This window comes from Trachemys scripta, chromosome 1 (genome assembly GCF_013100865.1).
Source record: "Trachemys scripta elegans isolate TJP31775 chromosome 1, CAS_Tse_1.0, whole genome shotgun sequence".
NCBI classification, from domain to species: Eukaryota; Metazoa; Chordata; order Testudines; family Emydidae; genus Trachemys; species Trachemys scripta.
This window is the reverse complement of record NC_048298.1, coordinates 236,957,435-237,020,600: the sequence shown is the minus strand read 5'-3', so window position 1 is coordinate 237,020,600 and position 63,166 is coordinate 236,957,435. Positions and strand designations below refer to the sequence as shown.

General features: G+C 45.5%; 2 protein-coding genes and 1 long non-coding RNA gene across 5 annotated transcripts; 2 read left to right on the top strand and 1 right to left on the bottom strand.

The window, feature by feature from the left end:
- Nucleotides 1-4,642: 4,642 nt before the first annotated feature.
- LOC117870761 lies at nucleotides 4,643-11,089 on the top strand. The gene is made up of 2 exons (XR_004644031.1): nucleotides 4,643-4,729; nucleotides 10,294-11,089. It is a non-coding gene; the product is annotated as an uncharacterized LOC117870761 (long non-coding RNA).
- Nucleotides 11,090-13,023: 1,934 nt separating this feature from the next.
- LOC117870760 (F-box only protein 36-like) lies at nucleotides 13,024-28,003 on the bottom strand. The gene is made up of 4 exons (XM_034758096.1): nucleotides 27,856-28,003; nucleotides 24,366-24,474; nucleotides 20,241-20,413; nucleotides 13,024-13,777 (listed from the first exon to the last, which is right to left on the bottom strand). Exons 1-4 carry the CDS (start codon nucleotides 27,949-27,951, stop codon nucleotides 13,613-13,615), a joined length of 543 nt encoding a protein of 180 aa, XP_034613987.1. The 5' UTR covers nucleotides 27,952-28,003; the 3' UTR covers nucleotides 13,024-13,612.
- Nucleotides 28,004-49,540: 21,537 nt separating this feature from the next.
- On the top strand, nucleotides 49,541-59,739 carry CHAMP1 (chromosome alignment maintaining phosphoprotein 1). 3 transcript variants are annotated; one of them, XM_034758094.1, is made up of 3 exons: nucleotides 49,541-49,715; nucleotides 56,037-57,090; nucleotides 57,124-59,739. In XM_034758094.1, exons 2-3 carry the CDS (start codon nucleotides 56,101-56,103, stop codon nucleotides 58,945-58,947), a joined length of 2,814 nt encoding a protein of 937 aa, XP_034613985.1. In that variant the 5' UTR covers nucleotides 49,541-49,715; nucleotides 56,037-56,100; the 3' UTR covers nucleotides 58,948-59,739. The 3 variants fall into 3 exon arrangements, with proteins under 3 accessions (XP_034613985.1, XP_034613986.1, XP_034613984.1); XM_034758095.1 differs by having other exon boundaries at nucleotides 56,037-57,110; nucleotides 57,144-59,739; XM_034758093.1 differs by having other exon boundaries at nucleotides 56,037-59,739.
- Nucleotides 59,740-63,166: the final 3,427 nt, after the last annotated feature.

The following is a 63,166-nucleotide window of genomic DNA, read 5'->3' as shown; positions in this document are numbered from 1 at the left end:
GGCCGCCCAAGCAGCTGGCCCTGGGGACAACCATTGGCCATTGCTGGAGCAACTCTGCAGCCAGCTGCACCAGCCACTGCTCGGGCAGCCCCAAACAGTAGCTGGTGCGGCTGGCCCTGGGGACCCCCTGGTCAGTGGTCCCAGGTTGCTGAAGCAGCCATTGCTGAGTGGCTGCCTGCAGCAGTCCTGGGGCATCCGGAGCAGTGGCAGGTGGGTGGCCCCAGGGGCGGCTGGAGCAGTCGCTGCTTGGCAGCCCCCACAGCTGGTGCTGCTGGCCCTGGGCCCCCCTGCGAGCAGCAGCCTCCGGGGCTCACCTCCTGAGCAGCAGCAGCGGCCCCCCAGGGCTCCTGCCCTCCTGGGTTCCCCACAGCAGCGCCTCCCCCAGCTAAGATTTAGTCAGGGGTAAAAGTCATGGACAGGTCACAGCCAGGCCGTGAATTTTTGTTTATTGCCCATGACCTGTCTATGACTTTTACTAAAAATACCCATGACTAAATTGTAGCCTTAGTTATCATCATCAGTAAACATCCCCAAAGCAGTACCAGCTGTGGATATTTCTTCAGCACCGAGTGTAGCTGTGGTACTGATGAAAGAATTTCCCAGATCAAGTCAGGACTCCAACTAAATTGGCACCTCCACTGGAGGAGCAGTAGATCTCTGTGGGGAAGATTCACCTTCTGTCTCCCTGAGGCCCTCCCATCAGCTATGATCCGTATATACCCAACAGAGAATCCAGGGTTCATGGTCACTATAGCAAATATAGAGTAGATAGAGTGAGACATCCTCCTGGTACCCTTCTCTTGCCCCCCAACTCATGTTGCTTACAGCCCTTATTCATGGCCATATTGGGCACTATGGAGCTTTCATCAGGTGTCCTCTAGTCCTAAATCTCCTATCCAAGTAGCATCTGTGAGAGACCAATAGCAACAGCCATCCAGGTAGCAACTGAGGATCCTCAACAGTTGCAAGTAGCTAAGGAACTCCACCAGCCAACTGATACTCCTCCTGCTGCCATTTTGTCATCTTCATCTGACAAAGCTGCGGTCCTACCTGCTCCATAACACTCAGACAACTACAAGACTTTTTAAGACCTCTATCGAATGGCAGAGACATAGCAATTCCAACTGAGGTTGTGCAGGAGAAGTCTCACACAAATTGTTAAGACATCTTGCACACAACCAGTAAATGAGGGACTCTTAGAACCTCTTCAGCTTCTCTGGCAGACACATCTAGTCATCTAGCATCTAAAAAGGCAGACAGAAGGAACCAGGTGCCATCTTCATGTTACGAGTATGTGTATACTCATCCCACATCTGGATCCCTTGTTTCAACCACAGCTCAGGAGAGAACAAAACAGCAAAGCTCTAGGGCAACACCTAAAGAAAAAGAGCCCAATATTTGGATCTTCTGTGGAGAAAGGGATACTCCTCTATTCAGTTTAGGATTGCTGATTAACAACCACTCCTTGCCAAATATGACTACATAAATTGGCATAAGGTGTCGGAGTTCATAGAAAATTACCACAGGATCTGAGGGAGGAATTAAAATCCCTAATTGAAGAGGGTCAGTTAACATCTTGGGCCTCCTTGCAAACAGTGATTGAAGTATCGGATACTGCAGCAAGATCAATGGCAACAGCAGTGACCATGAGCCAGGCATCATGGTTGCAATCCTTGGGGATCCGGAAGGAAGTACAAACTGCTATAGAGGATCTCCCTTTTGAGAGTTGTAATCTCTTCAGCAGTAAGACAGATGATGCATGACATTTTTATAGGACTCACAAGCTACCCTAAGGTACCTGGATCTTAATATGCCACAACCCAGAAGAAAACAGCTTAAACAACACTATCCAACGCAGCCTTCTTCAGCCTCTTTCTATCCTCCAGACCACAGGCCATGGGAACCACTCAGGAAGAAACAAAGATTGTACAGGAGACAACCTTCCACTTTCTCTTCCTCTGCAACAGCGAAATCAATACTTACATCCAGACAGATTGTTTGATGCTTTAGTCAAGAACTCCTTGAAACCATATCCAGGTTATCTTAACCCATTCCCCGCTCCATTTGGGGATCATTTATTTTCAAGCTGTGTTGACCAATCTCACTGTGACACTATAATTCGGGGGAGCACCCTGTAACCCCCATTTTCCTCATTTATATAATTGTGATCTTGCATATAAAGCATGCCATGTAAAGTACAGTAACTCCTCACTTAACGTTGTAGTTATGTTCCTGAAAAATGTGACTTTAAGCGAAATGATGTTAAGTGAATCCAATTTCCCCATAAGAATTAATGTAAATGGGGGGGTTAGGTTCCAGGGAAATTTTTTTCACCAGACAAAAAACTACATATATATATATATATATATATATACACACACACACACACACACACACACACACACACACACACAGAGTAAATGTTTTAAACAAACAATTTAATACTGTTCACAGCTATGATGATTGTGAAGCTTGGTTGAGGTGATGAAGTTAGAGGGTGGAAGAGGGTGAGATATTTCCCAGGGAATGCCTTGCTGCTAAATCAGTGGGTCTCAAACTTTTGTACTGGTGACCCCTTTCACATAGTAAGCCTCTGAGTGCGACCCCCCCATATAAATTAAAAATACTTTTTTATATATTTAACACCATTATAAATGCTGGAGGCAAAGCAGAATTTGGGATGGAGGCTGACAGCTCGTGACCCTCCATGTAATAACCTCATGACCCCCTGAGGGGTCCCGACCCCGAGTTTGAGAACTTCTCTGCTAAATGATGAACTAGCACTCGTCTGAGTCCTCAAGGGTTAACACATTATTGTTAATGTAGCCTCTCATTCTACAAGGCAGCAGGAATGGAGAGGAGGGGAGATATCATAGCAGACAGAGACAGACACACACCTTGTGTATGGGAGAGAGAGAGAAATGCACACTGCCCCTTTAAGTAAGCTGACCCACTCTTAAGTGCATTGTCTTTTTAAGTGGATCAGGAAGTTGAGACAGCAGCTGCTGCCCCAGCCTCTCTCTCCCGAGTCCCCACCCTTCTCTATATGGAGAAGAAGGGGTAAGCGGGGTGTAGGAGCAGGGGAGAGGGGGCACCTGACATTAGCCCCCACCTTCCCCTCCCCCTCCTGCACAGCAAGCAGGAGTCTCAAGGAGCAGCTCCAAGGCAGAGGGCAGGAGCAGCACATGGCAGTGGGGGGAGGGATAGCTGCAATTGCTAGCCTGCTGGCAGCTGCTGCACAGGGAACTTAGAGGAGCGGGGAGTGATAGGGGGAGCTGATAGGGGGGCTGCTGGTCCACCCTGGTTCCAAGCCCCCACCAGCTAGCTGCAACGGGCTGCTCTTCCTGCAAGCAGTGGACAAAGCAGGCAGCTGCCAAATGACGTTAGAAGGGAGCATTGCACAACTTTAAACGAGCACATTCCCTAATTGATCAGCAATGTAACAACGAAAATACGTTAACCAGGACGACTTTAAGTGAGGAGTTACTGTATCAGGGAAAAGGTTATGACCTGCTGAAAATCACTGTTCTATCTAAATATGTATATCATTAGTGCATATGAAGTTATGAGATTGTGTAGTATGGTTGTCACTAAAACATGCTGTAAGTTGGGGAATCGGCCAGATATTAGCTCCCCAAAGACAACAGCAAGGAAAGTAACCAACACCCTGATGGGTTTCGAACAACCATCAACAGCCATTGTCCAGCAAGGGAGCTACACAAGGCCACACCAGGGGAATTGCTCAACCTTGCCTGGGGACTCAGCAATGCCCACCAGACATGCCTGGACTTGTGTTCTCCAGGCATATGGGACTAAGGGAATAAAACAGAATACAATGGCCCCATGCTTGGTCTTTTCTCTTTTCCCCACCTATGCTGCAAGCAACAAGGACACTCAGAAGACTGAAGACTCCAACAGAGGAGACTGGCCCAGGTTTCAAAGGTGAAACCTGTATATTATGAACTGCAGTATCCACTGGGATGAGAAAAATTGCTTAATCTAGATGTTGCCCAATCTAATAGGGTTGAGAGTTTAGACTGCATGCTTATATTTTATTTTTATTTTGATAACCACTCTGACTTTTTGCCTATCACTTATAATCACTTAAAATCTATCTTTTGTAATCAATAAACTTGTTTTACTGTTTATCTTTACCAGTGAGTTTGCCTGAAGTGTTTGGTAAATTGTTCAGGTTTACAAAGGTCGGTGTATATCCACTTTCCATTGATGAAGTAGTGAACTAATTAATAAACTCGCACTGCTCATCTTGAGCTGTGCAAAATGGTATATTCCTGAGGGGAGCTGGGGGTATTTGGCTGGTACCTTTCTCTGTGTGATTCATGTGTGGCTCTGGGAGCATTTGTGCAATCTAGCTGGATGTGGGGCTCCACATGCTGTTGTGCTGAGTGATAACAGCTCCTGGAGGGGTTTGCTGCTTGTCATTAACAAAGCATTGTGAGAGACAGCCCAGGCTGGAGAGATAAGGGGGCACAGTGGTTCCACAGCCCCAGGTTGTACCCCAGGGATCCCATCACAATCACCCATCACTGTTGGGTCCTGGAAATAATCCAAGTGGGATACTGAATTCAGTTGAAAGCCCTCCCTCCCCATTCATCCTCCCTGTTCATTTTCAGGGACTCCTCTCATGAGAGACTATTACAACAGGATGTTGAGAGCCTTCTTACTCCAAGACCAACAGAAGAAGTGCCTCTTTAATACAAGGGAAAAGGTATTTATTCCTGTTACTTTTTAATTCCCAAGAAAAAAAGGAGAATGGCATCTTATTCTGGATTTAAGGGAACTCAAAACCTTTATTCATTATATCTAGCTCAGAATGGTGAGCTTTGCCTCAATTATCTCATCTCTAGTTCTTCTTCGAGAGATGTCCCTGTGGGTGCTCCACTCTAGGTGTTGGTGCGTCCCTGCGCCTTCACTCGGAGACTTTTCGTAGCAGTACTCGTACTGGCCACACATGCGCAGAGGCTGCCCCCCGCAGTGAGTCTAGGATAATAGTGCGCATGCTTGGCCAATCTCCTCAGTTCCTTCTCTACCGTCCCCGGCCTGAGACGGAGCTCAGCAGACTCGTTAGGAAATCCCTCACTTCGTTACTATTACCTGTTCTAGTAGTTAGTTTGTTGTCACCTTTTCAATTCACTCAGACAGCAGATCTATTGGTCTCACCTATTCTGCAGTCTCCCCTGATAAATGCCTGTTTTTCTCCAATGCTGGATTCAGGATCAGAACCACCTTCCTCCAGTGAGGAGGAAACTGATCCACAGGCAGTTTTTCTCCTTCTCAAGACTCCCAGACCCAGATCAACAGGGGTTACAAAAAAACTACCTCAGCCTGTCCTCAGTATCCTGCCCCAGGGGAGTGAACCCTTGGATGACAACACCTATGCCCTACCCACCACCTTGGCAATGTTGGGCACCATGGGCATCGTACCCCCGAGAACACATGCGCTACGGCACTTCGACCAGGCACAACACCGGTTTAGCACTGCCTCGTGACGGACCTGCCAGTGACATAAGATACCAGGCAGCACCGTCACATTCCCAGGAGCAACTGAGTCCTGCTCCTATTCCAGCAGAGTCCGACGTAACACTTGAGGAAGCCTTACTTCCCCTTCCTCCAACCCCGTCGGATGACTATGCCAAATTCCAAGACCTCTTTAAAAGAGCTGCAGGTGACTTGAAAATTAACTTAGAGGAAGTCACTGAACAACGGCATGAACTAAGACATTTTGCAGCCCTCTTCTTCCTCTAGAGTGGCATTACCAATCAACATAGCCCTTTTAGAACCCGCTAAATCCATCTGGCAGAATCCAGCCACTAGCCTACCTACCTGTAAACAAGCGGACAGGAAGTACTTCATTCCTTCAAAGGGCTCTGAATTCCTTTTTACCCATCCAGTGCCAAACTCATTGGTAGTGGACACAGCAAACCAGAGGGCCAAATAACAGTACGCCCGCTCCACCCCAGCCAACTAGGACAGTAAACGCCTGGACCTCTTCGGCCGTAAAGTATATGCATCCTCGACGCTACAATTTCGCATAGCTAATTATACCGCAGTCCTTGCAAAATATGACCACAAAAACTATAATAAATTCATGGATTTTATTGATCACATCCCAGAAGAGAAGAAACAACAATTCACAGCTCTGGTTTCCGAGGGACAAACCATATCACGCACCGCTCTCCAAGCGGCCCTCGATGTAGCTAACACTGCAGCAAGGTCGACCGCCACAGCAGTGGTCATGCGACGAGGTTCATGGCTCTCTTCCTCCTTCTTCCCTCGAGAGGTCCAGAGCACCATTGAAGATCTTCCCTTCGACGGGGGAAAAACTTTTTGCCTCCACCACAAACGACATGCTGCATTCGATGAAGGACGCAAGAGCAACCCTCCGGTCCCTAGGCCTCCAGCCACCTGTGACCAGAAGACGACAATATAGATATCAACCTTATCACCGACCACGCTACCCCACATTTTCACAACACTCCTATAGACCACAGGAACAACAACAGCAACAACGATGCCAAAGACCAAGATTCCAGCGTCGTCGTCCTAATTCTACAGGGGCGCTGCAACCCCCTCCAACTAATAGGCAGATTTGAAGCATTGGTCGAGGGTTTAGAAAACAGCGTTCCCACTTCAGCCGGCACACCTATCTTTGGACACCGCCTACGACCATTCTCTCATCAATGGCAGAAAATTACATCCGACAAATGGGTCATAGAGGTAGTTACAATTGGATACGCCATCCCCTTCCTCTCCCTCCCTCCCACCCACCCACCCTCCCCGTCCCTCTTCAGGGACCCATCTCACGAGCAACTACTCTTCCAAGAAGTGCAGCATCTCCTTCAACTGGGAGCAGTAGAAACTGTGCCAGAACGACACAGAGGGAAGGGTTTTTACTCCCATTATTTCTTAACAGAGAAGAAAAATGGGGGATGGCGACCAATCCTCGACCTCAGGTGGCTCAACAAATTTGTCAAAAAGCAAAAGTTCAAGATGGTCACTCTCACCACTATAATCCCAGCGCTGGAGCACGGCGACTGGTTTTCAGCCCTCGACCTACAGGATGCCTATTTTCATGTGACTATACACCCGTCCCACAGACGATTCCTACGCTTTACTCTCGGCTCCACACATTTCCAATACAGGGTTCTCCCTTTCGGACTGTCCACGGCCCCCCGTGTGTTTTCCAAGATCCTAGCCGTAGTTACAGCCTACCTCAGAAAACAAGGGGTCGTAATATTTCCTTACCTAGACGATTGCCTCCTCAAAGCTTCAACGTTCGACGAAGCTCTCCGATCCATACGGCTTACCATCGATTGTTTCCTATCTTTAGGCCTGCAAGTAAACAAAAACAAATCCACATTATACCCCACCCAACATCTGGAGTTCATAGGGGCATACCTCGACTCCCGGACGGGGTTGGCATCTCTCCCACCAGCTCGCTTCAATTCTATAAGTCAACTAGCCACAAGGATTCGCAACAGTCCCCAGGTGACTGTCCGGGACTGCCTACAAATACTAGGTCACATGGCCTCGTGCACCTCCGTCATTCAAAATGCACGTCTATATATGAGGTGCTTCCAAGCGTGGTTGGCCACGGTGTACAGACCGAATGTGCACCCTCTAAACAAGACTCTCTCCATACCTGCCGAGTCAAAGATTCTCTACAGTGGTGGACAATTCACTCCAACCTCTGCTCTGGAGTCCCCTTTCTTCAGCAGGCTCCATCCCTCATACTGACGACCGATGCATCTCTGACAGGATGGGGTGCACACATGTCTCACCACACAGCCCAGGGGCTTTGGTCTTCAACCGAGACCTCTCTCCATATAAATGTCCTAGAACTTCGAGCCATTCGCAATGCGTGCCATCAATTCCTACCACTGATCAAGAACCAACACGTACGCATAATGACAGACAATATTGCATGCATGTTCTACGTGAACAGGCAGGGGGGAGCTCGATCCCAGTCCCTGTGCACAGAGGCTATGAAACTCTGGAACTGGTGCATTGCGAACAACATCCGGGTATCAGCGGCCTACCTTCCTGGAGTGATGAATACCACAGCGGACGAGCTAAGCAGACGTTTCCCGTGGGATCACGAATGGGAATTAAACGAGCACATCATTCGCGACATATTCCGCATTTGGGGCTACCCAGTAATAGACCTCTTTGCAACTGCAAAAAACAAGAAATGTCCCAATTTTTGCTCCAGAGCAGGGCTAGGCAAACATTCCCTAGGAGACGCATTCATGATCCCATGGCACCAAAACTTACTGTATGCGTTTCCCCCGATACCGGTTCTGAACAGGGTCCTGATAAAAATACGAACAGATGGAGCCAAAGTGATCCTAATTGCCCCATCATGGCCCAGACAGCCCTGGTTTCCGTTTCTTACCAAAATGTCCATTCGACCACCAATCCCCTTGCCTCTCATTCCGAACCTCCTATCACAACAACACGGCCGTTTTCTCCACCCCAACTTATCCATGCTCCACCTCAAAGCATGGTTCCTACATGGTTCTCCCAAAATGAACTAGATTGTTCTGAACAAGTTCAAAGAGTGCTCCTGCATAGCAGAACACAATCTACTCGCACCACCTATCTATGTAAGTGGAAACGATTCACACACTGGTGTTCAACTAAACAACTTAGTCCCACGTCAGCACCTCTTCCGCTCATACTTGACTACCTGTTGGACCTTAAGCAATCCGGCCTTTCTTCCAGTTCCATCAGGGTCCATTTAGCTGCTATTACAACTTTTCATGACAAAATTGAGGGTACTTCCGTATTTGCTCATCCTATCACCAAGCGCTTCCTCAAGGGACTCCAAATCCTATACCCAGACATAAAACCACCCACCACCCCGTGGGACCTTCATCTAGTTCTCTCTTGCCTAATCCAACAACCATTTGAACCCCTAGCCACGTGTTCCCTTTTACACCTTTCGATGAAAACAGCATTTTTAGTGGCAATTACCTCCGCCAGGCGGGCAGGAGAAATAGCAGCTCTCATGGCAGACCCACCATATACGATATTTTTCAAAGACAAGGTTACCCTCAGGTTACACCCCAATTTTCTTCCTAAAGTACACTCCTCGTTCCACATTAATGAGCCGATTCACTTACCAACCTTTTTCCCGAAGCCACATGCGAACTCGTTCGAAGCCTCAATGCATACACTAGATGTACGCAGGGCCTTGTCCTTCTATTTGGATAGAACCAAACCTTTTAGAAATTCTTCCAGACTTTTTGTTTCCATCGCGGAGCGTTCCAGAGGTACACCTATTTCTACCCAGAGACTTTCAAACTGGATTTCTCAGTGCATCCGGTTGTGCTATCAGATGAAGAAAGTTACACCTCCAGACGGCATCAGAACACACTCCACTAGATCTATGGCTGCCTCTGTAGCATTCTTACGCAAAGTTCCCCTGGCTGATATCTGTAAAGCAGCTACCTGGTCCTCTGAGCACACTTTTGTTAAACACTATGCCCTTACTCAAGGCCCTCTATCTGATATACGTTTGGGCAGGGCTGTACTATCAACGGTGTTCCTATCAGATCCGAAGTCCCTACCTCCTTAAGATACACGGCTTTTAAGTCACCTAGAGTGGAGCACCCACAGGGACATCTCTCGAAGAAGAAGAGGAGGTTACTCACCCTGTGCAGTAACTGACGTTCTTCGAGATGAGTGTCCCTGTGGGTGCTCCACTACCCACCCTCCTCCCCTCTACTTCGGAGTTGGGGTAGCCTCCGTTGTAGAGAAGGAACTGAGGAGATTGGCCACGCATGCGCACTATTATCCTAGACTCACTGCGGGGGGCAGCCTCTGCGCATGTGTGGCCAGTACGAGTACTGCTACGAAAAGTCTCCAAGTGAAGGCGCAGGGACGCACCAACACCTAGAGTGGAGCACCCACAGGGACACTCATCTCGAAGAACGTCAGTTACTGCACAGGGTGAGTAACCTCCTCATCTTCAGAGATGAGATGCAAGGCTGGATGAAGTCCATATACCTTTCCAGCAGTTATCTTAACAATATTCCTTATTCCTCTACATGTTCTAAAATTCTTAGATTGGTGGAAAATCCCTGATCAGGTATGCAAAGGTGTCCCATTTTTTCTCCCCCACTTCCCTCAAAGACAGTAGTGACAGATTCCTCCAACCTTGGCTGGGGAGCATACCTAGAACATCAATGTTGGTCTGCGGTCTTGAGAGGATACCACATAAATATGTTAGAACTCAGAGTGATTTGTTGTTTCTACCTTTGATTCAAGGCAGGACGATGCAGGTGATGATATACACCATCACAGCAATGTTCTGTATGAACAGATAAAGAGCAGGACCATTTTCTCTGTATGAAGAAGCAGCCTGCCTGTGGAATTGAGGCATCTGTTACCACATCAGCCTGACATCTGTGTACCTATCAGGACTAAAGAACACTCTAGCAGATGGCCTGAGCAGGTAGTTTTCAGATTACCATGACTTGACAATAAAGGACTCTATCATTCTGAAAGGTTTTTGAAAGTGGGACCAGCCCCACGTGGACTTATTTGCTACAGAAACAAAGAAAAAATTACCCATCTTTTTACTCCAGGGGAGTCCCAAGTCCAGAAGCCCTCTCAGATACATTCCTCACTCCTTGGACACTGCATTGAATGTATGCATATTTCCCAGTTCCTCTTACACTGAGGGTTTTAAGGAAACTCAAATAAGAATCTGTGGTAATGATCCAGATAGCACCAGATTGGCTCAGACAATTCGGATATCAAGACCTCATGAGAGTCAATTCAACTTCCAAAACTTTGCCAGTAAGTCCAGACATAGTCTCCCTGATCATCTTGCATCTGAAGCTGACCTCTCTATGGCTCATAGCCTGACTGTAGGCTGGCAGACTCCCATGAAGAGAGCTTGTTCTAAGGATGTCAAAAATATTCTCAAACAAAGTAGAAGGGAATCTAAAAAAATCACCTATGCAGCAAAGCAGGAAAAGTTCTGCCTTTGGGCACAGCAACACAGTATTTCTCCAACAGAATTAGATGATCCTAATATTCTGGGCTACGTAACATAATTTAAAAGATCAGGACTTTCTATCAGGGTGTACCTGGCAGTTATATCAGTGTACCTTCCTCTGATACAGAACCACAGAGTTTTCACATCATACAGTGGCTAGATTTCTTAAAGGCCTCAGACATGTGTTCTCACCTTTTACCCTCTTGGGATCTCAGTATGGTTCTAGCTGTGTTGGTGGATCTTCCCTGTGAGCACCTGACATAGTGACGGGCTGAAGGGATGAGTTATCTGATTCTGCTAGAGTCCGTCACACGTATCTATACTGCTACCCCAGAGGTAAGTTCAGTATTACCAGCCCCAAGTATTCACAGTCAGGAGTTGCCCCTCCTGATTTTTTTTTTAATATTACAAACTTGGAGTTCTTTTTATTTGACTCCTGGGTTCTGAACATCTAAGGTATACACTGGGCATGCTTTCAAACTTTTCTCTGCAGCCAGAAGGGGTCAAAACCTGTTGTTTTGTTTTAAATAAAAGTTGAGGTGCTCAAATAATCCCTTTACTTCAGGAACTGAGGCTTAAAAAGACACCAAATAGCACAAGACTCAATAATAAAATTGCAAGCGTTGGCAATGCTGTAACTAGCCCTGCAATTCATAAAAATACTTTAAGAACATGTCTCACATGCTCTGTTGTACCAAGTTTCTTGAGTCTCAGGTGGCTCTGCAGTCATGACCCCCACAGTATAGGCTGGGAGCTGCTCTAACTTCTACAAGGGTACAGTATCTAAGTGGCCATATGACAGCTGAGCATATCAGCCACAACCCTTTCCTACCCATGACTCATGCCAAGTGCTAGGGCTAAATGGAGATGGTGGTTTGGGGGGCTGGCCACACCTGCTCTGTGCCAGCTGAGAGCTCTGTCACACCAGGGGAACTATCAGCTGGCCAGATCTGCCTGCTTTAGGGTGCCAGGGTTTTTGCATTGGAATGAAACAGATTGCACCAAAATCACAGATATTTTCAAAAAATGTGCACGAGAAAGGACAGCCCAAGGTTTTCTGAAAAGGCTTCATCCCCTGTCCCACCTCCACCTTTGTTCAAAGGACACAAGATGAGCACGCTCTTACAGTGTCAATATGCTCTGTTTATTTTTTAATCTACATATCTACAGTAAATGGACTTAATTTTTTTCTGAGAAATTTAGCCTCCCCCCTTGGTTATATTTATGAGAAACTGTTTTTCTTTAGATGGCAGAATAAATGAAATAGGTTTCCCAGTCCTTGATCCACTCCTCTCTTAAGCATATGCTTCCCAAGGGTTTTTATTATTATTATTATTATTTCCCCTGGTAGGTCCTTGTTAAAATCTTCAGGCGCATTCCCATTGCTATGCAAAGACTCTGCTGGCTGAACTTGTTTTTGCCCCTGCTCAGACTAGCCAGAAAGAACAGCTGCTTGTCTGTTGCCAAGCAACAGCAGTAGGCTCATACTACACCAGCTGACTTGCGCTGAAAATGAGTGTATCTGCCTAGCAACCTGCTGCACTTCCCCAATGAGGCAATCTGGTAGCACACAAATAAATGCAGATGTGCAGCCAGCCTTCATGCAGAGTACAAATGGTGTGAAAATTTTTATTTCTACCATATTAACTCGCTTTGCACAATGACCCAAACTCATTCTTGCAATTTCATTGACGACGATGGAATTGCATCCACTGACACTACAGCTGAATTTAGTTCAATATGTTGGTTGTAAGAGGTTATACGCTGTGTTTAATAAGAACTTTCAGCATTTTAATGACCAACAGCCATCTCTGTCTGTTGCACCCTTTTTTCACTGAAGACATTACTTATGGGTCAAGTCATCAATATTTTATAGTGGGTAAGTCCTTCTGTATGTAGTGAACCACAATAAGAATATGTGCATCTTCGGAGCTACTTTTTGTAAGGCAGAATGAAGTGGACTGCAAAGGATCATAAAGTAAAATATATTCATGGCCTGAAGCATTTATAAATGCCCACTGACTAAATTTCAAAAACTTCCCACTGGCAACTTCAACAACTCAGTTTTCTGATACAGCACCCTTTAAGTTTTCTACCTAATAAAATAAAATAAATTGCTATAAGTCATTCCTTCATGTCTTTATTTTTTTTCAAAGACTCCATTAGGCAGGCGTCAGCTACACCACGGGTTCGCTTTCAGATTTGTCTAAGTAGTGCCCCAATAGAGCTGTGAATCATCAACAAAACAGTGAAACTGACTATACACAAAAATGATGTTACGTGCACAAAGAAAACACACACACAAAGAGAAAGGTATAAAAATCACTAATCTTTTTCTGATGAATTATTTGTAATAAAGATTTAAAAAAAATGTAGATGGGAATGAGGTTTTCAAATTAATGGTACTTTTCAGTTTTAACTTATGAAAGGAAAGCTCTGTGATCTCTTAAACTTCTAGAGAAAATTCATATTTACTTATTATAATTCTCTTTATCTCCACAATAGACTTTTAATAACAATAGCAACATAATATGAAAAAAGATGTGTGGTCTGTCAGTCTAGTCTGATAATTGCCAAACAGTTTTAAAAGAATGTGGTCTGTCTTCTCTGCATCTGCTTCTGATGACTGGGCTTTTGATTGACGTACGTTAGCTTCTTGTAAACTGGAAACCTCATCATCTTCAGATCATGAGTGTGTTTATCTTCTAGCAGTCTAATTCTTTCCCAAAGTTCTTCACTGCTACATAACTAAAATAAATATTTGCAATGGTTATTACACAATATACACTTCATTAGGCCAGAGTCTGATCTCATTTTAGAACATACTGGTGTAAATCTCAAGTCACAGGAGTTACTCCAGATTTAAAGTACTGTAAATGACCTCAGAATCTGACTCCCTCATAGCTAGTTGGGGTTTTTTGGGGGTGGTTAGTTGTTTTTGTTTGTTCTTCCTCTACATTATTTTACTGAAGCCAATGGGGGAAAAAAACTTTGGCACAAGTTTAGAAGAGATTTGACTGCTAATATCATACAAATTCTTCTACTTTTTCTAAAATGTCAAGCTAAATAATACCCTTGTTTGGCAAAATATTTCACAAGACCAGGGACTAATTTCAGTGGTGTCTTAAAAGATGGTATAAATATAAGTTGTATAAGAAGATGAACATAAGCAACAAAGTAATGTAATTTGGTTCAGTGTCCTGGGTCAACCCCCTCCCAAAGATAAATCTGTAGGAGGGAGGCCCAGGAAGGAAACCTCCATGAGGATCCCCTTGCAGTGATCCCCTCTTCTCTGCTACATCATCCCATGGGGGAGGGAAGACAGGAGCTTGGCCCCACCATGGGAAAGGCATTTGGGCCCACTTCTAAGCCTGGGGGATAAGTAGGAGGAGGTCAGGCCATTCATGCAGAGGCCCGGTGTTGCTGCACTAGCTCCAGACCCTGGCAGCACACTCCAATGGCTGGCTGCTTTTGGCAACCACTGGGAGAAGGCTCTGCAGAAAATACCGCCTGTATTATCTTCTCTAGGGAATTTCCCTTTGGCTGTAAGGAGGCTGATGTGTGTTCTCCCCACAGCCTATCCCATTTCCATTCCCCATGCATGTTCCAGATCCCAGGGAGAGGCCTCCACTGGGTCCAGAGAATCATAGAATCATAGAATATCAGAGTTGGAAGGGACCTCAAGAGGTCATCTAGTCCAACCCCCTGCTCAAAGCAGGACCAATTCCCAGCTAAATCATCCCAGCCAGGGCTTTGTCAAGCCGGGCCTTAAAAACCTCCAAGGAAGGAGACTCCACCACCTCCCTAGGTAACGCATTCCAGTGTTTCACCACCCTCCTAGTGAAATAGTTTTTCCTGATATCCAACCTGGACCTCCCCCACTGCAACTTGAGACCATTGCTCCTTGTTCTGTCATCTGCCACCACTGAGAACAGCCGAGCTCCATCCTCTTTGGAACCCCCCTTCAGGTAGTTGAAGGCTGCTATCAAATCCCCCCTCATTCTTCTCTTCTGGAGACTAAACAATCCCAGTTCTCTCAGCCTCTCCTCATAAGTCATGTGCTCCAGACCCCTAATCATTTTTGTTGCCCTCCGCTGGACTCTTTCCAATTTTTCCACATCCTTCTTGTAGTGTGGGGCCCAAAACTGGACACAGTATTCCAGATGAGGCCTCACCAATGTCGAATAAAGGGGAACGATCACGTTCCTCGATCTGCTGGCAATGCCCCTACTTATACAGCCCAAAATGCCGTTAGCCTTCTTGGCAACAAGAGCACACTGTTGACTCATATCCAGCTTCTCGTCCACTGTGACCCCTAGGTCCTTTTCAGCAGAACTGCTACCTAGCCATTCGGTCCCTAGTCTGTAGCAGTGCATGGGATTCTTCCGTCCTAAGTGCAGGACTCTGCACTTGTCCTTGTTGAACCTCATCAGGTTTTTTTCTGCCCAATCCTCTAATTTGTCTAGGTCCCTCTGTATCCGATCCCTACCCTCTAGTGTATCTACCACGCCTCCTAGTTTAGTGTCATCTGCAAACTTGCTGAGAGTGCAGTCCACACCATCCTCCAGATCATTAATAAAGATATTAAACAAAACCGGCCCCAGGACCGACCCTTGGGGCACTCCACTTGAAACCGGCTGCCAACTAGACATGGAGCCATTGATCACTACCCGTTGAGCCCGACGATCTAGCCAGCTTTCTATCCACCTTACAGTCCATTCATCCAGCCCATACTTCTTTAACTTGGTGGCAAGAATACTGTGGGAGACCGTATCAAAAGCTTTGCTAAAGTCAAGAAATAACACATCCACTGCTTTCCCCTCATCCACAGAGCCAGTTATCTCATCATAGAAGGCAATTAGGTTAGTCAGGCACGACTTCCCCTTCGTGAATCCATGCTGACTGTTCCTGATCACTTTCCTCTCCTCTAAATGTTTCATAATTGATTCCTTGAGGACCTGCTCCATAATTTTTCCAGGGACTGAGGTGAGGCTGACTGGCCTGTAGTTCCCCGGATCCTCCTTCTTCCCTTTTTTAAAGATGGGCACTACATTAGCAACTGCCCCTCCTTCCACATGTGTTCTGTGTGCAGCTCTTAAGGGGACAGTGTGGGACACTGGGTGTGCAGAATAAATGAATTTGCACTGATTTGGTACTCTGTGCATATCAAACCCTGGCATACGTGATTACAATGCCTATTGAAGCCAGTTGGGCTGGTTTTGATCTCCCATCCTGATGAAACAAGAGTAACTCCACTGAAGTAAATGGAATTCCTTAGTAAAAACAGGGTGCGATCAGAATCATGATATCAGTAGAAGATGAACTTCCTTATCTTAGAGCTGAATTTGTCCTGTGGGAGTGATGTGGTGGATGTAAGTTTAAACTTGTTGTGGGAAGCTGCTTTATCTTGCATCCCGTTAGTTCCTGTTCCTAAAGTTCCCTATACCTTCATCGCCTTGGTGTGTATGTTTCTGGTTTGCACATCTGCTGAATGCCAAATGGTTCAATTGCCACTTATGCCAGTTTTATTGAATGAAATTATTTACATCTGTGACGGGACATGCCCTTGGTCTACGGGAGAAGAGATTCATGAGCTCTTCTGGGCCTATTCAGCCCTAATGAGGCACACCTGCAAGACTTATTCTGCCTGGAGGGGAGGAGCTTAAAAAGGAAAACCTGCCACAGGAAGGGGTGAACAGGGAGAAGGCTGCTTAGCTTTAGAGACTGCTGATAACAGAGACAGGTCAGCTGAGAAGGAGACAGTCACAGACTGTGCTACTCCCAAAGCTGCACAGGCCAGCTGCAAAGCAGTACCTCCCAAGAGGAGGGGCTGAAGGTAGCCCCACTAACAGGCAATAGATCTGATAGACCAAGCACATAGAGCTGAGTCCAGAAAGACCACCTGAGAGACAGGCCACCTCTGCCTGTCTTGGTGTCACCCAGCTTGCCCTCTCTCCTAAGGGAAAGGGGAGAGGACCTTACTCTTGCTTATTTGTGTGACTCAGATAACTCCTCGTGTTATGAATTGGCGGGGGGGACAGTATAAATGATGGACAGTGGGATCTGGAGGGGGTTGAGGGAGCCCTTGCCCCCCACAATATCTTACTCTACAAAATGTACCCAAAGGAAGGGGAAATGCCCCTGGTCCAGTGCCAGCATGAGGGCTGAGGAGATGTAGCTTATGCCTTCCCTATTTGGGAGCTGGTTGGTGCTGTCTTGGCCCCTGGCACAGACTAAGGCAGCCCTGAGGATTATCCATATTTGCACCTCCCATTTCCATAGTCCTTGGCCCTTGCGGTAGCAGAAAAATCAGTGTGCCAAAGGGATGTCTGGTTATGCCTCCTCCCACCCACAATGCTCCAACACCCCCCTTTGCTGGGGGTCGCTATGTGGGTGTGCACAGTGCTGGCATTCAGCTTGGAGCCTTGCAAAAAATGCATCAGCACAGAGGGCCATTCACTGATGTGGGGGAGGGTCTCATGCCTGCCAGATGGCCCCGTGCACCCAGTTCTAACAAACAGGCTGATTATATCCAAAGTTAACCACAAAATATTAGTGGACACTTGAAAATCCGGGTCACCTAGGTCTGATTCTCCTCCCTCGTTGTAATCTCGAGTAACTCAGACTGAAGTCAATGAAGTAACATTTCTGCAAAACTCTTGTACCTGAGAGCACAATCAGGCCCACTACCTTCTCCTTTGAACGTGTTCTGTTTGAATGACTTGATCTCTCAGTAATTAAAATCACTAAAGTGAGAAATGATGATTATAGGGACTAAATGATGCACATTAAATGAAGGCACTGTGTTCATTGGGCTTGCTCAGGGTACTGTAAAATATTCATTGCAAAAACAAAAAAAATGCTGGTAATTTGATTCCTGAATATATCTGGATGCTACCACAAAGATGAAGTGCAAGCTGTAGTATTAGAAGAAGGTTTTATGCAAGTTCTGTTTGAGAGCTATCGCTTGTTTTATTCTTCTGCTACCCAGTGTCAAAGACAGAGATGCACCAGAATAGTAAAAGGTGTTTGTGTGTTGTAACTTCTCTCATACATTGGTTAATGCAGTTGATAATTTTAGATGAAAGAGCCAATGACTAAAGAGAGAAATAAACTGACTGGGATTCAGAAGAAGTAACACTCAGCCCGCCATCTGCTTAACAACATGGATTGCTGTCAACACGCTACCTTGGTGTTCTACTCTCTGCACTGGCTCCCCATTGAATATAGGGTGCAGCTAAAGGTTTTAGGACTGGCCCTAGTTACCTGAGAGATTACCTCTCCCTCCCATGACCACTATCGTTCATGACAGTGAGGCTGATTAGTGGGGGAGATAGAATTTCACAGACACAGGACGTAGACTATGGAACTCACCATCAGAAGAGATAGGAATCATCATGAACCTTACCATATTTACTATATTCACAACTAACTGCAGAATGTGTCTCTTCTACTTAGTTTTCTCTCCATAAATTCTTCATGCATACACATACACAACTAAACTAATCAGCTATTTCTCCTACAAGCTGGGAAGAAAGAGATTTTCATTGTTTATATATATATATATATATATATATATATAATTGAATAATTAATTAAAATATATTGAATAATTAATTAAAATATGTTAAATAATTAACTAAAAGTTAAATTTTTATATATATAAAATATATATATTAAACTATTTTAACAGATATTGTGGCATGGTGCTTAGCTTTGGTGGCTTGTCAGGGTGAGGAGGAGTCACATAAGGACCTAGATAAAGGAAAGGGATATTAAATGATTTGGCCTACGTGCACCCTGTCAACAGCCCTTGATTTGTTTGAGAAAGTAGGATGTTCTGCTAACTTCAGCACAAAGGTACAGTGTATTTAGCTAGCAAATCACAGGCCAAGTGGTGTTAGAAGTCCAAAGTGCAGGTCCAATGAGATACTATAGGAAAAGAACTGAAACATCTTGACCCTTTGACTGTCTGGCAAGCATTCAGTTCTGGCAGTGTGCTGGAACTACCTCCGGGTAACTGACTTTCAAAGATTTTTGTAGAATGAAACAGGGCCGCCCAGAGGATTCAGGGGGCCTGGGGCAAAGCAATTTCGGGGGCCCCTTCCATAAAAAAAAGTTGCAATACTATAGAATACTATATTCTCGTGGGGGCCCCTGTGGGGCCTGGGGCAAATTGCCCCACTTGCCCCCACCCCCGGGCGGCCCTGGAATGAAATAGGTTTCTACTGCACATAGAGATCCTGTCCCATGCTTCCCATAGCAGAACTTCAAAAGAAATCATAACTTCTATCAACCCAATTGCTGCTCTCCAGCTTGGCTAGGCAGCTTTCATGGTAAAGTTTAAGTGAATAACCTGAGTGGCGAACTGGTTTAAGGCTCCCCATTCAGTTGCTAAAGAGCTTATGAGAGGTGGAAAAAACAAAGACAGACAAGGGAAAAGGTTGGTAGGAAAGGTGCAGAGAGAGAATGCAGCTACATTTTAAAAGTGAAACTCTTAGCCCATTGTTGTATATAGCTTGGCGCCGATAGCTACCCCAGTTTGTGTTTGTAAGTTTGTTCTCAGGTGTTTCTAGTAGCTTTGAGTTCAGGTACTACAATTCCCAGGATGCACCAGGGGAGAGAGAGGGAGAGGTGAAAGAGCAGAGGGAAAGGGAAATGAGGAATGGGTTCTGTGAAAGAGTGAGGGGAAGAAACCTTACCTTTGCTGTTATCAAGCTTCCTCAGAGGGGTTCAGATACAAAACACATATTAGATGAGGGTAGAAAAGAAACAGAAAGAGCTAGCAGTTTTCATCTTTTCCCTCCCCCCCCCAGTCCATATGTTTTAAAATCACAATTGTAGGATTTTCTTTTTGATGATTAGAATTCAAGCTGTCAGTTCTAGTGTTCGGAGGCATGGCTGTGACATCATAAAGGTTCAACTGGCCAAGCGGAATATGGTTTTAGATTATTTGTGTCCATAGCAAGATTCTAATTCCCACTAGAGAAGGAAGATCCTGATACCCCTGAACTGTTCAAAATCCAGATCTGCATTCTCCTACTTAGTCCCATCTCTAGTTATCACAGAAATCAGTGGTGATGGATTCACTGATCACAGTGCCCCTGTGTCAAAAATGATAATGTAAAGCTCCAGCCTTCATAACCTTAAGACTCCTTTCGCTTCAAATTCATTGCAACATCAGTAGTAATGTGAGTACTTATACAATTACCTGCTGAAACTTCTTGCAAGTTTTTGACAGCTCTCTGATGTCATCTGAGTTAAGAAATGACAGGATGTGCATAATCAGGTTATCAGGCATTCGAGTTAGGAAATCATAACATCCCTGACACAAATTCAGCGTGTATTCCAGCATCTTGTTACCAAAGATATTCTGCACTTGCTCTGTGTAAAAAGAAGAAAAGAGTAGATACTAAATAAACTGCAGATAAACAGCTTTCTGGAAATGAGTAATTTTAAGCCATGTTCATGAATGCAAGGTCCCGAGTGTGACACTGTAATTAGACGAAGGATCCAGCACTAGGAGCATGTGCACACCCTTGAGTTAGGAGGAAAGAGACTGTGATCTAGCAGGAAAAAGATTACAATTAACAGTAGGGGACAAAAGAGAGGGGACAGTTTTTAGAGATGTTATGGGAGGAAGAAGCAACAGGATTTGCTGAGAGTCTGGATGGGGTTGGCGGGGCGGAGGAGATAACTCATGCTCACCTTCTTCAACTCATGGCTATGTGGTGGATAGGACAGCTATAAGGAAGAGGAGAATAATAAAAGCTGTCTGTACCACAGAAGTCTCTGCACCAGGTCACATACAGGCTGGGATGGCAAGTTATTATGGGCACTGGCCTGGGAAGGGGGCCACAGGATCGCTATTTATATTGATCCAGTAGCCTCAACACCACATGCAAATGGGAAAGGAGGACTGCAGCCACTACTCTAGCCCATGGACTGGAGAAGTGACCATAGGGAGCTGCACTGCAGCTCAATGTTCTGGCCTGTTTTGGGATCTGTGGATCTTCTCCCCACCTGAACTTCTCCCCCACAAACTTGTTTAACTCCCTTAGATCTAAAATAGGCCCAAGACCCCCCTTTTCCTTTGGGGATCAAGAAATATTGGGAGTAAAACCCCTTCCCCCTGAACAATGGAGGGACCTCTATAGCTCCTACAAGGGGAAGTGACTGTATTTCTTGCAGCAATACAGCCTCATGAGAGAGGCCACTGAAGAGGGACAGGGAAATGGGATGGGAGGTTAGAAATAAATTGGAGTGTATATCCCACTTCCACCATGCTTAGAACCGACTGATCTGTTGTGTTGTGGACCCAAGCACTATGGAAGTGGGACAGGTGGTTTGCAAAAATCAGGGAAGAAAAAGATGGCATTCTAAGAACTGGCAGTCTGTTCCTGACCAGCTCATCAAAATGAGGTGTTGGAGGATGATGCCTTGATGAACCAGAAACTGCAGGGGCAGAGGATGCTGGTGGGTGTCTTTAGTAACCTCTGCTCTTCTTCCTTGGCAACTGCTGGGCTTGAGAGGCAAACCCCTGCAATCCCTGGGACTGGTGAGTACAGAAGGCTTTCTGCTTTACTGCTGGGATGTAAATGCCCAGGGACTCTAGGGTTGCTCTAGAGTCTTGGAGATGATGCAGTGTCTTGTCAGTTTTTACAGAGAAGAGCAGTTACTTTTCTAATGGGAGGTCCTGGACTGTTTGCTGAACCTCTGGAGCGAGGCCAGAAGATTGCAACCATGACAAGTGTCTCAGAGCGATAGAAGAGGCTATGCCATGAGCTGCAGAATCTGCTGCATCCAGACCAGCCTGCAGATCTGCTCTGGCAACCAACTTGCCCTCCTTGATCAACATGTGGAAATCCTGTTTTGCATCATCTGGGAGCTTGTCCTTGAACTTTAAAACTGTATCCCACATGAAAAATTCTATCACCACAACACAACTTTCTCACTTGTAATACCAAGCTGTAACCCACCTGTGGAATAAAGTTTCCTTGCAAGTAAGTCCAACTTCTTGGCCTCTTTGTTCTTCAGGGTTGATTACTGGTATCCCTGTCTCTCTTTTATTGGCTGCTGAAACTACCAGGGAGCCCTGAGGGGGATGATGATATAGATGTTCGAACCCCCGAGAGAGGATATAGTACTTCCTCTCCACCTTTTTTGCAGTAGGCAGTAAGGGAACTGGGGTCTGCCAAAGAACTTAGTTGGGCTCTAAAATAGTCTCATTAATAGGCAGAGCTATACTAACCGGGGCCACCGATGTCAAGATGTCCACAAGCCTGTGGGACTTTTCCTGGACCTCTTCTGGGTGATGACCAGGACCAAAGTCATCCTCTTCAACTCCTGATGTGTCCTGAAATCATCAGGAGTCACAGAAATAGGGTCTGCCACAATTGCCTCATCAGGGAATGAGGAAGAGGGTGCCATTGGTTCTGGGGGCTGGTCTAGTTCCCATTCTTCTCAGACTTGCCTGTAAGAAGGGCCCTGAACCTCTTCGGTGCTGGGCCTGGTACTGATGCAAGGTGTTTGCAGTGTCAATGCTCCTGACAGCCTGTAGGCAGAGTCAGAGGAAGGGGATGTGAGGACACCCTAGATTGCGGGGGAAACCTCCACAGGTTCCAAAAGGGCAAGCTTCCATAATAATTAAAAGTGGAATAATAAGGGTGAATTGCCCAGGCATGTCAAATGAAAGATGTAGAGTTTTCTTCAGCAGAATGAACACAGGCCATTTCCTTGTCTTAGAACACTATGCTGCAATAGAAATGCCGTAGACCATTGCATACTGAAAGCATGTCAGTTCCTTATATAAACACCAGCTACCTCAGAAGAAAACACTTTGAAATTAAGTATCACATTTGTCACAAAAGGCATAAGGGTTTTCAATGTGTGTTTAAGACATGTACAATGATTAATGGATTTCTCCATAGCGACTGTACCACATGGGGTGACATGTTTATTGCCCTGTTCATTACAACCATCACCATGTAACAAAAACAAACAGATAATTCTAAAATAACTGACTGATCCAAAAAAGGATTTAAATAAATTAAAATAGTCCTATTGACTATATTGCACACCACTACATTTAGCTTTGTTATGTCAAGCGTCTCACTATGAGAAAAACTTAATTTGTTAATATAGATAATTGTATTGCTTCTACATGGGCACGAAGGACAAATCCTGGTCTGCAAATTATGTCCAAGGATCTTCTATATAACTGACATTGTTGGGGCAGGGGGAGGGAAGAGACAGACACATGATAGATATTCCATAGATTGGAATCTATGAAATAGTATAAAATGATTTCAGGAATGAGTTGTGGATTTGAGAATAAAGTTTTTTAACCAGGTAAAAAGAAGGGTATATGTGACAGGGTGTGCATACCCCACACTAGACAAGAAAGGGTTAACCCCACATTATGGGTGGCAGAAGTCCCACCCCCTCAGACCCTGCTGGGTATGCTCCGATTGCTGCCTCAGTATAAAAGGGACCAGCCAACTCATTCTAGGCTGGCCACCGAGGAGGGAGGATGCTTGGTGGAGGCTCCAGCCCAGGAACCACTTCAGCACTTGATTGCAGGAACCAGCGATGCCGAGGACCAGACTGGAGACCTGTTGCTTATGGCCAGCCAACCGGAGTTGGAATCCCAGGAAACTACCTGCACTGAGGAGCTCAGAGACCCTGACAGAGTACAGATCCCGGCTTCAGGAGACACAGTAGGAAGTTGCCCGGGGAGGTGGTGTGACTGGTATCTCCCACCCAAGGAAGGTCAGAGTGTTGCGGTAGGAGCCCTGCTGACTGGATGGTGATCACACTTGCCATTGACAGGGCCCAGGGCTGGGAGCCGGTGGAGCAGGGAGGGCCCAGGTCCCTCTACCCCAGATGTCACCCCCCCCGGGTGGTGGCCCCTGACTCCAGCCATTAGGCCCTGCAGCCCTGATCCCAAGGGCAGCTATATTGACTTTGGCCATTAGGCCATACTGCCTTGCCCCCAGGGCAGCCATATTGACTCTGGCCATTAGGCCATATTGTCTTGTGCTGGAGGGCAGCCATATTGTTTCTGGCCATTAGGCCACGCAGCCCCAAACTCAAGAGCTGCCATATTGACTCTAACCTGTGACCCATACTCTCTTAAGCATGAGGACAGTCTGGTAGACTGTAACTGCGGTGCCCCCACACCCACAACCCATCCCAAAATGGGGACGTAGTGTGCATACAACACAACAATATGTAACCCAAAACCAGCAGTGGTATTAGGCCATCTATATATCACAGAGGAGAGAGACCACATTAGTCATACTGTTTGTTCTTTGTTTGCTAACTCAATACTTGCTGTGTAACTGTTCATCCAGCAAAAAATCACTGTGGGGTTTCCTCACTTCCTTTGGGAAAATCTTTTCTTGATTAGGCCGCAAGGAAATCCTCCATGACCTCCAGATCACCTACAACGACCAGCGCCAAGAAGAATGAGTGTGGATACAGGGATTAAATTCAATTTAATTGAGCCAAAAATAAATTCAAACAAAAAACAGCTATGCCAAGGTCTTTGATCTCTTACTATACAAGAAAAGATACAAATTTAGGACTAGTATCACAAAGAAGCTTTTTATCAATGTTTACCAAAACAATTGTACAGTATAACACTCGTCCAATACTGCTTTTGGGGGGTCACAAAGCTGTAGATGTATGCATCAATTAAACATGCTCATTTGTAAATCAGTGTAAAACAAAACCACACAGCCTCTCTGAAATTATCTACAGGATTTTGTTTCTTTGTTGATGTTTTTAAATTCACCAGCCTAAAAAACTTGCATCAACATCACACACAGTCTTGCACTTTGTCTCTTTATTAACATTATTTTTCGCAATTATGACAAGATTTGTTAAGCACAACTCGTATACCATACATGAAAACAAAAGGAAAGGAACCTAGGACAATACTATACGAAACAAGACATACATGCAGTCCATCGTGCTATCCCATAGTATTCTTCTGTAGAGGCCAGAGAGTCTTATTTCCAGATATAAGGAAGGAAAAATTCTCTGTCAGTACTAAATCTTACTTCGTCAACTATACAAAGAAATCCAAAAGCCCTTCATTGTACTCTTACAGTGAGTTTAAGCTTGATTCTTTGAAAATTTAGCCCTGACTACTGAAAAAATTCCCTCTAAAACAATTTTCTGGAAGATGTGACAGATAAATGTTAAGTTTATCAAGAAACCCGATCTCATATTACAAGCTGATCAGAAAAAAAATTAAACATTTTTTGGGAAAAAAAAGTGGTCAAAATATCAGTTTTGTTAGACTTTCCAACTGACCTATTTGAGAGACAGTAGAATTAAAGGTGCTTTTTATTCCTATTGTTACCTGGGATCATAGGTGCTAACTCTGTGGGTGCTCCAGGGCTGAAGCACCAATGGAAAAAAAATGGTGGGTGCTTAGCACTCACTGGCAACCCCCTATCAGTGCCTCCCTATCCCCTCAGAGCCTCCCACCAACCAAGATCAGCTGTTCCGTGGCGTGCAGGAGGCGCCAGGGGGAGGAGCGAGGGCCTGGCGCAGTTGGGGCAGAGGCAGAGCTGAGGCGGGAAGAAGCAGAGTGGGGGTGGGGCCTTGGGGGAAGGGATGGAGTGGGGGTAGGGCCTGGGGCAGAGTCAGGGCAAGCACCTCCTGGCACATTAGAAACTCGGTGCGTATGCCTGGTGTCCCAGAATGGAAAAGGATGAGAACTATTGGATTAGACATTCTCTAAATATAGGCAAAAAGAAGAACAGGAGTACTTGTGGCACCTTAGAGACTAACAAATTTATTAGAGCATAAGCTTTCATGGACTACAGCCCACTTCTTCGGATGCATATATGAGAAGTAGGCAGCGATGCATCCGAAGAAGTGGGCTGTAGTCCACGAAAGCTTATGCTCTAATAAATTTGTTAGTCTCTAAGGTGCCACAAGTACTCCTGTTCTTCTTTTTGTGGATACAGACTAACACGGCTGTTACTCTGAAACCTCTAAATATAGGAAGAACAGGAGTACTTGTGGCACCTTAGAGACTAACCACTGTGACGGGTTGGATCACAGAAACCCCCTTGGGAGCTGCCACCCGATGTGCAAAGACTACCCCTGCTTCTGTTTTCCCTGCCAGCTCAGGACTCCAGCACCCTGTCTTGCTGAGCCAGCCACTCCTGTCCGGCTCTAACACAGATCCAGGGTCTGAATCACTTGTCCCAAAGCTGCAAGTTTACCTGAAAACAGTTCGCAGTAGTGTGCTTGTCTTTAGCACTCAGATGCCCAACTCCCAATGGGGTCTAAACCCAGATAAATCCGTTTTACCCTGCATAAAGCTTATGCAGGGCAAACTCATAAATTGTTCGCCCTCTATAACACTGATAGAGAGATATGCACAGTTGTTTGCTCCCCCAGGTATTAATACATACTCTGAGTAAATTACTAAATAGAAAGTGATTTTATTAAATACAGACAGTAGGATTTAAGTGGTTCAAAGTAGTAACAGACAGAACAAAGTAAGTCACCAAGCAAAATAAAATAAAATGCGCAGATCTATGCCTAATCAAACTGAATACAGATAATTTCCTCACCAGTTCCAGAGTGCTCCCTTTTACAGGCTAAGCTCCTTTTAGCCTGGGTCCAGCAATCACTCACACCCCCTGTAGTTACTGTCCTTTGTTTCAGTCTCCTTCAAGTATCCTGGGGGGGGTGGAGAGGCTCCTTCTTTAGCCAGCTGAAGACAAAATGGAGGGATCTCCCACAGATTTAAATAGACTCTCTCTTGTGGGTGGAGACCTCCCTCCTATGCAAAGCCCAGCTCCAAGATGGAGTTTTGGAGTCACCTGGGCAAGTCACATGCCCCTGCGTGACTCAGTCTTTGCAGGCCAACGCCATTGTCCACATGGCATCTTGCATGTCTCCAGGAAGACTTCTCATGTGGATTGGAGCATTCCAAGATGCATTGTTCCCTAAGTGTCTCCTGATCAGGTACTTAACCTGCCAAATTCCTTCCTAAAGAAGCTGACCAAATGCCTCACAAAGCTTACTTAGAAATCAGGCAAGCATACATGCATATGCATCCGAAGAAGTGGGCTGTAGTCCACGAAAGCTTATGCTCTAATAAATTTGTTAGTCTCTAAGGTGCCACAAGTACTCCTGTTCTTCTTTTTGCGGATACAGACTAACACGGCTGTTACTCTGAAACCTCTAAATATAGGGGTAAAACTGTGTATAAGAGTTCAGCTGTGCTGCCTAAGTCACTTTTGAGAATAGGACTTAGACTCCTAAGTAATAGATGCTTCTGAAAATGTTATCCATATACTACAAGGTATACAACATGTGAAAAACAGCCAAGTTTGCACTGCTGCTGGAACCTAGCTTTTGCATTTCTTGAATAAGTGATTTTAACTCTGCAAGCTTACTGTCATATTAAGACAATTTTTTGCATGTATTTCTATGATGATGTAACATTAGGTTGCTATTGAACTATCAAAACTAACAAAGCAAGGAGTAAAAGTGTCACTACCAACAGCACAGTGAATGTCAGATCATTTACTGCAAGTTTGAAAAAGAAATTCAAATTCACTTTTTTTAAGCATCTTGTTTAGCAAAGCATTAAAGATCAGTCAATACAAATGATAGGACTAAACTTATTTCACAAAAGACATCTTCTGACATTACTGTGAAGCAAAAAAAGGTTGAAAACATTGTGTGATGCTCTATATGCTTTGAATACAAAGCGTAACATTTTTAGAAACACAGTTATGAGCTGCTGATTTTTTGACAATGCTAATTGAAAGTCAATGAACAATTTTTACCTCTGTTTTGGTGATGGTAAAGTGATGGAAGTCTTTGCTGGGAGAAGGAGCCTGACTATGGATCTCATAAAGTTTATCTTGCAGGAGGGAAGTCATGCTGGCTTTTCCTACTTGCCTGGACTGCAAGACAGATCACAGCCTCACTAGATTATTTCTATGGACTTTATGCAGTAAGTGGTTGAACTCAACTTTTTCTATGTTGTTTTATAACAACAAGCATCCACATTCCTGAGGCCAGCCTACTTGAGGGGAGGGCTAAGTGCTGGGCAAATCTCTCCTCAGGAGTATTATGTTCACAGCATTGACTATTACTCTTGAGCTGTCAAAAATTATTAGAGTGCTCTATTAAAAATGAAAGTTAAATAATTGCACAATGTCCACCCTTTGCAGCATAGATTAGTTTGTATTCCTGGCAAGCTTTTTTAGCTATTGAAGACCAGAACTAATCCCATACAACATTCACATATATGAGGGAGAAAAAATAAGTCTTTGAAGTTAGTAAAAGGAAAACCGTTGGGAGAGGGAGCTGGTTCTAAGCCTGATATCAGTATCACATGATCAGATTTGTATCCGGACAATTAAGTCCCTGATCCTGCAACTGGATCTATGTGAGTATTGAGATCTGCCCACCCAGATCCACTTGCAGGATCACAGCCATAATCATCTATTGCTGACACAGGTGGAACTTTCTGCCTGTGGAAAGCAGTTTGGAGCAGGAACCATCATTCACTTAATTTTTAACCTGCTAATAGAAAGGTAGGTGTAGTAGAATCTACTACTTGAAGCTTAATGATGTGAGCTGAGAGTGGCAGCCAGAAGGTGCCAGTTGTGGCTCCCTGATTCAGGGCTGTCCAGCCTTGCATAAAGTCTCTTTATGCAAGCATAGGACTGGGCATGGAAGACCTCAGCTCCGCTATGCTTTTTCTCACCCTCCCCCACCCCCGATAGGTCACCACCCTGATCTGGCATACTCTGAGGCCTGGTCTACACTAGGCGTTTATGTCGAAGTTAGCGCCGTTACATCGAATTAACCCTGCACCCGTCCACACCGCGAAGGTATTTAGTTCGACATAGAGGTCTCTTTAATTCGACTTCTGTACTCCTCCCCGACGAGGGGAGTAGCGCTAAATTCGACATGGCCATGTCGAATTAGGCTAGGTGTGGATGGAAATCGACGCTAATAGCTCCAGGAGCTATCCCACAGTGCACCACTCTGTTGACGCTCTGGACAGCAGTAAGAGCTCGGATGTTCTGAACTGCCACACAGGAAAAGCCCCGGGAAAATTTGAATTTGAATTCCTTTTCCTGTCTGGCCAGTTTGAATCTCATTTCCTGTCTGGACATCGTGGCGAGCTCAGCAGCACTGGCAACGATGCAGAGCTCTCCAGCACTGATGGCAGTGCAAGCTCAGAATAGAAAGAGGGCCCCAGCATGGACTGATCGGGAAGTCTTGGATCTCATCGCTGTGTGGGGCGATGAGTCCGTGCTTTCCGAGCTGCGATCCAAAAGACGGAATGCAAAGATCTATGAGAAGATCTCTAAAGACATGGCAGAGAGAGGATACAGCCGGGATGTAACGCAGTGCCGCGTGAAAATCAAGGAGCTGAGGCAAGGCTACCAGAAGACCAAAGAGGCAAACGGACGCTCCGGATCCCATCCCCAGACATCCCGTTTCTACGAGGCACTGCATTCCATCCTCGGTGCGGCCGCCACCACTACCCCACCACTGACTGTGGACTCTGAGGATGGGATAGTGTCCACGGCCGGATCCTCGGACATGTTAGCGGACGGGGAAGATGAGGAAGGAGATGAGGAGGACGAGGCAGTCGACAGCGCTCACAACGCTGATTTCCCCGACAGCCAGGATCTCTTCATCACCCTTACAGAGATCCCCTACCAACCCTCCCCAGCCGTTACCCCGGACACAGAATCTGGTGAAGGATCATCCAGTAAGTGTTGTAAACATCTAAACATTTATTTGTAACAGAACATGATTATTAACAATGTAAAAAATGGGTTTCTCATGATTAGTTTGATTAACTTAACGGTTCAGTCATGGGCAGTGCAACTATTTGAAAAAAATCTAGCAATGTCCGGTTTTGCATGATTGTCCTGCCCAAGCCGCTCTACTGTTTAGTCCCTGCTACTGCAGCTACAGTAAGATGCGGTCTATATGTCCGGGGATGGAGCAGAAATCCTCCTGGGACATCTCAAGGAAGCTCTCCTGCAGGTAATTTGAAATCCGCTGCATTAGGTTCTTGGGGAGAGCGGCCTTATTGGGTCCTCCGTAGTAGGACATGTTGCCGCGCCACGAGACTAGCAAGTACTCCGGAATCATTGCTTGGCACAGCATGGCGGCATACGGCCCTGGTCTTTGAAGGCTTTCCCGGAGCATTCTCTGTCTGTCGCTCTCAGAGATCCTCATGAGGGTGATGTCGCTCATGATGACCTGCTTTGAATGAGGTAGGGGAATGTTAGTGTTGGGACTGCTTTACCGTTCCTTTACAGAACTGTAACCGCTGGTTTGCAGCCACGCGGTGGAGGCGGGAGAGGGTCAGCCGAAAGGGATCGTTCCCGGGGACAGCCGCGAGGGTGTGGGACAGGAGCAGACTTCCTGCTTGCCGGATTGCTGGCAGCAGGGACCGACATTGATTTCAATGTGAAATGAGGCCATTGCTAATATTAAAGTTTTAAGCTGCCACGAATCTACGGCTTACCATGTCTGCGTGCAAGAGCAATTCCGTTGTCCTGACAGGGTTCTCAAAAGTGCTCTGCAAAACCCCAGACACTGAATGCGAAGGCCGAGAATTCGACCTTGTGCTGAGTGCGCATGTGATAGGTGCTGTGCATGGTCCTGTTCACAGAGAAAGACTATGTTTTTTGTTCACAACTACATTTATCTTTCTGAGGAATTCACTCCCTTTTTCCCATTCCCACAGCCCCATCTGCGACTGTCTCACAACCTAGCCTGTCATCACACTCCCAGAGGCTAGGGAGGATTAGGCATAAGAAGAAGAGGACACGGGAGGACATGTTCTCAGAGCTTATAGCCTGCTCCCGAGCCCAGGCAGCACAGCAGACCCAGTGGCGGGAGAACTTGTCCCAAATGCACCAAGCCAACATGGATCGGGAGGAGAGGTGGCGTCAGGAAGACCAGCAGGCGACTCAAACCCTGCTTGGACTACTGAGGGAGCAAACGGACACGCTCCGGCGCCTTGTGGATGTTCTGCAGGAACGGAGGCAGGAGGACAGAGCCCCGCTGCAGTCCATCTCTAACCGCCCTCCCCCGCCACCAAGTCCCATACTCCCTTCACCCAAAGTGCACAGAAGGAGAGGCGGCAGAGTCCCTGCTAACTCTCACTCCACCCCTGCAGAGAGCTCGAGCAGCAGAAGGCTCTCATTCCCCAAAGTTTGACAAGTTCTTTCCTTCCCGCCTGACACAAGCCCCCGTCCAAGTTTCACTTCCCAGTCCCATGTGTAGTTGATAATAAAAAATATGTTTCTGTTAACTACTGTTTCCATCATGTTCTTTTGGAGGGGGGAGGGGAAAGGGGGTTGGTAATTGGACAGGACAGTCACCTTTGGCAGGGTACATAGTCGGGGGCAGGCACAGCAGCAGGGCACATACATAGTGCAGTGATGCAGTGACTACTTACCCTGGTTAGTCTGGGAGGTTCTTTTCATGTTATGTGGTGGGGGGTGGGTTGCTCTGTGACTTTGTGTCAGGGGAGGGCAGTTAGAGATCTTAAGCGGCGGTCCTTAGGCAGGATCACAGAGCCACACAGCAGGGGATCTGCAACCGTCCCCCCCCGCCACAAACTCACATAGACCCCCCATACACACAGTCCGTATCAGGAGGGATGACAGGCTCCGTTGAAAGAACCATCCCACCGCAGCGGAGCCTGTCAGTCCTTGAGTTTAGAAGCTGCATTCGCGCGACTACACTACACCCGCTCCGCACCACAGTCTGCGTCCCAGTTTTAAAAAATTCCCGCGAAAACAGTATTAAAGAAAACGGTGTGCTTTAACAAAGTAGAACTATTTTTATTTTGAAACGTGTGTTGGAAGTGGGGTGAAGGCTTCTCTGTACACAAAATTAGAAAGTCACAGGTTACCCTGCTCACTCAGGAACTTTGCTTTCAAAGCCTCCCGGATGCACAGCGCTTCCCGCTGGTCTCTTCTAATTGCCCGGCTGTCTGGCCGTGAGTAATCAGCAGCCAGGCTAATTTCCTCAACCTCCCACCCCGCCATAAAGGTCTCCCCCTTGCTCTCACAGAGATTGTGGAGCACACAGCAAGCTGCTATAACAATGGGGATATTGGTTTCGCTGAGATCACAGCGAGTCAGCAAGCTTCTCCATCTCCCCTTGAGACGTCCAAAAGCACACTCCACCACCATTCTGCACTTGCTCAGCCGGTAGTTGAAGAGTTCTTTTTCAGTGTCCAGGGCACCTGTATAGGGCTTCATGAGCCAGGGCATTAGCGGGTAGGCTGGGTCCCCGAGGATCACTATAGGCATCTCCACATCCCCAACAGTTATTTTGTGGTCCGGGAAGTAAATACCTTGCTGCAGCCGTCTAAACAGACCAGAGTTCCTGAAAACACGAGCGTCATGAACCTTGCCCGGCCATCCGACATTGATGTTGGTAAAACGTCCCCTGTGGTCCACCAGTGCTTGCAGCACCATGGAAAAGTAGCCCTTTCTGTTAATGTACTGGCTGGCCTGGTGGTCCGGTGCCAGGATAGGGATGTGAGTTCCATCTATGGCCCCACCGCAGTTTGGGAATCCCATCGCTGCGAAGCCATCTATGATCGCCTCCAAGTTTCCCAGGGTCACTACCTTTGGCAGCAGTACATCAACGATTGCCTTGGCTACTTGCATCACAACAACCCCCACGGTAGATTTGCCCACCCCAAACTGGCTCGCGACTGACCGGTAGCTGTCAGGCGTTGCAAGCTTCCAGAGGGCTATGGCCACTCGCTTCTGGACAGTCAGGGCTGCTCGCATCCGGGTGTCATTGCGCTTCAGGGCAGGGGACAGCAACTCACAAAGTTCAAGGAAAGTTCCCTTCCGCATGCGGAAGTTTCGCAGCCACTGTGATTCATCCCAGACCTGCAGCACTATGCGGTCCCACCACTCAGTGCTTGTTTCCCGTGCCCAGAATCGCCGTTTCACAGCATCAACATGACCCATTGCCACCGTGATGTCCTCGGCGCTGGGTCCCCTGCTTTCTGAGAGGTCTGTGCTACTCTCAGACTTCAGGCCATCACCGCGTTGACGTAGCCTCCTCGCCTGACTTTTCTGCATCTGCCTCAGGGCAACCTGTATGATAAGCTGCGAGGCGTTGAGAGCGGCCACAACTGCAGCGATGGTTGCAGCGGGCTCCATGCTCACAGTGCTGTGGCGTCCGCGCTGTCAATGACTGGAAAAGTGCGCAAAATGATTTCCCGCCAGCGCTTTCAGGGAGGGAGGGAGGGCGGGAGATCATTTTGCGCAACGACAGTGTCCCTGAAGACCCCCACGCCCTTTTTTTTTGACCCAGAAGGCATTTGCGGCTCCACCCAGAATTCCAATGGGCGGCGGGGACTCCGGGAACTATGGGATAGCTACCCACAGTGCACCGCTTCCAATGTCGACGCTTTCCCCGTTAGTGTGGACTCACAAAGTCGAATTACTGTCCTTAGTGTGGACACACACGTTCGACTTTGCAATATCGATTCCAAATATTCGATTTAAGTAAAATCGAACTACTCTCGTAGTGTAGACAAGGCCTGAGGAGATTCCTGCTACACAGAGTGAATTCTCTGCTGGGAGTGTACAAGGTGACCATGTTGAATCAAAGAATCTGGCCCCAAAAGTCTCCATGGGATCAGTTACTTATATGTAAAGCTTTAAATATAAGTTTTCAAATTCATAGGTTTTTTTCTAAAATATTTTATGTAGTTCAATACCTTTTTAATTTTGCAATAATGCATTTTCTGGAGTGTGAACAAAAATGCATTAATACAAAATTAAAATTACGGTTGTTACATTATGACTCCAGCAACACATTTTGAGCCAGATGCTTGGGAATGTGGTTGTAAGGCATGGTGTCTCCTAAACCATGGTAAGAACCTTTGTGTGACAAATGGTGGGGGGCACATCCTTAAACTTTTATCATAAAAAGCTTATTAATAATTTGGTCTAACTGAATTTTTTTCTCTAGATTATAATTTTAGCAGCATAAAATTACTTGGTGCTCAACAATTTAACTCATTTGTGACATGTTCCTTTTTACACCCATACGTTTCACACTGGGGAGCCCCATTTCCACTTGTAAAGTTCAAAAAAGTGATAGAGGAATGACCAACCACCTCCCAAGGTGTCTAACATGCTGTTGTCTAACAGCATGTCATAGAATCATAGAATATCCGGATTGGAAGGGACCTCAGGAGGTCATCTAGTCCAGCCTCCTGCTTAAAGCAGGACCAATCCCCAACTAAATCATCCCAGACAGGGCTTTGTCACGCCTTACCTTAAAAACCTCTAAGGAAGGTGATTCCACCACCTCCCAAGGTAACCCATTTCAGTGCTTTACCACCCTCCTAGTGAAAAAGTTTGTCCTAATATCCAACCTAAACCTCCCCCACTGCAACTTGAGACCATTCCTCCTTGTTCTGTCATCTGCTACCACTGAGAACAGCCTAGATTCATCCTCTTTGGAACCCCCTTTCAGGTAGTTGAAAGCAACTGTCAAATCCTCCCTCATTCTTCTCTTCCGCAGACTAAATAATCCCAGTTCCCTCAGCCTCTCCTCATAAATCATGTGCTCCAGCCCCCTAATCATTTTTGTTGCCCTCCGCTGGACTCTTTCCAATTTTTCCACATCCTTCTTGTAGTGTGGGGCCCAAAACTGGACACAGTACTCCAGATGAGGCCTCACCAATGCCGAATAGAGGGGAATGATCACGTCCCTCAATCTACTGGCAATGCTCCTACTTATACAGCCCAAAATGCCATTGGCCTTCTTGACAACAAGGGCACACTGTCGACTCATATCCAGCTTCTTGTCCCCTGTAACCCCCAGGTCCTTTTCTGCAGAACTGCTGCCTAGCCACTCAGTCCCTACTCTGTAGCAATGCATGGGATTCTTCTGTCCTTGTTGAACCTCATCAGATTTCTTTTGGCCCAATCCTCTAATTTGTCTAGGTCCCTCTGTATCCTATCCCTACCCTCCAGCGTATCTACCACTCCTCTCAGTTTAGTGTCATCTGCAAACTTGCTGAGGGTGCAATCCATGTCATCCTCCAGTTCATTAATGAAGATATTGAACAAAACCGGCCCCAGAACTGATCCTTGGGGCACTTCGCTTGATACCGGCTGCCAACTAGACATGGGGCCATTGATCACTACCCATTGAACCTGATGATCTAGCCAGCTTTCTATCCACCTTATAGTCCATTCATCCAGCCCATACTTCTTTAACTTGCTGGCAAGAATACTGTGGAAGACTATATCAAAAGCTTTGCTAAAGTCAAGGAATAACACGTCCACTGCTTTCCCCTCATCCACAGAGCCAGTTATCTCATCATAGAAGGCAATTAGGTTAGTCAGGCATGACTTGCCCTTCGTGAATCCATGCTGACTGTTTCTGATCACTTTCCTCTCCTCGAAGTGCTTCAAAAAATTTTCCTTGAGGACCTGCTCCATGATTTTCCAGGGACTGACGTGAGGCTGACTGGCCTGTAGTTCCCCAGATTCTCCTTCTTCCCTTTTTTAAAGATAGGCACTACATTAGCCTTTTTCCAGCCATCCAGGACCTCCCCCGATCACCATGAGTTTTCAAAGACAATGGCCAATGGCTCTGTAATCACATCCACCAACTCCTTTAGCACCCTCGGCTGCAGTGCATGTCTCTCATAAAGGCCTGTTTTAATGAATTACCATTTATACAAAGTTGCTGGGTGTGGGCAAACCACTTTTAATTGCTCACATACTGCCATAATTTCTAGGAGGTCAATATAAATCTAACTGGGTTCCAGAGAATCCATCTCCATGGCCTACTCTGGGATGCACACACCTCTATAATTCTATGCATGGTCCCTTTAAAACTTTTCTATGACACTTTTCTATGCTTCTGCATGCTTGGCTGCAATGTCTTTTGCCATAGCTTTTGTATAGTTCTCCAGGCATTGCATTTCCTTAAGAAATGTCTGCCTTATAGTCAGAGCAAAATGACTGAGTTATTTGTAAACAACTCATACTGTGCTTCTCTTTTAAATACTCATTTTGTCTTAGACTTGTATGCTGAAGGAGGGACTCTCAGCTAGTGTAAATCAGTGCAACTCCACTGAAGTCTAGTTTAGCACTATTCTGGCAGAAAGTGGCTGGTTGTAAACACTGACTGACTAAACAGGGCATACATCTAGCAGGACTGATGCAACAAATAATAATCAGGTGACATCTGAGATTCATTACAAGAAGCACTGTTACAGCTACATAGCCCTGAAGAGGCTGGATTCATGTACATATCAGTGGTAATTTAGGGGAGATGGGTGGGTACAATACTCCCCAACTTCTAAACATTACTGATGCAAAAATGAAATAAGTTAGAATTTACCATAACCTGTGGGGGGAATAGCATCACTTCTCTTCCAATTTGAGCATTAGTATAAAATGAATCCAGGTAAGGTATATGCAATATCTCTACACTCAATTTACAATGTATCTGTTCTGTCCACTCTCTGCCTGGGTCTTGGAGCTTTTCCAGCAGTTCAGTGCTATGAAGTAGAATGCCAAACAACATTGTACTTTTAAGACTGCTAGCATTATTGGCTAGCATCAACAAGTAAACAATATGCAAGCCAACAGCTATACAGTTTCAAGTGTTTGGAGCACAAAACTTTGTCTCTCCCAAGGCAACATGGATAACAAGAAAATCTAACCCTCCTGTTTACAGCTTATTTATAGAGCTAATTACTAATACCCTCTTCAAAAGGAATAAAAACAAAAAGGAGTAACATATCCCATCTCCGTCAGACAAGCTTTAATACTCCGTTCCATTTAGAAGATAGAATAGGGCCAGGCAAACCCTGCACACAAAGATTAGTGCAAGATCAACCCCTTCTGTTTGAAGGTTCGGGTTCTAATTGGAATTGGAAAAGGTTCAGAAAAAGGCAACAAAAATGATTAGCGGTTTGGAATAGCTTCCATATGAGGAGAGATTAATAAGACTGGGACTTTTCAGCTTGAAAAAGAGATGGCTAAGGGGAGATATGATTGAGGTCTATAAAATCATGACTGGTGTAGAGAAAGTAGATAAGGAAGTGTTTACTACTTCTCATAACACAAGAACTAGGGGTCACCACATGAAATTAATAGGCAGCAGGTTTAACAAATAAAAGGAAGTATTTCTTCACACAACGCACAGTCAACCTGTGGAACTCTTTGCCAGAGGATGTTGTGAAGGCCAAGACCATAACAGAGTTCAAAAAAAGAACTAGATAAATTGATGGAGGATAGGTCCATCAATGGCTATTAGCCAGGATGGGCAGGAATGGTGTCCCTAGCCTCTGTTTGCCAGAAGCTGGGAATGAATGACAGGGGATGGATCACTTGATGATTATCTGTTCTGTTCATTCCCTCTGGGGAACCTGGCATTGGCCACTGTCGGAAGACAGGATACTGGGCTAGATGGACCTTTGGTGTGACCCAGTAGGGCCATTCTTATGTACAGGTATGGCACTGAGGATAGAATTCAGGACCTTCAAGAAAAAATGGCTACTTACCTACAGTAACTGTTGTTCTTCAAGATGTGTTGTGCACATATACATTCCACTGCAGGTGTATGTGCTCCCAATGCACTTGAGTTTGAGACTTTCGCCAGTGTAATATTTGGGAATGGCTGCTTATGGGGTGTGACTCCTTTAAGAAACCAGAAAGTGGAGCCTGGAGGATGAGGAGCCCCGGGTGGTCCTGGAGAAACATAGAGAGGGGCTGCCCATAAAATTCCTGAAATAAAAGTTTGTTCTTGTTTGCATTTAAATCTGAGCAGTTTTTAAGTTATCGGAATACCACAATGGCAACAAGATGTTGGACCCAGGGTTGGCCCCGGCTACCGGGCAATTCCCAGTCTCTGTGACCACACCTGCCCCATTCCTGGTGCTACGAGGAGACCCACGTTTGTCATGGACCAGGTGAACTGCAGCATTAGATGTGTACTTGAAGGCAGTTGGTCTGGAAGTGGCACCTGAAGCTCACCAGCACACACTTCTACTCCATGTGCTGAAGGCTTTTGGATCTTCTCCACTCTGGAGACCAACATATTGTATCAGGAGGCAGTGAGGGAACTAGCAGCCCACTTTCACCTACACCCAATGCTATGTTCGAACGCATTAAGTTTCAGCAGCAAGGCAACTCCCTGGGGAGTCAGTCTGGCAGTTTGCAGCCAGCCTCTGGGAACTGGCAGCTCTGTGCAAATTTGCACCCCTCACTGATCAGATAATTCAGGATCAATTTATGGAGCGGATTTCATCCCCACATTTGCAGGAGTGCCTCCTGATGGACCAGATTCCCTGACACTACAGGGTGGTGGAGATTGGCTGTCAATTTGTACTTGCAACTCAAGAGGCTCAGACCCTTTCCCAGACCCAGACCTCTCCAGGTTCTTCTTCAGGATCCTCATTCACACCATCCATCACTGAAGCCACCCTGGTACAGCATATTGACAGAGGGTCAGGTAACCGTGTGGGTTAATGAGGGGAATCACTCTAATCACTGGCGGATGCAGGAGCAGAGTGTTGACACGAGTTCTCACTGCAGCAAGTGTTGCTGAGACCGGCACTGTCAGGGGCTCTGGGAGTGTCCAGCTGAGGGACAAATGTGCTGCCGATGTGGAAAACTTAACCATTTTGCCAAATGGTGTCGCTCTGCCCCAGCCATCACCTATATGGATGACCAGGAGATGGAGGAAGATTCCATTCCTGAGAGGATCAACTTGGTTACATGGGACTGAGAGAGTTTTAAAATTTGCCCTTGCCATTTAGTGGGTGTGGAGATACTGCTGCTGGTGGACCCTGGACCATGAGTGTCACTAGTAAACTACACCCATGTACCATATATATTTTGCCTATTTCACCTTGCAGCCAGTGCAGTCCACACTATCCAGATATGGCAATGGGAAAATCACTCAGTTGAGGATGATGGATCTCTTCGTGACGTATCATCAGTGAGAAGAGGGAATGTTCCCACTTTATGTAGCCTGTTCTGGAGCCAACATTCTCAGGATGGATCTGTTCCAGGCATAGGCACCAACTTTCTCCGGCGCCGGTGGGTGCTCACCCCCTGGCCCCGCCCTGACTCCACCCTTTCCCCGTCCCTGGCCCTGCCCCCATTCCAACTCCTTCCCCAAAGTCCTCGCCCCAATTCCACCCCCACCCTGCCCCTATTGGATCCCTTCACCAAATCCCCACCCCAGCCCGGCCTCTTCCCCCCGCGTTCCCCTTTCCCCTCCTCCCCACTCCCTCCTTGCCCCACGAAACAGCTGTTTCTTGGCGCAAGCGCTGGGAGGGAGCAAGGGAGGGGGGAGAAGCAGGACGCAGCAGCACGCTCGTGGAGGAGGCGGAGGCGGAGGTGAGCTGGAGCAGGGGGGTGGGGCGGGGCCACGAGGAGCTGCCGGTGGGTGTTCAGCACCCACTAATTTTTCTCCGTGGGTGCTTCAGCCCTGAAGCACCCACAGAGTCGGCGCCTATGGTTCCAGGCACTGGACTTTCAAGTATTAAACACACAGTAAACAGAAATCCACCTTGTGGGAAATGATTGGAGAAATGCACTCCATGAGGTCTCCTCTGGTCTCTCTGTTGCCATACCTCTGAGCATCGTCCATGGGTGAATCCACTGGACATCCCAATTATACAACATTCTGCAGATCTTACTGTAGCCACAGAGGTTTATCTATTGCTCAAGGAGGACATTATAGAAGCAATTGACTCTTCTCTGTGGGTGTCAAATCTTGTTGTTGTAAAAAAGAAAGAAGTTCTGTAGGGGTCAGGACCCCTACAATTACAACACTGAAATTTCCGATTTAAATATCTGAAATCATGAAATTTACAATTTTTAAAATTCTATGGCCATAAATTGACTAAAATGGACCGTGAATTTGGTAAGGCCCTAGTCATGTGTGATGCCACCGCTGTAGATCTCAGTACTGTGCTCTCCCAGATCCACCAGGGGGTGGAACACCCAGTGGCATTTGCCTCCCAAGCTCTCTCCTCATCTGAGCAGAAATACTCAGCTGGAGAGCAGGAGGCCCTAGCCTGCATATGGACATTGAAAGTTGGCATCCTTATTTGTATGGCCACACTTTCACATTACGCACTGTCCACCAGGCGTTAACCACAGTGTTGACACCGTTTGGGTCAGGGCATTGACCCCTTCGTATTCATAGTTGGCATGGTTTTACTCCCAGATACCACCCTCAGGCTAACAGAGATGTAGAAAGATTTAATCTTACATTGAAGACCGCACTTCAGGCCCATCTGTCCCAGAGTTTGCCCCTTCTGCACGCTCTCTGCTCAGTATTACAGCATTAATGGCGTGTTCCACCGAGAGCTTTGCTGCAGCTGAGGTGAGAGTAATGCTTATCATTAGACTTATTACACCCCTTTCTTAAGAATCCCAAGAATATAGGTCCACAGGAGGTTCATAAACATGTACAGAAGTATTGGGCATACTCCAAAGGTTGCACCGATGACAAGGGGAGGGCTAGGATGAAGACCCTGGCAGTGGGGTAATGGGTACATGTATGCAGGCCATGCAGGGGAGTCAAGTTGGGGTGACAGCTTTCAATTTCAATGTAGGTTACATGGCGTCTGGGAGTGGTAACATATGAATTGCATGATGGGTCCCATTGGCATATCAACAAAGAGTCCTGTGGCACCTTATAGACTAACAGACGTATTGGAGCATAAGCTTTTGTGGGTGAGTGCCCACTTCGTCAGACGATTCCTGTGTCTGACAAAGTGGGTATTCACCCACGAAAGTTTATGCTCCAATACGTCTGTTAGTCTATAAGGTGCCACAGGACTCTTTGTTGCTTTTTACAGATCCAGACTAACACAGCTACCCCTCTGATAATTGGCATATCAGTAATTTAGTCCATGATGGGAGCCCATCACAGGTGAGATGGGTCTGGAAATACCTGTTGCTCCATCAGCAGCTGAAGTGGTACTGCCTTCCCCAACAGAAGTTTTGCCTGTTCTGGTAGAGGCTCCAATTTTGCTTCCACTGCCACTTCTGCCAGCTGCAGGTGTCCCAAGGGTGATGCATATACCTTTACGGTCCTGTGGGCCACCAAATTGGTTGAAGGACTTTGTGGTGTAATGTACAGAGGCATTACTGGAATTTTGAAGGTTTAAATTGTATAATGTGTTATTGTATGGTTGTATAAAAACAAATGCGTTTGGAGAGGGGAAATGTAGTATTTGGGAATGTCTGCTTATGAGGCATGGCTCTTTTAAGAAATCAGGAATTGGAGCCAAGGAGGGGAGGAGGAGCAGGAGGCTTGAGAGGATCATGGAGACACCTAGAGTGCCCATCAGACCCTTGGAATAAAAGTTTGTTCTTGTTTGCATTTAAACCTGAGTGGTTTTCACGTTACTGGAATACCACAGCCAGCAGTGCCATTAGGAAGCAGATGGGCCTCAGCTCTCCTCACGCATTGAGCTGAGGCCATAAAAGGGGTGTATCCGGTGTCTGTCAAATCCCTCTCTGTCCCTTCTCACTGCTAGTAAAATTACTGCCCCAATTGCCAGGGAAGGCGGAAGGGTCATGGAATGTATGTGTGCATGATACATCTTGAAAAACAACCGTTATTGTAGGTAACTGTTTATTTTTCTTCATGTGATTGTGCACATATATATTGCACGGCAGGTGACTTAATATCAGTTCTCTTACAGGTGTCCAGAAGTTGTCTCCAAGCAGTGTCCATTGACCCACATGTGTGCGGTATGTCTCCTCATTTTCCCGATCAAGGGTATAGGAGGAAGTGCGGGTCAATGCCTCTCCAGTTCCCTCTTACCGCCACATGGCCTGAGTTGGAACCCCTATTCCTCCTTCGCTCTTACCTAGATAAGGGAGTTGCCTTACACTATTGTAAATAGTTTTATACTTTGTTTATAGTTTACTTAGAATAGTTAATGCAGTTGTAGTATAGTCCCTCCCGAGTTGGGTGACTCAACCCCTCATCACCTGGGGACTATGCCCAGGATCCCAGGCTTCAAGAACTGCATCTCCTGCCCTTGTTCCTTTTCCGTTAGTAATGAGCATCAATGGTGCCTATACTGTCTAGGAGAAGCACACATCTCGGTGAAGCGTAAGTCCTTTCCCCCTAGAACCAGCGAGGCTGATGAGCTCCGTCTCCGCAAGTTCTCAATGGAAGAGGAAATGACACCCCAGACACACTCTGATCCTGGCCAAGGAGTCAGCCCTGTACAGCGGCCTCCACAGACAAGCAGTGCCCCTCTGAGCATGAGCCACAGAAGCCTAAGGACAAGCCTCACCCCGAGAGTAAGACACACTCTCCTGGGCATAAAAGCAGATCCCTGCAGAGGGCTGTTCATAAGAGACATGATCCCTCCCTAAGCCACACCAGGTCAGGTAAGAGGTCATGAGCAGATCCCACGGAACTGATACCGAAGGCCCCCCAGCTGGAGGGTAAGGCTAAGAAGCAGCAGGATCCGTTGGTACTGCCGGAGATCTTAGTAACAGGACACTTAGAGTGCCTGTCTATGAGTTCAGCTCTGGATACTATATTGAAGAAGCTTTTTAGAAAATACTGGATAACTGAAGCAAACAGCTATGGACAGCTCTGGCTTTTGTCATGGGAAGCCAGAAGGAACTGAGAAGGAGGCACCAGACACGCCCCTTTCATGGCTTCGTCTCAATGCATGAGGAGAGTAGGGGTGCATGCGCTGCCTAGCGATACTGCTGGCAAAAGTCTGATATGAGTGCATTGGGAGCACTACAGTATATACATATACACCTACAGTATATGTACAGAATCACTCGAAGGAGAAACCAAAGACACTCCACTACTTAGCTGTAGTAATATTAATGTATATTAAGGCTCACCAATAAGCCCTCTATAGAAAAATATGAGACTTTCTGAATAAAGACAATTTTTCTTTTAATATTACAGACAAGTAACTACTAACATATCATTTTTTAAACTATTGTCTTCACTCATCATGATAAAGGCAGACATCATGTTTAGGCTGCTGCTTTTGAGTGACCAACCACTAGAGGGAGACTATCACCGTTTTGAACAATTCTGACTTTCCATGTAGCAGAATGGGTGGCATAAACATGCACACTAGCTAGCGCATTATATGTTCCTTTTGTTATCCATATTATGTTAATAGAGAAAGCAAGACTAGGTTTCACTATCCTCACAATATCATACTTGTACCTAAAAGGGAGTCACAGCTTTTTTTGTGCTGAACACAGTGGTCTTTTCAAGTAGTCCCCCAAATGACTAATGGGGTTTAATGGCCACAATCAAACAAATACTGATGGTCCAGGAAGAGAAAGGGACGCCTAAAGATGTTGGACCAGAGAGGGAGGATTTTAATACTATGACAAGAACCTGTTGTAATTAAATGAAGCCATATAAAACATTTTTTGCCTCGGTCTTCACAGACAAGGTCAGCTCCCAGACTGCTACACGGGACAGCACAGTATGGGAGGCATCCAGTTTTGGGCCCTCCATTACAGAAAGGATGTGGACAAATTGGAGAGAGTTCAGCGGAGGGCAATGAAAATGATTAGGGCGCTGGGGCACATGACTTATGAGGAGAGGCTGAGGGAACTGGGGTTATTTAGTCTGCAGAAGAGACGGGTGAGGTGGGATTTGATAGCAGCCTTCAACTACCTGAAGGGGGGTTCCAAAGAGGATGGAGCTAGGCTGTTCTCAGTGGTGGCAGATGACAGAACAAGGAGCAATGGTCTCAAGTGCAGTGTGGGAGGTCTAGGTTGGATATTTGGAAAAACTATTTCACTAGGAGAGTAGTGAAGCACTGGAATGGGTTACCTAGGGAGGTGGTGGAATCTCCATCCTTAGAGGTTTTTAAGGCCCGGCTTGACAAAGCCCTAGCTGTAATGATTTAGTTGGGGTTGATCCTGGTTTGAGGAGGGGGTTGGACTAGATGACCTCCTGAGGTCTCTTCCAACCCTAATCTTCTATGATTCTATATGTCAAGCAATGTTTGTTTGAAAAAGCATTTTCTGTTGTAAGATGCAAATTAGTTTTGCTTCTCTTATGCCTAGACCATATGTTGAAGTTCAGATAAAAGGCTGCCTTTTTGATGAAATCTGGGAAAAATTGGCCTCCATTATTTTCTCTTTTCCTTTGATTTATAAATTGATTCCCACTCTCTGAAACTATCTTTGTTTTTCACTTCTTTACTAACCCTGTTAATATTTTAAATTATATAAACAAAGGATTTAAACAGGTTTTGTAACTTGCAGTTTTCCTGCTTGTTTCAGCTAATAAAGATAGAAGGCTTAACATCATGTGAAGCCATGAGAAAGGATCCTAAAAAATTCAGCAGTAGTAATGGGAAGGAGGTCATATTTGGGGGTGAAGAAGAGATGGTGGTACTATTCCAAGATCCACAAGAATAGGATCCACCTATATGAGATGCCACTCAAAGTAGTTTGAAAATATGACCATACATAGTCTCAGGTCTTCTTGGGCTTGGCTTCACCTCAGGGAGGCTCGTATATTCCACTGGGCTTCTTTAGCTTGGTTCTCTTTGTGGGGTAGGGTGTGTGTGGTCAGACTCCCAGTGAGGCATACTCCACGGACATCCTGGTGGGCTCTGCCAGGCTCTTTCGATTTGGCTCCGTCTTGATGGGGGGTGGGAAAAAATGGTGGTATTCTCCCAAGCCCACTCTCTTGAGGCGACAAAATGAGTGCCTAGCACTCTCAATAGAATGTGCAGATCTTCATATTATAATCCTTTATCTCCACTCTTAGCTGTTTTGATGACCAGTAAAATAGTTAATACTGTAACGTCTGAGTACCAAAGGAATTAACTGAGACCACCTCATCTAAAAATCCAACAAACTTTAATACTGTCAGAGCCCTAACACAGCAGTGTTTACTACCCCTAGAACTAGTGACCAGCAGAACCACCCACAAGAACACTTTGTTCCAATTTCCCAGTCGCCCAGCTTCTCTCTCAACCTGCAACCCAGCCAGTGGGGAAAAGGAAGCCCCTTACAATATTTTAAATGCAAACATTGTCATCAATTGGCATCAGAGCTGGTGCCTATTAAGATGTAGAGAGCAGATTACAACCTTCCGAATTATTGGAAAAGGCTCTGAAAAAGCAGGCAGATGTCATTAAATCAGTTAGATTTGAGAATATGAACCAAGTGTATCTCAGCAACCATAACAGGTAGCGATTTCCTTTTTTTTTTTTAAATGAAAGCTTAAATTCTGGAGAATAAAAAGGCAGCCCCTAAACAGACTGGTATGCTGAACCAGCCTGTGCCAGCTAAATCCCAGCCTGGGCCATTGGTGACTAAATAACATCTACCCTAGTGGTTCTCAAGCTTTTGTACTGGTGACCCCTTTCACACAGCAAGCCTCTCTATAATAAAGCTGGAGGTGAAGCAGGTTTTGGGGGTGGAGTCTGATGTAATAACTTCGCAACCCCCTGCGGGGTCACGACCCCCAGTTTGAGAACCCCCGATCTACTCCTTGATGAAGAAAGAAGGGAAGCTGGTGAACCTTGAGAGGTCAGAGCATTCTGCTGAAAAGATGCCCAAGAAGAAAAGGGGAGGGATAGAGATTCAAGATCACATGATAATCAGAGATGGAATTTGTCTTGTTACTGTTCCGTTTCTTTCCCTTTTATGCTTACATGCTCATATACTTGTTTCCAATACTGCATTCCCTAGCAAAAAGCAAAGAATTAACACAAATACAATTTCTGTTTAAACTGAAAGCCACTGTACAATCCAAGCTTATTGCCTGTCATACCATCATGACAGCCCACCAGAAGACAAAAATGTGTGATGGACAAGCCTTGTTGGGATCTGGAGAGGTCAGGAAAGAGAGAAAGCAGACGAGCAACAGGTATACACTCAACTGCATGTTTTCTGACCTCTCTTCATGAACATTTGCCTTCTTAATCACAATGATATTCCAATGCCATGGGAACCATTTTGTTGTGACAGACATCCCTGGCAGACTAGTTCATTATGGAGTAATGTAGTGAAGACTCCAGTTAGAGCTGAAAACCAGCCTTTCATTCTGTAAAGCTGCCTGCAGTGACTCATAAGCATGAGTACCAACCTTGGGGCAGACGGTTAAGACCCAGGAAACAAAGCCCAAATTGGTTTTGAGATCTATATTTAGATTTTGCCCACCAATTATCAAATGTAAACTCCGTGGGCACTATAACAGCCTAAACATGGAGTCACAGGCAGTATCCTTAGGTACTCTGATCTATTTCACCACCCAGATGATAGATGGTCCCTTACACCAAGAATCACAGCAATACACAGGTTACTCCCAATCCCAAAGCACCACTCACTTACCCTAAATCAATTGCACCTTAGACTGCCACCAAAGACAACGCATGTGGCCAATCCTATAATAAACTATTTTATTAAATAGGAAAAGGAAATGAGAGTTATTTACAAAGTTAAAGCAGGTAAACATATATGCACAAATGAATTACAATCCTAAATTTCAAAAAGTAATAGAAGCTTCTATAAGCAAGATCTAGATGACCTTTAGGGCTAGCCCAGGCACTCACTTATGCCTAGTAACGTGCCCCACAGAGTCCAAGTAGAGATACAAGTTCCTTCTTGTAGGTGTTTTTATTCTTCTCATCCCTTGTGCTCTGAACTGCAAGCTCAGCTAATGGGAGGAAACCACTTGTACTCATCTCCAGGGTGACTGGAGGGGAGGGAGAACAAAACAACAAATGACATTTGTCCTCTTTTTTGTCCCACATTAGTCCATCTAGTGTCAATGGACCTTTCCTGTTGGACAGGACATAACACATTCTGTTGGAGACTAGCTCTGCACACTAGTTTATGTCTCTCTCCTGTCTGATGATTTACACTGTCACAGAAGCTCCCAATATAGCCACTCAAATATCTTAAAATATGGGAAACAGATAAGTGAGATTAATCATAGAATCACAGAACTGGAAGGGACCTTGAGAGGTCATCTAGTCCAGTCCCCTCATGGCAGGACTAATATCATCTAGCCCATTCCTGACAGGTGTTTATCTAACCTGCTCTTTAAAATCTCCAATGATGGAAATTCCACAACCTCCTAGGCAACTTATTCCAGTGCTTAACCACTCTGACAGTTAGGGAGTTTTTCCTAATGTCCAACTAAACCTCCCTTGCTGCAATTTAAGCCCATTACTTTTTGTCATATCCTTAGAGGTTAAGAAAAACAATTTTTCTTTCTCCTCCTTGTAACAACCTTTTACATACTTGAAAACTGTTATCATGTCCATTTTTTCAATCTTCCCTCATAAGTCATGTTTTCTAGACTTTTAATCATTTTTGTCGCTCTTCTCTGGACTCTCTCCAATTTGCCCACATGCTTCCTGAAATGTGGCACCCAGAACTGGACAAAATACTACAGTTGAGGCACAGAGTAGAACAGAAGAATTACTTCTCGTGTCTTGCTTACAACACTCCTGCTAATATATCCCTGAATGATGTTCGCTTTTTTTGCAACAGCGTCACACTATTGACTCACAGTTAGCTTGTGGTCCACTATGACCCCCAGATCCCTTTCTGCAGTACTCCTTCCTAGGCAGTCATTTCCCATTTTGTATGTGTGCAACTGATTGTTCCTTCCTAAATGGAGTACTTTGCATTTGTCCTTATTGAATTTCATCCTCCCGTCTTCCATGATTTTTCAAAGATAATTGCTAATGGCTCAGCTATCTCCTCAGTCAGCTCTGTGAGTATTCTAGGATGTATTTCATCAGGCCCTGGTGACTTGAAGGTATCTAATTTGTCCAAGTAATTTTTAACTTTTTCTTTCCCTATTTTAGCCTTTTCTGATCCTACCTCATTTTTACTGGATTCATTGTGGTCCAATCACCACCTACCTTCTTGGTAAAAAACAAAACAAAGAAGTCATTAAGCACCCCTGCCATTTTTTATTATTATTCTCTCCCCCACACCCTTATTGAGTAATGGACCTACCCTGTCCTTGGTCTCCCTCTTGCTTCTAATGTATTTGTAGAATGTTTTCTTGTTACCCTTTATGTCTCTAGCTAGTTTTATCTCGTTTTATGCCTTGGCCTTTCTAATTTTGTCCCTATATACTTATGTTATTTGTTTTTCATCCTTTGTATTTTCACCTAGTTGCCACTCTTTGTAAGATTCTTTTTTGATTTCTAGATCATTGAAGATCTCCTGGTTAAGCCAGGGTGGTCTCTTGCCATACTTCCTATCTTTCCTATGCAGTGGGATAGTTTGCTCTTGTGCCCTTATTAATGTCTCTTGCAGTAACTCACATACATTCAATAAAGACTAACACATTTATTAGAGCATAAGCTTTCGTGGGCTACAGCCCACTTCATATATGCATCCGAAGAAGTGGGCTGTAGCCCACGAAAGCTTATGCTCTAATAAATGTGTTAGTCTCTAAAGTGCCACAAGTACTCTTGTTCTTTTTGCAGATACAGACTAACACAGCTGCTACTCTGAAACCTGTCAATAAAGACTAAACACAAACACCTATTTTAACAATACTAACACAAAGGTGAGCCAGATTGATGCCAGCTAGTTTGTCAGTGTTTCGTTGAGACCTGGGGACCTTGGCCTGAGCTGGCAACTGGTCGGCCAGCATCACACATTCTAAGTTCCGTTTTCAGGTCCTCTGTCAAAAACAAAAGCCAAACCCACATTAGCCAGTTAAATCTCATGCTGGGTCTCCAGCTTTATCTGCTTTGGGAATTTGCACAATTCTAGCCATTGGCATATCAGAATATGCAAACACCACGCGTAGGTGAGCAAAGCCTGGAGTCACAACCGCGGCATGTAGCCCAGTTGGAAAACAGGGGAAATTCCCAATGTAGCCAGTGCCTCAGGGAGTTTTTGGGGAGGGAGGAAGAAGAAACCCCAGAATGTGAAGGATGGGTGCGGGGAGAGGGGCAGCAGTGAGTGGGAGGCACTGGCACCGCCTGGGGGTGTGTAACAGATGCTCCTTTCCCACCCATTACAGGGGCCACCTCCCCGCGAATCACATCACCAGGGCCCCTCACTAGGCACAAGCTGGTTCCCGCCCCAGGCGCTGGATCGGTCCCTGCCTGGCTGCTGCACGTGCGGCACCTGCCCCAGCCTTGCGCGCGCTTCCCCGAACGGGGCCTCCCACTGGCCTCACCGCCTGCAACGGCCCCCGCGCGTTCTCTCCCCCCCGCACTGCCCCCGCTACACACTCCAGCCGCAACTGTCTCGTCGGCCCGCCCACCCCGTCTCGCTGTGCGCGCGCACGACACCAGAAGGCAGCGGCACGTTCCCCGGGGGCGCCTGCGGTCTCGCGCGGTGGGGGGCGGGGCCGAGACAGCTGCGGCGTTTCCGGTTGGGCAGCGGGAAGGGCCGGAGACCCAATAAAGTCTCCGCTGTTTGGCCGCGCGCCTCCCCCTGTTCTCCCCCCGCCCCCTCCCCATCTCCGCCAGCAGCGCCCTCAGCCCGGCCTGCAGCAGCCGCCGCCGCCATTGGAGAGGCCGCGCCCACCCCGGGGTCTGGCCGCGCGCGGAGCCCCCGCCTCACCGGAGCGGCGGGAACAACGCGATCGAGAGACACCCCCCGCCCCTTGCGGCGGCGCCGCCGCGGTGAGTCCGGCCGGGAAAGGGCGGGTACGAGTGTGGAAACCATCTCCGGGCAGGAGCGGGACCGAGGCCTCCGCACCCGCTCCCACCCTCAGTGCTGGGGCCGTTCCCGCTGGAGACCCGCCCCCCCCCGTAAAGTGCTCGGGGCCGGTCACTGCCGGTCAGACTCGCGCCCAGGCCCCTCCCCCGCTCTTCGGGCTGCGGGATCCCCTCCCCCACACGCCCCCGGGCTGCCCCTGTCTAGGGCCCGAGCCGGAAGTGCGAGGGGGCTGCCGCCGTGTGGGGGCGTGAAATCCCCCCTCTTCCCCCCCCCCGCGCGATTTTGGTCCCAGCCTTCACATGTGTAAACCCTGCCCCCAGGTTTATATTGAGGTTTACAGCAATAGAAAACGCGGAATCAAAATACTAAAGAAAAAGAATGGTGAAAGCGGTAGTTAATGTAAACAGCCTTTGAAACCCGCGCCGTGCGGTACTGAGACCTGGGCGGGCAGCCGATTTCATTGCTCCAGTGGCGAGAAAAGCAAGCAAACAAAAACAGCTGCTCGAAATAGAGCCAGGTTAACTGAATTGCAAACTTTCGTTCTTTTTTAATAATTTAGGATAATGTTTTCTCAAGTAAAGGAGTTTTTCTACAGCATGCAATTTTTCAGGGACTGTCCCCGTCACTTGTTATTAGAATCAACTTGATGGGCTATCTCAGGTGTCCGTAACCTTTCAGAAGTGGTGTGCCAGCTCTTCATTTATTCATGGTAATTTAAGGTTTCGCGTGCGAGTAATTCATTTTACATTTACAGAGGCCGGCAGATGGAACCCCAGGCTGGCAGCGGGCTGAGCCGCTCAGCCGGCTGCCGGTCTGGGGTTCTTTCTGCCGGCCCGTGCCCGCCGGGGTCCCTGCTGCTGGCCCCGCTCAGCCCTTGCTGGCCTGGGATTCTGTCCATCCAGGCCGGGAGCGGGCTGAGCGGGGCCAGTGGCGGGGACCCCAGGCCGTAAATCAGCCTGTGTGCCGCAGGTTGCTGACCACTGGGCTATATAATCCCATAGCTCCATAGGGAGGGGTGCAAATTAACCTATTCAGAGTGGCAATAATTTTTTTTTTTTATGTCGGGGAGGCCAAATTTTCTGATCTTCCGAGTCACATACAATAATCTTCAGAAGCTCAAGAGCCGCAAGAAATGCACAACCTGCCCTGTGGGGCAGTGACTGCTGTGGCGCTGCGCTTCTGCCCTGACATCACCTTGTGGAGCTAAAGCCCTTAGTTCCCCCCTCTCCAGAGGGCAGAATCCCACTACCCCGCTGCAGGGCAGATGCCCTGAGGCCCCTCTTCCCCACTCCCCTGCACAGTCTGGTAGGTGAAGGAGTGGGGATGGCGTGGGCTGTGAGACACTTTAACTGTAAAAAAGCCACATATGGCTCATGAGCCACAGTTTGGCCACATCTGGATTATGATTTTAGGTATATGAGGAAGGGGCGAGCAATTCTATTGAGTGGTATTTTAGAAGTGGATCCTGAAATGGTTTGTGTGTGATTTGTGCACACTTTTTGGTACATCTATGAAGGTGGGCAGCAGTACCATATAGTAGTTGGTGCAGGTGCCTGAGTAGCAGTGACTTTGGGAGATCTTAAGGACAGGGCCGGCTCTAGGCACCAGCAAAACAAGCTGGTGTTTGGGGCGGCACATTTTTAGGGGCGGCATTCTGGCGCGGGCCATGCCGCCCCTAAAAATGTGCCCCGGCCACCCCTAACTCACCTCCGCTGCTGCCGCTCGCGCGCCACTGCTCGCCCTCCCTCCCAGGTTTGAAAGCCTGGGAGGGAGGGGGAGACCCCGAGTGGCCACGGCATACACGCTGCTTCTCCCTCTCCTTCCCTCCCTCCTAGGCTTGAGAGCCTGGGGGGAGGAGGCAGGGCTGGGGATTTGGGGAAGGGGTGGAGTTGAGGCGGGGCCCGGGGGTGGGGTAAGAAAAAAACGGGGGGCGGGGGCGGCCAAAATTGTTTTTGCTTGGGGCAGCAAAAATCCTAGAGCCGGCGCTGCTTAAGGAAAGGAGTTAGAAAAGTCAGTAAGGAAAGAAATTAAGATGCAATAAAGTAAGAGAGAGAAGAGTTCAGGAGAATATGTTCAGATGTGATTATAGATGGATTTTGCCAATTAAATTTTTCTTTCCAATTTAACTATCTTTACAGCTAAATTAATCTAATTTTTTGCTAAACTTAGATTCTAAATCTGATATTACCAAGAAAATGTTGTTGTTGTTAATTATATTATAAATGTTTCTGAAAACTAATTCTGGCATGGGATGAATTTTCAGCCAATTCAATATCCTCATGTAATGTACTTGAAAAAGAGGACTGTTTTGTATTTAAATCATATTTTTATTTGTTAAATACATTTTTCTCTTTAAAATAAATCTATTTAAAATTAAATTTTAAATTGTCTATCTATGCTAAGCCTAAATTTACTATAATTTATTAAAATAGTTTAAATTAAAAAAAAATCAAACTACGTTTGGTGGCAAAATTTTAAAGTCAAACCACTGAACTAGTGGAAGCCCCTGGTGAAGAACCTGGAACCAGAGTATATTGAGATGATAAACCAGCTTTTGACAACAGTAGCCTCTTTCGTAGGTGAAGCGGGAATATTTCCTTCATTTCACTTTATTCAGTTACTTCAGTTTAATACCTAGTTCATTAAAAGTTTAAAAAAAAAAACCAAACAAAACCAACAGCTTGTTTTCCTCTTCCGCTCTGTGACTAAAAACTAGATGAGAAGATGAGATCTATTAGTTTTAAAATATTGAAAGATACATTGATCAGAAATGTACAGGCTATATTTAGTTGGAAATGAACATGTTTTAATACTTACCAACCAATGATGATCACTTTTCTTTAGGAAAATAAAAAGTACATGTATTTGTACATACAACACTAAAATTGATGATATAAAACAAGGTTTCTTGCTTGTTGATTTAAATCATGATTAAAATGGGTGATTTAAATCAATCCATCCTGCATGGACTCCATAGTGTAGCCACCTCAGACCCTGGGACCAGTGCCTCTGACCTCCTGAGCCCCCAAGTCCTTTACACGCTGGCACTCTGCCTTCTAGTTTAACCCCATCCGGGACAACATGGCAGGGAAGCCAGAATCACAGGCTTAGCAAAGGAATTTCTTAGCGTCACTTTATTCTTAAGAAAACAGTAAAGTTACAGATCTTTGCAAAGTAACAGATGTCTTGAGATGCACACCCTTCTAGTCACTCTTTCTGTAAGTGTGAGGTCTTATCAGTGTTTTAGACTAGGCAGAGTCCCTCTTGCCTTCTCTCTCTCTCCAGCTAGTTGTTCTTGTATGTAGGATGGATGGTCCCCTTCTCAAAGAAGCAATCCCCCCTTTATTTTTGTCATGTATCCAGGCTGAGAAGCTGCAGATCTACCAACTATGCTGATGGTCCTGTTTAGAAAATCCATGGGAGTAATCAGCAGATGAGAACAGTTAAAATTAATGGGCCTAGATCATGGGTTTTCAAACAGGGGGGTCCCAAAGTTATTATGTGGAGCGTCTAGAACTGTCATCTTCCATCCCAAACCCTACTTCGCCTCCAGCATTTAAAGTAGTGTTAAATATAAAAAAAGTGGTCTTAATGTAGAAGGGGGGGTTGCATTCACATGCTTGCTGTGTGAAAGGGATCACCAATACGAAAGTTTGAGAACCACTGGCCTAGATTGCTCTGATACCTTCAGTGGTAGTCCTTCAGTGAGGTGACAAGCACCCTCCTGGGCAGGATAGTGGCTCAATATGTTACAATAGACTTGTCTTAGAGGCTATGGCTATACTAGCATTTTTGTTGGTAAAACTTTTGTCAGTCGGGTGTGAAAAAACCACACCTCTTACATAAGTTTCACTGACAAAAGCGCTGGTGTGGACAGCACTGTGTCCATTGCTGCTCGTTGGGGATGGTTTAATTATGCTGACGGGAGAGCTCTCTGGCATCAGCGTAGAGTGGCTACATGGGAGACCTTACAGCAGCATAGCTGCAGTGGTACAGTTGTACCACTTTGTCTCTAGTGTAGACATAGACTTAGTCAACATTGCACATGTTTAGCATGTAGCACAGTGTGGTGGTTACAATAAAAATGGAGCTCACAATTTGATGCATTCTGATCCCAATCTGTTACAGACTCACCTTATTTTTATGCTTTCATTTGGGAGACAATGAAAGCCAAAGGGTAGTGTTAAACCACAGAAATTCCTATAAATATAAAATGCATTGAAGTATAAAATAATTCAGCCTCCCAAGAATGGTTAGTAATATGCCATGTATCAAGAAATTCTGAAAATAATTGGACATGAAGGGAGGAAGAGAGAGGCTCAGAGACACACAACAAATTAGGGGTATGGAAGAGCTTCCATATGAAAAGATGTTGAAGAGATTTGGGATGGTTTAGTATAGAGGGGGATATAATAAAGGTATGTATAATAAGTGGTATGGAAAAGGTAAAAGGACCCATCTTATCCACCCATTCTCGCAATAAAAGGATAAGGTGTTCAATAAAATTAAAAAGAAACATAATGTACATTTAGCCTGTGGAACTTGTTGCCACAAGATATAATTGAAACCAGCAGTTTAGCAGGATTCATAAAAGGATTGAACATTTAGTATGAGTAGTGAGGCCATCCAGAGTTATAGTAAGGATTAAAATAAATAATAAAATCTCAAAGGTTTTTTTTAACCCATGTTTCTCGTTTCAAGATGTGTGTAAATCAAAGCTATGTCTTCCAGGAAAAAAGAAAAAGCTTCCATCTTTTAGGTAGATTAATTATTTCTCAATACGGAAGTGTACAGTTGGGTGACCATTTTTCTGTGCGTATGTGAAGGATTTTTTTCTCAGCCCTAGAGCAGTGACTCAACCTTACTTCCAGACTGGGTCTCCTAGACACTACCTCAATACAAATAAATAATAATATTAACAATAATATTATTAATAGTTTACTACCACACATACATTCCTCTCCCAGTACAAGGGCACCGATGAAAACAGGTGAAAATGGTTGATGGTTAGACTGGGACTTCTATTTACAGCAATAATTTATCTAGACATCTTGTTATCACACTGTCACTTTTCACTGTTGGAGACGCTATCAGTTGAAATCTAGTCAGTTTTTTTAAAATGAGTTACATAAGAACGGCCATACTGGCCATTCGTCAGACCGAAGATCCATCTAGCCCAGTATTCTGTCTTCTAACAGTGGCCAATGCCAGGTGCCCCAGAGGGAATGAATTGATCACGTAATCATCAAGTGATCCATCCGCTGTCACCCGTTCTGCTGCATCTGTCTTAATCTCTTTGATTTTGTTTTGGTTTTACAGTCAGTTTTTTATTTTATAAACATTTGTATTCACTTCCATTGTGTGAAAAACCCGTACATACTGGAGAAACCACCTATAAAAAGGGCTGTCAAATGCACAAAAAACTGAAAAAGAAATATTTTTTTCTCTGCTTTTTCAATGTTGGTAATCCTAAGTGTAACAACAGCAGGTAGACAGACTTCAGACCGCAGCATGGTTTTTTAATTTACCGTCATTCTGTGTGCCACAAATGTGTTTTTTCATGAAAAATAATTACAGTATGGAAAGGAGGGTTTAGTGAATAGAGTAGTTGACAGTTAGGAACTCATGATTCTATTTACAGCTTTATGAAATGCTTATGTGGCCTTGTCCCAGATGGTTAATTTCTCATTATAGTTTATTAATCTGTAAAATGAAGATAACAGTCCTACAGTGGTTTTGCAAAGATTAACTTTGTAAAGTGCTGTCTACTTTTCAGATGAAATGTGTAGTATAAGTATTCTCACATCAAGCAAAGAAATGTTTGTCAGATGAACATGGTGCCATGAGCTAAATATTTGTTATATAGGTCCCTTGCATGTGGTTTATTTGCAAAGTCGCTCCGCTGATAAATATATACCAACCAGACCCACCTGGTAAACAGAAATAGAATTTAAATTACTTGCACAAACTCCACTTTGTGCAGTGACTTGCAGGCCTAGGGGAAATCGTATTTGTATTTCTTCAATAATTTATTAAATTCATATATCAATTTGCTATGTAAGAGAAGTATGTGGATTTTGTGTGAAGAAAGATTCAGATGGCGATGACACTTTTTCGTAACTATCTTGGGGGTTTGTAAATGTCTGGATTGGCTTGATCTAGCTGGGATTAATTTTTATTCTAGAAATGGAGAAGAGCATCAAGCTAATTCAAAATGAATAAAAGTTAAAAAGTAAATTTTGTATTATATGAGCTAAATATGCACTGTTTTACCTCTATTGCAGGAATACAGAAGCTTGCTGTTTTAGACTTGTAGTGCTGTGCAAGCTCCAACGGACCATAAAAAAAATGGACATGTTCCAGATACTGCGTAAAACATCAGAGCGTTTAGAATGTGATCACTGCAGTTTCAGAGGGACAGATTATGAAAACATACAAATTCATATGGGTACCATCCACCCAGAGTATTGTGATGAAATGGATGCTGCTGGTTTAGGTAAACTTATATTTTATCAGAAAAGTGCAAAACTGTTCCACTGTCACAAATGTTTCTTTACCAGCAAGATGTATTGCAACGTTTATTATCACATCACATCACAACATGCAGTACCTGAAAAGTGGAATGAAGACCAGAAAGATCAGTTAGAAGCTGAGACTGAACCCCTGAAAACAACACTCATTCGGGAGTCACACAAACCTGCCCTTTCCCCTGAACCACACAAACCTGCCCTTTCCCCTGAACCCCCAAAACCTGACCCAGTTATTTCCCCCAAGCTTCAGAAACCGGCGGTGTCCCCTGAACCTGAGAAGCCTGCCCTGGTGGTGTCCCCTGAACCTGAGAAGCCTGCCCCAGCAGTGTCCCCTGAGCCCCAGAAGCCTGCCCCGGCAGTGTCCCCTGAGCCCCTCAGGCATTCCCCAGCCATGTCTCCTGAGCCCCAGAAGCCTGCCCCGGCAGTGTCCCCTGAGCCCCAGAAGCCTGCCCCAGCGGTGTCCCCTGAGCCTCGAAGGCGTTCACCAGTGGTGTCTCCGGAGCCCCAGAAGCCTGCTCCAGCAGTGTCCCCTGAGCCCCGCAGGCGTTCCCCGGCGGTGTCTCCGGAGCCCCGCAGGCGTTCCCCGGCTGTGTCCCCGGAGCCCCGCAGGCATATGACTCAGACGCGGAGGCCTGCTCCTGCTTTGTCTCCGGAGCCCCGCAGACCTGCTTCTGCAATTTCCCCAGAATCGTGGAGGCCTGCTCCCTCTGCTTCTCCTGAGCCCTGGAGGCCTGCTGCTGCTATTTCTCATGAGCTACAGAAATCTCCCACCGCTGTCTCTCCCTGGCCTCCAAAACCTGCCCCGGTGGTCTCCCCCGAGCCGCGGAGGCCCGCCCCGGTGGTCTCCCCCGAGCCGCGGAGGCCCGCCCCGGTGGTCTCCCCCGAGCCGCGGAGGCCTGCCCCAGTGGTCTCCCCTGAGCCGCGGAGGCCTGCTCCTGACCCTTGGAAACCTGCATCCTTCTCTGAACCCCAGAAATCTACTCTTGTTTCGTCTGAGCCATGGAAACCCATCTCCTCTGTATACCCTGAAGGTTGGAAACCTGTTCTTTCTCCTGATACTTGGATGTCTGCTCCCCCTGTTTCACCTGAACTCCGAAAACCTAGTCACACTGTTTCCTCTGATGTTTGGAAATCATCTTTGTTTTCTGATCTTCGTAAACCTGCTCCCTCAATGTCTCCAGAGTCTTGGAAACTTACTTCCGAGTCCCGGAAGTCAACCTTCTTCTCTGAGACTCAGAAGTCTGCCCCCACCATTTCCCCTGAGGGACAGAAACGGGCCCTCTTCCCTGAATCCCGGAAAAGAGCCCTCTTCTCTGAGCCTCGAAAATCTGCTCCTGCTGCTTCGTCTGAGGTCCAGAAACGTGCTTTCTTCCCTGAGCCTCAGGTGTCTGCTCCTACTGTTTCCCCTGAAGTCCAGAAACATATCCTCTTTACTGAGTCCCAGAAACCTGCTCCTTTCTCTCCTGAAGTCCAGAAACAGGCCTTCTTCCCAGAGCCCCAGAAACTTGCGGCTGTTTCCCCTGAAGTCCAGGAACATACTTGCTTCCCAGAGTCTCAGAAAGCTTCTCCTGCTGCCTCCCCTGAGATCCAGAAACCTGTCCCCTTCACTGAGTCCCAGAAACCTGCTCCTGCTGTTTCTCCTGAGGCGCAGAAACATGCCCTCTTCACTGAGTCCCAGAAACCTGCTCCTGCTGTTTCTCCAGAGACACAAAAACAAGCCTATACTGAGCCGCAGAAATGTGGTGTTTCCCCTGATGTCCAGAAGCATGCTCTGTTTTCTGAGACCCAGAAACCTGCTCCTGCTGTTTCCTCTGATGTGCAGAAACATGCTCTTTCTACTGATCCCCACAAGCCTGCTCCTTCTGTTTCCTCTGAGGTCCAGAAAAATGTTCTTTTTCCTGAGTCTCTCAAACCTGCTTCAGCTGTTTCCTCTGAGCCCCAGACGCCTATTGAGTCCGATGAGAGTGATTTCCTAGCTCAGAGTTTAGAAGACCAAAAAACACTGGATGATCTATTGTCTCAGGAAGAGCAGTCAATCTTAGTGAAGGAGCCTTCAGAAGATATGTTGTATTCATGCCCCAAAAAGAAGCCTAAGAAGGAAAACCAGGAGACCTCCGATAATGAACTAAATAACAGTGAATGTGGAAAAACAGAGATGGATTCTGTCGAGATAAAAGAACAAGAATCAAATAGTGATCAAGAACAGTTTGATACGGAATCATCTGATTACAACAAAGAGAGCAAAATAGATGCAACTACTCCCATTCAGCCACAGTGCGTACTGCAGTTTACAGAAGAGAAAGAGGCTTTCATCTCAGAAGAAGAGATTGCAAAATATATGAAGCGTGGAAAGGGAAAGTATTATTGCAAAATTTGTTGCTGTCGTGCAATGAAAAAAGGTGCTGTTTTGCATCATTTAGTTAACAAGCATAATGTTCAAAGCCCCTACAAATGTAAAATATGTGGAAAGGCTTTTCTTTTGGAGTCCCTTCTTAAAAACCATGTTGCTGCTCATGGTCAAAGTTTGCTTAAATGTCCACGCTGTAATTTTGAATCAAATTTTCCCAGAGGCTTTAAGAAACATTTAACCCATTGCCAAAGCCGTCATAGTGAAGATACAAATAAAAAGCATTTGGACTGCCTTGAACCACTTGAACAAATGTGATTTTTTTTTCTTATATTCAATGAGTTGAATTTACTAAAATATATAAGTATTGCTGTATGTTAGCTAAGTAAGTAGTTTAGCTGATCTGACAAGTCAAAAGATGCATGGTTTATTGTACTGTGTTTAACTTGTCTTATAGCTGTATTACTGAAAGGATTTATTATTCAAAAGTTGTTATAAATACACGTTCATGTCCCTGTTTTATTCATCAATAAATTCATACTTTATTAGTCAGAGATGCTATATTTCTGAAACCAAAACAGGGGTGAAAACTAGTTTTGTAAAGATTGTTGTAAAACATGCAGGCAATAAAGTAGAGGTGTGTGTGGCAAACAACCCATATCATATTACTGTGAAGACTGAACTTAGTTTTTCACATCTCAAATGTCTTATTTTTTAAAATGTGAAGCAAAGCCTCAAAATTAGTTGCCCATGAAACTGAAAGTTTGATCAGGCATGAAAGAATGATGTTGGTTCTCTGGAATAATTATGCCATGAGCTTGTGATTGAGTATGTAGCATTTGTTGGAAATTCACTGCTCTCATCTCTTTGAATTATTTGTCTGACTATAAAAAAATGTCAAGGTACTTATTTTGTGACGTATTTTGACCATGTTTTAAGCATGTGCTAATATACATTAAATTGATGGAGTAATATCAGATTGACTATATATATACAGCAACCAGAATTTTCTCTTGTTGACTCCGATGTTTTGGTATGCCAGAGAAAACTGAATTTCTTGTATCTGGTAAAATGTTATGCTTCAATCTTTTAATAAAAGGCTAACTTGAATACTGGGCATTGTTTTTGTCTAGTCTTTAAAAGAAAAGCCTGTGATAGTCCACTATGTTGTAGTCTCAAATACTTTTGAATAGCAGCATTCAGTGCAGAATAAATCTGAAGTTTTTCTGTAGGTATTATAGCTTTCTGTTCATGGAAGTAAAAATAGTTTAAACTCCCATGTCTGTACTTTGGAAAGGAGCATTAAATGTAAGAGGAAGAAAATACTTGTAATATACCATGGTAGGGAACGCATACACTATTTTAGTGTTTTGTCCCATTTCCAATCCCTTTCATAGAACCGTAGAATCATAGAATATTAGGGTTGGAAGAGACCTCAGGAGATCATCTAGTCTAATCCCCTGCTCAAAGCAGCACTAACACCAACTAAATCATCCCAGCCAGGGCTTTGTTAAGCTGGGCCTTAAAAACCTCTAAGGATGGAGATTCCACCACCTCCCTAGGTAATCCATTCCAGTGCTTCACCACCCTCCTAGTGAAAATGTTTCCTAATATCCAACCTAGACTCCCCCAACTTCAACTTGAGACCACTGCTTCTTGTTCTGTCATCTGCCACCACGGAGAACAGCCTAGCTCCATCCTCTTTGGAACCCCCCTTCAGATAGTTGAATCCCAATTTGCTCGTCAAATCCCAATTTGCTCGTCTCTTCTGCAGACTAAATAACCCCAGTTCCCTCAGCCTCTCCTCGTAAGTCATGTGCCCCAACCCCCTAATCATTTTCGTTGCCCTCCGCTGAACTCTCTCCAATTTGTCCACATCCCTTCTGTAGTGCGGGGACCAAAACTGGACACAATACTCCAGGTATGGTGTCACCAGTGCTGAATAGAGGGGAATAATCACTTCCCTCAATCTGCTGGTAATGCTCCTAGTAATACAGCCCAATATACCATTACCTTCTTGGCAACAAGGGCACACTGCTGATTCATATCCAGCTTCTCATCCACTGTAATCCCCAGGTGCTTTTCTGCAGAACTGCTACTTAGCCAGTTGGTCCTCAGCCTGTAGCAGTGCATGGGATTCTTCCTTCCTAAGTGCAGGACTCTGCACTTGTCCTTGTTGAACCTCATCAGATTTCTTTTGGCCCAATCTTCCAATTTGTCTAGGTCACTCTGGACCCTATCCCTACCCTGCAGCATATCTACCTCTCCCCCCAGCTTAGTGTCATCTGCAAACTTGCTGAGGGTGCAATTCATCCCATCATCCAGATCATTAATAAAAATGTTGAACAAAACTGGCTCCAGGACCAACCCCTGGGGCACTCTGCTTGATACCGGCTGTCAACTAGACATAGAGCCGTTGATCACTACCTATTGAACCCGATGATCTAGCCAGCTTTCTATCCACCTTATAGTCTATTCATCCAGCCCATACTACTTTAACTTGCTGGCAAGAATACTCTGGGAGACAGTATCAAAAGCTTTGTTAACATCAAGATATATGACGTCCACCACTTTCCACATATCCAGAGAGCCAGTTATCTCATCATAGAAAGCAATCAGGTTGGTCAGGTATGACTTACCCTTGGTGAATCCATATTGACTGCTGCTGATTACCTTCCTCTCCTCCAAGTGCTTCAAAATGGATTCCTTGAGTAACTGCTCCATGATTTTGCCAGGGATTGAAGTGAGGCTGAATGGTCTGTAGTTCCCTGGGTTCTCGTTCTTCCCTTTTTAAAATATGGGCACTATATTTGCCTTTTTCCTATTGTCCAGCACCTCCCCCAATTGCTACAAGTTTTCAAAGATAATGGCCAATGGCTCTGCAATCACAACAACCAACTCCCTCAGCACCCTTGGATGCATTAGATCCGGCCCCATGGACTTGTGCACGCCCAGCTTTTCTAAATAGTCCTTAACCTGTTCTTTCACCACTGAGGGCTGCTCACCTCCTCCCCATACCGTGTTGCCCAGTGGGAGCTGGGAGCTGACGTCTGCGAAGACCAAGGCAAAAAGGGCATTGAGTACTTCAGCTTTTTCCACATTATTTGTCACTATGTTGCTTCCCCCATTCAGTAAGGGTCCCACACTTTCCCTTACCACCTTCTTGTTGCTAACATACCTGTAGAAACCCTTCTTGTTACCTTTCACATCCCTTGCTAGCTGCAACTCCAATTGTGCCTTGGCCTTCCTGATTACACCCCTGCATGCTCTAGCAATATTTTTATACTCCTCCCTAGTCATCTGTCCAAATTTCCACTTCTTGTAAGCTCCCTTTTTGAGTTTAAGCTCACTGAAGATTTCACTGTTAAGCCAAGCTAGTCGCCTGCCATATTTGCTATTCCTTCTGCACATCGGGATGGTTTGTTCCTGTGCCCTCAATAAGGCTTCTTTAAAATACAGCCAGCTCTCCTGAACTCCTTTCCCCCTCATATTAGCCTCCCAAGGGATCCTGCCCATCAGTTCCCTAAGGGAGTCTGTCTGCTTTTCTGAAGTCCAGGGTCCGTATTTTGCTACTCTCGTTTCTTCCTTTTGACAGGATCCTTTTGTTTTAATTATTTTTGGATGTTACTCACCTAACATTGCTATTTTCCAACAGATACAGTAAGTTATGCTTATCTGCTTTGGCCATATATTAATGCACTTATACTGGAATAAATATTAGTAACGGACTGTGTATTTTCATTGCACTTTTCAACAGTGGGAAGTCAACTTGTTACTTCCAATGAAAGCAATATACTCTAGGCTGTACTGTAGACAATAGTCCTGCATTGTAAGGAGGGCAAGTACATAATGTACCAGGCAATATGCTTCTAGTTTTCCCATAATCACATGAGGATTTGAAGGTCACTTTCATGGGCTCATAACACAAGAACTAGGGGTCACCAAATGAAATTAGTAGGTAGCAGGTTTAAAACAAACAAAAGGAAGTATTTTTTCACACAGTGCCGTGTCAACCTTGGAATTCCTTGCCAGAGGATGTTGTGAAGGCCAAGACTATAACAGCGTAAAAAAAAAAAAAAGCTAGATAAGTTCATGGAGGATAGGTCCATCAATGGCTATTAGCCAGGATGGGCAGGGATGTCGTCTCTAGCCAGGGTGGATTTGGTTTAAATCAAATTGATTTAAATTATCAGGAAGACTTGATTTAATCATGCATTTCTACATAAAAGTGCATTATTGTTGGTTGTTATAACCTTAATACATATTCTTCACAACTCAGAGATAGATGTAGGTTTCATTTTTAGAAGGTACACACTATACATTTTTAAAGTGATTTATTTTGAAAACTTTTCAGATTAATTTTACAGCTATATCAGAAAATGGATGATTGGTTATTTCATTTACCAAAGGTAATTGAAACAGATATTTATGAAGTCATTGGAAGGTGAACTATCTCCAATTCAACAGGTTAATCATTAATATTTGGATGATTTTCTTGCCATGCTGTATTAGGAGGAGAACATCAACAGACAGACAT

Coding starts and splice junctions, on each gene's coding strand:
- LOC117870760 (XM_034758096.1), bottom strand. CDS start 27,951: ATGACTTCCCTCCTGCAAGATAAACTTTATGAGATCCATAGTCAGGCT. Junction 20,414..24,365: donor GCTGGATGAACAGTTACACA/GCAAGTATTGAG, acceptor CTTTTTACACAG/AGCAAGTGCAGAATATCTTT. Junction 13,778..20,240: donor CTTGCAAGAAGTTTCAGCAG/GTAATTGTATAA, acceptor TATTTATTTTAG/TTATGTAGCAGTGAAGAACT.
- CHAMP1 (XM_034758093.1), top strand. CDS start 56,101: ATGGACATGTTCCAGATACTGCGTAAAACATCAGAGCGTTTAGAATGT.